The 60,948-nt window shown below is 50.1% G+C and overlaps 5 protein-coding genes and 1 long non-coding RNA gene across 16 annotated transcripts; 1 reads left to right on the forward strand and 5 right to left on the reverse strand.

The window, feature by feature from the left end:
• Nucleotides 1-20,904: 20,904 nt before the first annotated feature.
• On the reverse strand, nucleotides 20,905-26,911 carry S100A6 (S100 calcium binding protein A6). Of its 3 annotated transcripts, none has more exons than XR_016037321.1 (5): nucleotides 26,748-26,911; nucleotides 24,325-24,469; nucleotides 23,815-23,963; nucleotides 22,870-22,939; nucleotides 20,905-22,519 (listed from the first exon to the last, which is right to left on the reverse strand). XR_016037321.1 is itself a non-coding variant. In XM_055403512.2 (5 exons), the coding sequence occupies exons 1-2, from the start codon at nucleotides 24,712-24,714 to the stop codon at nucleotides 24,082-24,084; spliced, it is 273 nt and encodes a 90-aa protein (XP_055259487.1). In that variant the 5' UTR covers nucleotides 24,715-25,805; the 3' UTR covers nucleotides 20,906-22,519; nucleotides 22,870-22,939; nucleotides 23,815-23,963; nucleotides 24,068-24,081. The 3 variants fall into 3 exon arrangements, 1 of the variants encoding a protein (XP_055259487.1); XR_016037320.1 differs by having other exon boundaries at nucleotides 26,737-26,911; XM_055403512.2 differs by lacking the exons at nucleotides 24,325-24,469; nucleotides 26,748-26,911 and adding exons at nucleotides 24,068-24,218; nucleotides 24,579-25,805 and having other exon boundaries at nucleotides 20,906-22,519.
• Nucleotides 26,912-27,105: 194 nt separating this feature from the next.
• S100A5 (S100 calcium binding protein A5) lies at nucleotides 27,106-29,698 on the reverse strand. Of its 3 annotated transcripts, XM_055402750.2 has the most exons (3): nucleotides 29,534-29,698; nucleotides 29,104-29,262; nucleotides 27,106-27,378 (listed from the first exon to the last, which is right to left on the reverse strand). In XM_055402750.2, exons 2-3 carry the CDS (start codon nucleotides 29,242-29,244, stop codon nucleotides 27,235-27,237), a joined length of 285 nt encoding a protein of 94 aa, XP_055258725.2. In that variant the 5' UTR covers nucleotides 29,245-29,262; nucleotides 29,534-29,698; the 3' UTR covers nucleotides 27,106-27,234. The 3 variants fall into 3 exon arrangements, with proteins under 3 accessions (XP_055258725.2, XP_055258726.2, XP_055258723.2); XM_055402751.2 differs by lacking the exon at nucleotides 29,534-29,698 and having other exon boundaries at nucleotides 27,106-27,375; nucleotides 29,104-29,500; XM_055402748.2 differs by lacking the exon at nucleotides 29,534-29,698 and having other exon boundaries at nucleotides 29,104-29,492.
• Nucleotides 29,699-32,979: 3,281 nt separating this feature from the next.
• On the reverse strand, nucleotides 32,980-35,438 carry S100A4 (S100 calcium binding protein A4). Its single transcript, XM_055403601.2, has 3 exons — nucleotides 35,286-35,438; nucleotides 34,285-34,440; nucleotides 32,980-33,279 (listed from the first exon to the last, which is right to left on the reverse strand). Exons 2-3 carry the CDS (start codon nucleotides 34,423-34,425, stop codon nucleotides 33,115-33,117), a joined length of 306 nt encoding a protein of 101 aa, XP_055259576.1. The 5' UTR covers nucleotides 34,426-34,440; nucleotides 35,286-35,438; the 3' UTR covers nucleotides 32,980-33,114.
• Nucleotides 35,439-36,661: 1,223 nt separating this feature from the next.
• S100A3 (S100 calcium binding protein A3) lies at nucleotides 36,662-58,592 on the reverse strand. Of its 5 annotated transcripts, none has more exons than XM_055403053.2 (3): nucleotides 58,434-58,592; nucleotides 37,564-37,703; nucleotides 36,662-37,108 (listed from the first exon to the last, which is right to left on the reverse strand). In XM_055403053.2, the coding sequence occupies exons 1-3, from the start codon at nucleotides 58,489-58,491 to the stop codon at nucleotides 36,944-36,946; spliced, it is 363 nt and encodes a 120-aa protein (XP_055259028.1). In that variant the 5' UTR covers nucleotides 58,492-58,592; the 3' UTR covers nucleotides 36,662-36,943. The 5 variants fall into 5 exon arrangements, with proteins under 5 accessions (XP_055259028.1, XP_088691906.1, XP_088691904.1 ...); XM_088835780.1 differs by lacking the exon at nucleotides 58,434-58,592 and adding an exon at nucleotides 39,482-39,535; XM_088835778.1 differs by lacking the exon at nucleotides 58,434-58,592 and adding an exon at nucleotides 38,537-38,664.
• Nucleotides 46,668-50,055, reverse strand: S100A2 (S100 calcium binding protein A2). 3 transcript variants are annotated; one of them, XM_088835777.1, is made up of 3 exons: nucleotides 49,945-50,055; nucleotides 48,427-48,567; nucleotides 46,668-46,916 (listed from the first exon to the last, which is right to left on the reverse strand). In XM_088835777.1, exons 1-3 carry the CDS (start codon nucleotides 50,053-50,055, stop codon nucleotides 46,764-46,766), a joined length of 405 nt encoding a protein of 134 aa, XP_088691903.1. In that variant the 3' UTR covers nucleotides 46,668-46,763. The 3 variants fall into 3 exon arrangements, with proteins under 3 accessions (XP_088691903.1, XP_088691901.1, XP_088691902.1); XM_088835775.1 differs by lacking the exon at nucleotides 49,945-50,055 and having other exon boundaries at nucleotides 46,668-46,913; XM_088835776.1 differs by lacking the exon at nucleotides 49,945-50,055.
• Nucleotides 48,575-60,074, forward strand: LOC148778194 (uncharacterized). Its single transcript, XR_016037322.1, has 3 exons — nucleotides 48,575-48,751; nucleotides 49,731-50,234; nucleotides 59,281-60,074. It is a non-coding gene; the product is annotated as an uncharacterized LOC148778194 (long non-coding RNA).
• Nucleotides 60,075-60,948: the final 874 nt, after the last annotated feature.

Genomic DNA, 60,948 nt, shown 5'->3' on the forward strand with positions numbered 1-60,948 from the left:
GAATTTCTGGCCAGAGAACCCCAAGAGCACATGAGTCAGCCATGATGGCCCAGGTCCTGGGGCAGGGAGGAGGGGCTGACCCAGCAGAGGAAAGGGGAGGGGAGAACCTGCACTGGGGCTCGGAGGGGACAGGACGCTCTCTGCTGCCCACCAGGGCCACTCTCCAGGGACCCAGTTCAGGGCTGAGTCAGTCCTCCCCACGCAGGGAGGGAGTGCAGATTGCCTGCAACCAGGCTGAGTGAGTTGGGGAGAGGGGGAGGGTGGCTAGGGAGGTGGGGATTCATCTCTGTGTTTCTCCTCCAACAGCTGCGCAATCCAGGAGCTGGACACTGGCTTCCCCTCTGGACTGAATTCCTCACTCCCTGTCTCTTCTCCTCCTGCTGCTTCCAGCCAGGCCTGAGCCATGACCCCACCCTTAGCCTGCTGACAAAGCCACCCCTGGCCTCTGAGGAACAGTAACCCCAACAACTGCATTGCGACCAGAGGGAAGACTCTCCTTCCGGCCTTACCATCTATTAATCTATGTGCTAAGTGGCTCAGTCGTGTCCAACTCTTTACAACCCTATGGACTGTAGCCTGCCAGGCTCCTCTGTCCATGGGACTCTCCAGACAAGAATACTGGAGCGGGTTTCCATGCCCTCCTCCAGGGGATCTTCCCAACCCAGGGATTGAACCCACATCTCCTGCTTTGCAGGTGGATTCTTTATCACTGCTCCACTTGGGCTCTCATGAGTCTACATCATCTAATTAACCCTAACCCTGTATGGTGGCTTCTAGCAGTTCAGTTCAGTTCAGTTCTGTCACTCAGTCGTGGCCAACTCTTTGCGACCCCATGAATCACAGCACGCCAGGTCTCCCTGTCCATCACCAACTCCCAGAGTTCACTCAAACTCATGTCCATCGAGTCGGTGATGCCATCCAGCCATCTCATCCTCTGTCATCCCCTTCTCCTCCCACCCCCAATCCTTCCCATCAGACTCTTTTCCAGTGAGTCAACTCATCACATGAGGTGGCCAAAGTATTGCAGTTTCAGCTTTAGCATCAGTCCTTCCAATGAACACCCAGGATTGATCTCCTTCAGAATGGACTGGTTGGATCTCCTTGCAGTCCAAGGGACTCAAGAGTCTTCTCCAGCACCACAGTTCAAAAGTATCAATTCTTCGGCGATCAGCTTTCTTCACAATCCAACTCTCACATCCATACATGACCATGGGAAAAACCATAGCCTTGACTAGACAGACCTTTGTTGGCAATGTCTCTGCTTTTTAATATGCTATCTAGGTTGGTCATAACTTTCCTTCCAAGGAATAAGCGTCTTTTAATTTCATGGCTTCAATCAGCATCTGCAGTGATTTTGGAGCCCAGAAAAATAAAGTCTGACACTGTTTCCACTGTTTCCCCATCTATTTCCCATGAAGTGATGGGACCAGATGCCACGATCTTGGTTTTCTGAATGTTGAGCTTCAAGCCAACCTTTTCACTCTCCTCTTTCACTTTCATCAAGAGGCTTTTGAGTTCCTCTTCACTTTCTGCCATAAGGGTGGTGTCATCAGCATATCTGAGGTTATTGATATTTCTCCCGGCAATCTTGATTCCAGCTTGTGCTTCTTCCAGCCCAGCGTTCCTCATGATGTATTCTGCATATAAGTTAAATAAGCAGGGTGACAATATACAACCTTGACGTACTCCTTTTCCTATTTGGAACCAGTCTGTTCTTCCATGTCCAGGAGGCTTCTATAATTACCCTTATTTAGAGATGAGCCTGGAGAAGGAAATGGCAACCCACTCCAGTGTTCTTGCCTGGAGAATCCCAGGGATGGGGGAGCCTGGTGGGCTTCCATCTATGGGGTCACACAGAGTTGGATACGACTGAAGTGACTTAGCAGCAGCAGCAGAGATGAGCCAGTATGCAGCTGTCCCCCAAACACACAACCAAGAAATGAGAGAGTCAGCGTTCAGGTCCAAGTCTACTCTGGGGATCCAAGCTGGGCCCCCCTCGCTGCTCTCCTGCCACCTCATGGCTGACCCAGGAAGCTTCCCGGTCATCCCTTTATTCATTCCACAAACTCTAGAGTCAGCGCTGCTAAGAGAGCTCCCTAAAATGGAGCCAAGAGACCATTGAGGGAGTGAGACCTCTGCACGTCTCAGCCCATATGGAAACTGACCTTTTGACCTCTCATTGTCTTCACAAAGACATCCAGAGCATCTGCTCAATGTTCCAAGATACTTATCGGACACTTACCCTAAAATAACTCATGACAGCCTATCCCTTAAGGACAATACTTCCTTCCTTGTGTCAGAGGACAGCTTTGCGGCTTTTGTCTTTGTGAGCCCCTGACTGTCTCTTCCTCAGAGCACTCTTTCTGGCTGACCCCAATCTGTGCCTCCAAACTGCAGGTTTTAAGAGCCCAAATGAAGTTCTTTGTTCTTTGAGGCCTTGATACTGATTGTTGTCCGACAACCTTGATGTAACAGGATGTTAAAAAAAAAAATGGAACTTTTTCAACTGTCTTCTTTTTGACTGAGGCCGCAGGCTGAGGTCAAAGGGTTAAGTTTCTACACATTCTAAAGAAAGACTCTTGACCAACTATAGAGAACTTCCTAGGAAGGAGGTGAAGCAAAAAGGCAATGTCTTTACCTATCCCTCGACTCGGGGGAAGGAAAGGCTGGGGTCAGTCAGAGACAGGAGGGAGGCAGGGTGGCGTGGCAAGGCTATTATTTGTTCCCTCCCACATACCCCAAAGAGGCAGAGGGCAAGGTGCTTCTCCTTCACCTTAATCCAAGTGAGAGCCACTCAGGGCACAGGCTGTGTCCTGTGGACACCTGAACCCTCAAGGCAAGAGGGAGGCGCGCTGCTCCAACAGCAGGTATGGAAAGATGCCTGCGAAGGGGTAAGATTGCCCTCCCACAATTGTGGGGCAATTGCTGGGGTCCTATGGCCAGACGCCCACCAAAGGGGGCCTGCCTCCAGGATGGAGGGACCCCCAAATGAGGGCCTGCAAGGAGACTTCTGCTGGAAGTCAGAGCAGAGGAGAGGCGAGATGATGTAAAGGACCACTGAAGGTGGGTTCCGCAAATCCACAAAAGCGACCCTCACCCTGAGAGAGTCAGCATTTGAGCCCCCACCCATGAGGACTGCAAGGCCAGCTGATGCGTGCCCTGGTCACTAAGACCTCTATGACCCCTTGTCTCTCCTGTCTCCATCCCCCTAGAAGGGCCAGAGGTGACACGGTGAGCAGGGAAGGAGGGTGAAAGGGTAGGTGGGACCAGTGAAGGGGCCACCTCCCTACCCCACAACCCCCACCCCCACCCCCCTTCGGCCCTCACCAGGCAGGCCAAGTGCTTTCACTGGAATGAGAGGTGGAACTCTGGACTCAACTTTTCGCTTCCTGAAAATTAAGAGCTGCAAGATTTCCTCCATGGATAGAGAAGAATGAGAAATCAGGTTTAATGGAGAGCATCTGGAGGGAACAGAGATTCGCTTTCATCTGTACTTCACTGAGTGCAGTGCGTTCAATAAGCTGGTTATGATTCGTGAATCACCTGCCCTATACCCCGCATGGTGCTGGGAATGAGGGACACGGTAGTGAACACATCCAGGGTTCCTCATGGTCCTTCTGGAATTTACATGAGAGTGGAATTCCAGGTCTATGCCCACCCATAGCTGTGTTTCCCCACCACCCCTCAGCAGCACAACTGAACCCTTGCCGTGTTTCTGAAAGGGTAACTCATAGATACCCTCTGCCTGGTAATGTGCAGACTCAGGACCCACATGTTGAGCCTGATCTTGACTAATCAACTCCTCCATCCCCCTGCCTCAGAGCTGAACTTGTTCTCCAGCTTCAAGATGTGTGGCTCCGAGTTCTATGTAAAAATTCTTATGCAGCTCCACATTCCTCCCTTTATCCCACAACCTTCCTGAGTGTGGAAGTGTGTTCATCCATTTGACAAAGAGGTATGGGACACTTATTAGGTGGCGGGCTCTGTGCTAAAGTAAAGATGAGGATGGCACAGCCCCTTGCTCTGAGTAGCTCTAAGTGTGAGTATCAGGAGAGGTGCTGGAAGGAAGGGGAAATGAAGGACAGCAGGCTTATAGACAGGTGTTTACACTAAGGTGTAGCAGAACTAGTTTAGACAGGTGTAAGAGGTGCTATGGGAGTTAAGAGCAGAGACCTAACATGTCACAAAGCAGGTGACATTTGAGCCTGGAGTGGGTTTCCCAAGAGACAGAAGAAATTGCCTGGACAAATCATGGGACGGACATGGCAAGATCTAGGGACCAGGGCAGGTGTCCAGCATGTGTGCAGTGCTCCTTTCTACCAGCAGAGGGTATCCTTATTATAAGGGCACCAATCCCATCCTGAGGGCTCCACCCCCGTGACCTCATCCAAACCCAATTATTTCCCAAAGGCCCCAGCCTCCAAATATCATCATGTTGGGGATTAACATATGAATTTGGGGGAAAGAAACATTCAGTCCATCAGTTCAGTTCAGTTCAGTTCAGTCGCTCAGTCGTGTCCGACTCTCTGCGACCCCATGAATCACAGCACGCCAGGCCTCCCTGTCCATCACCAACTCCCGGAGTACACTCAAACTCATGTCCACAGAGTCGGTGATGCCATCCAGCCATCTCATTCTCCGTCGTCCCCTTCTCCTCCCGCCCCCAACCTTTCCCAGCATCAGAGTCTTTTCCGGTGAGTCAACTCGTCGCATGAGGTGGCCAAAGTATTGCAGTTTCAGCTTTAGCATCAGTCCCTCCAATGAACACCCAGGATTGATCTCCTTTAGAATGGACTGGTTGGATCTCCTTGCAGTATAAGGGACTCTCAAGAGTCTTCTCCAACACCACAGTTCAAAAGCATCGATTCTTCGGCGATCAGCTTTCTTCAAAGTCCAACTCTCACATCCATACATGACCACGGGAAAAACCATTGCCTTGACTAGACGGACCTTGGTTGGCAAAGTAATGTCTCTGCTTTTTAATATACTATCAAGGTTGGTCATAACTTTCCTTCCAAGGAGCAAGCGTCTTTTAATTTCATGGCTGCAATCAGCATCTGCAGTGATTTTGGAGCCCAAAAAAATAAAGTCTGACACTGTTTCCACTGTTTTTCCATCTATTTCCCATGAAGTGATGGGACCAGATGCCATGATCTTTGTTTTCTGAATGTTGAGCTTCAAACCAACCTTTTCACTCTCCTCTTTCACTTTCCTCAAGAGGCTTTTGAGTTCCTCTTCACTTTCTGCCATAAGGGTAGTGTCATCTGCATATCTGAGGTTATTGATATTTCTCCCAGCAATCTTGATTCCAGCTTGTGCTTCTTCCAGCCCAGCGTTCCTCATGATGTACTCTGCATAGAAGTTAAATAAGCAAGGTGACAATATACAACCTTGACGTACACCTTTTCCTACTTGGAACCAGTCTGTTGTTCCATGTCCAGTTCTAACTGTTGCTTCCTGACCTGCATACAGGTTTCTCAAGAGGCAGGTCAGGTGGTCTGGTATTCCCATCTCTTTCAGAATGTTCCACAGTTTATTGTGATCCACACAGTCAAAGGCTTTGGCATAGTCAATGAAGCAGAAATAGATGTTTTTCTGAAACTCTCTTGCTTTCTCCATGATCCAGCGGATGTTGGCAATTTGATCTCTGGTGCCTCTGCCTTTTCTAAAACCTGCTTGAACATCTGGGAGTTCACGGTTTACATACTGCTGAAGCCTGGCTTGGAGAATTTTGAGCATGACTTTACTAGCGTGTGAGATGAGTGCAATTGTGCGGTAGTTTGAGCATTCTTTGGCATTGCCTTTCTTTGGGATTGGAATGAAGACTGACCTCTTCCAGTCCTGTGGCCAGCGCTGAGTTTTCCAAATCTGCTGGCATACTGAGTGCAGCACTTTCACAGCATCATCTTTCAAGACTTGAAATAGCTCAACTGGAATTCCATCACCTCCACTAGCTTTGCTAGTAGTGATGCTTTCTAAGGCCCACTTGACTTCACATTCCAAGATGTCTGGCTCTAGGTCAGTGATCACGTTATCGTGACTATCTTGGTCGTGAAGATCTTTTTTGTACAGTTCTTCTGTGTATTCCTGCCACCTCTTCTTAATATCTTCTGCTTCTGTTAGGTCCATACCATTTCTGTCCTTTATTGAGCCCATCTTTGCATGAAATGTTCCCTTGGAATCTCTGATTTTCTTGAAGAGATCTCTTGTTTTTCCTATTCTGTTTTTTTCCTCTATTTCTTTGCATTGATCACTAAGGAAGACTTTCTTATCTCTCCTTGCTATTCTTTGGAACTCTGCATTCAGATGCTTATATCTTTCCTTTTCTCCTTTGCTTTTTGCCTCTCTTCTTTTCACAGCTATTTGTAAGGCCTCCTCAGACAGCCATTTCGCTCTTTTGCATTTCTTTTCCATGGGGATGGTCTTGGTCCCTGTCTCCTGTACAATGTCACAAACCTCCGTCCAGAGTTCATCAGGCACTCTATCAATCAGATCTAGTCCCTTAAATCTATTTCTCACTTCCACTGTATAATCATAAGGGATTTGATTGAGGTCATATCTGAATGGTCTAGTGGTTTTCCCTACTTTCTTCAATTTAAGTCTGAATTTGGCAATAAGGAGTTCATGATCTGAGCCACAGTCAGCTCCTGGTCTTGTTTTTGCTAACTGTATACAGCTTCTCCATCTTTGGTTGCAAAGAATATAATCAATCTGATTTCGGTGTTGACCATCTGGTGATGTCCATGTGTAGAGTCTTCTCTTGTGTTGTTGGAAGAGGGTGTTTGCTATGACCAGTGCATGCTCTTGACAAAACTCTATTAGCCTTTGCCCTGCTTCATTCCGTGCTCCAAGGCCAAATTTGCCAGTTACTCCAGGTGTTTCTTGACTTCCTACTTTTGCATTCCAGTCCCCTATAATGAAAAGGACATCTTTTTTGGGTGTTAGTTCTAAAAGGTCTTGTAGGTCTTCATAGAACCGATTAACTTCAGCTTCTTCAGCATTACTGGTTGGGGCATAGGCTTGGATTACTGTAATATTGAATGGTTTGCCTTGGAAACGAACAGAAATCATTCTGTCATTTTTAAGATTGCATCCAAGTACTGCATTTCGGACTCTTTTGTTGACCATGATGGCTACTCCATTTCTTCTAAGGGTTTCCTGCCCACAGTAGTAGATATAATGGTCATCCGAGTTAAATTCACCCATTCCAGTCCATTTTAATTCACTGATTCCTAGAATGTCGACGTTCACTCTTGCTATCTCCCGTTTGACCACTTCCAATTTGCCTTGATTCATGGACCTAACATTCCAGGTTCCTATGCAATATTGCTCTTTACAGCACCGGACCTTGCTTCTATCACTGGTCACATCCACAGCTGGGTATTGGTTTTGCTTTTGCTCCTGCTCCATCCCTCTATTCCTTCTATAGATATTTCTCCACTGAGCTCCAGTAGCATACTGGGCACCTACTGACCTGGGGAATTCCTCATTCAGTAGCCTATCATTTTGCCCTTTGATACTGTTCATGGGGTTCTCAAGGCAAGTATACTGAAGTGGTTTGCCATTCCCTTCTCCAGTGGACCACATTCGGCTGTGGTCCATGTGATCAGATCGACTAGTTTCCTGTGATTATGATTTCAGTGTGTCTGCCCTCTGATGCCCGCTAGCAATACCTGCCGTCTTATTTGGGTTTCTCTTACCTTGGTCGTGGAAAATCTCTTCACAGCCGCTCCAGCAAAGTGCAGCCGCTGTACCTTACCTTGGAAGAGGGGTATCTCCTCAAGGCCGCCCCCCCGACCTTGAACGCGGAGTAGCTCCTCTCGGCCCTCCTGTGCCCGCGCAGCCACCGCCTGTTGGAAGTGGGGTAGCTCCTCTCGGCTGCCGGTCCATAGCAGAAGTCAATATAGGATTTTAAGCTGCAGAATCAGCTTTATTAGCCAGAAAGACAAATTTGACAGCAATGGGGAAGACAAACCGGGTCTAACCCAATTTTTCCTCATACTGTAGGGCTGCCCATTAGCAGAGCTGTGTGACTCAACACAAAAGAGCAAGGGTCTGGCTTCTGATCAAAACATCTGGCCGTCAGGTTCTCCCAGGCAATTTGTGGGCAAAATCTCACCACCCCAGGCCTCTCAGGCTTCACCATATACAGGACCAAGCCGAATGGAGACTGACTGGTCAGCAGGGGGCGCCAGAGGATGGGTGATGGGACTGTCACAAGGCTGGTCAGAGCCTTCCCACCACGTGGTGAAGAGGAACACCTTCCAGGTTCCAGACCCTGGCACAGACTGATCCCTTGGGTTTCATCATTCCCAGCCTCTCCCCCCCTCACCCAAACCCCACTCTGACCTCAAATAAGAGATCAGAAAAGGAAAGCAGTGGAATTTTTTTTCCCCAAAATTTAGGGCAAACATGCACACATACTTTTTTTTTTTTTTTAAGGTTCTTCTCAGTTTCTTAGGAAGGTTTTTACTTACCAAACTCAGCAATTTCCTGATCAAGTTTTGGGTCATACTTTTGTGTGTTCCTACACTAATGCTCTGAGCTGTGAGCAAGGACCCTTCTCAGAACATAAAATCACAAGCTAGAGCTGGGTGTGAGCCTCAGAACTAATTACAATCTGGTAATAATTCACACTCTTGAGAGTAACTCACAGTTTAAATCTATATTTATTAATATATTTACCATAGGTGATCTGTAACTGGGAGGACGAAAGGACCATCTAAATGTTCAAAATTAAGGGACACTAGCAAATGTGGGACATCAACATGAAGGAACTGTGTGTCATCAGTAAAATGGAAATTATATACTCATAGCAAAATTTGATAAGAAAGTAGAAATGCTTGTCTTGTCTTCTTTTTGTAGGAGAAGGGGGATGCACTAAAAGAGTTTTGACTTGAATGGCTATCATCCAAAAAAATCCACAAATAATAAATGCTGGAGAGGGAATGGAGAGAAAGGAGCCCTTCTACACTGTTCATGGAAATGTAAATTGGTACAGCCACTATGGAGAACAGTATGGAGGTTCCTTAAAAAACTAAAAATAGAACTACCTGTGATCCTGCAATTTCATTCCTGGGCTTATATCTAGAGAAAAACATGATCTGAAAGGATACATGCACCCCAGTGTTCATTGCGGGGCTGTTTACCGAGACATGAAAGCAACCTAAATATTCAGAGACAGAGGAGTGGACAAAGAAGACACGGCACAGACATACAATGGTATATTACTCAGCAGCCATCAAAAATAATGAAATAATGCCATTTGCAGCAATATGGATAGATCTAGAGATTATCATATTGAGTGAAGTCAGACAGAGGAAGAGAAATATCCTATGAGCAGAATCTGGAAAGAAATTATACAAACAAAGTTATTTCCAAAACAGAAATAGAGTCATAGACTTAAAGTAGGAATTTATGGTTACCGGGGGGTAGGGATAGTTAGGGAATTGGGGGCTGACATGTATACACTGCTGTATTTAAAATGGATAACCAACTGTTCAGTATTATGTAACAACCTAAATGGGAAAAGAATTTGAAAAAGAATAGATACATGTAAATGTGTGACTGAATCACTTGGCTGTACACCCGAAACTATCACAGCATTCTTAATCAACTATACTCCAATAGAAAATAAAAAGATTTAAAAAAAAAAAGAAAGTTCTTACTCATTCCTGGAGGCAAATGTAGTCTTCCTCCCCCGAGAGAGTGAGGGTAGGCAGAGGAGTATCCTGCTTGGTTGGGAATTTGATTGCTTGCTTGTTTATTTTAAAGAATAAGTGATTATAATGCCTGTTTTATATATTTCTGTATTCTGGTACATTGTGTAATTCTTAGGTACCAAACTATTAGCATTTTGTCAATATAGCAACATTAATTCAATATTTTTTAAAACCTGAAACCCTAACCATTTTCATATTGAGGTGTACCTAAGAATTACAAGTTGCATTAAAATTTCAACTCAAACAAAGGTTAACTTTACTAGAAAACATTTTTCTATACCTCCATAATCTGTAAAAGGTGACAGAAAATGGCAATCAACATAGGATAAAAATAATTCTTCTTATCCCTGAGCAAAGGATGTTGGACATTTTAGTACCGAAATTGATACCAGTTCCTCCAAATTATCATCCATATTCATATATGAAGTCAATTAGGAAGACAAGAGCTTCCCTGGTGGCTCAGATGGTAAAGAATCTGCCTGCAATGCAGGAGACCTGGGTTCAATCCCTGAGTTGGGAAGATCCCCTGGAGGAGGGCATGGCAACCCACTCCAGTATTCTTGCCTGGAGAATCCCATGGACAGAGGAGTCTGGCATGCTACAATCCATGGGGTCGCAAAGAGTCAGACACGACTGAGCGACTAAACACAGCACAACGAAGGCAAAGCAAACTGAATGTATATTCTTTAAAACAGAAACTGTACCTTACAATAAGCAACAAAGACAGGAGGCCCCGAAAAGAAATTCAAAAGCATCTCAAAAGTTATTAAGAAGAAATGAGAACTTCCCTGATAGTACAGTGGTTGAGAATCTACCTGCCAATGCAGGGGACACAGGTTTGATCCCTGGTCCGGGAAGATTCTACATGCCTTGGGACAACTAAGTCTGTTTGCCACAACTACTGAGCTCTAGCGCCCCCTCCTACCTCCCCAAGCCGCAGCTACTGAAGCCTGCATGCCTAGAGGCTGTTCTCCACAATGAGGGAGGCCACAGCAATGAGAAGCCCGAGCTCGGCAACAAAGAATAGCGCCCTCCCCCACCACAACAGCTTGAGAGAGACCACGCAAAGCAATGAAAACTCAGTACAGACAAAAAATAAATAAGTAAATGTTTTAAAGAAATGAGGTCATTAGGAGATGGAATCAGCGGCCCCTCACCCCTCCAGGTCTAGATGAAGATGACACTGCCTTCAGTAACTGTCAAACTGTCCACAAAATCACATTCACAGCTCAAGGACAGCAGCACTGATGATGATTGCTTTTTTAAATTGTGCTTTTTTTTAATTCAAGTATAACTGGTTTACAATATTATATTAGTTTCCGGTGTGTAACAGTAATTCAATGTTGCATTACAAAACGATCACCACAATTAGTCTAATTATCATCTATCACCATACAGAGTTATTATAGTATTATTGACTATGTCCCCTATACTGTATATTATATCCCATGGGGATATAATTTCACATTTGCTTTTCACATTTATTTTCACATTATTTCATCCACATTTATTTTATTTATAATTTTCACATTTTATTTCACAACTAGAAGTTTCTACCTCTGAATCTCCCTTACCTATTTCTTTCATCCTCCCCTGATCTCCCTCCCCTGGCAATCACCAGTTTGTTCTGTCAGAGAGGAAAAAAATGTTCCCTACCCTTTTCGGTTCTTCAGGCTGGTATGAGAATGAAATTGACATAAGGCAGATTAATGGGAAAACATCAAACAGAAGTTTAATAACATACATACACAGGAAAGTCCAGCCTCGTGGTGTGGCCAAAATTAATTAATTAAAATCTACAAGTATTTACTACAGTTTCTGTTGAAACAATTTTTTTTCTAAAATTACCCTCATTTCTAAACAAGACAGCCAAATTAAGACTAATGTATTTGCAAAATAAATTTAGTTTCATTAAACTTGGTCTGATTATTTAACGTAAATACAGCAAGAATAACTATTGACCAATAGGCTCTTTTAAATCAGCTTCTTGAGAACTTTTCATAAGAAATCTCCAGATTGAACTTTTAAATGCCTCCGAGGCCAGGAAACCATGCCAACAACCTGTCATCAGACCTCTCTGTGATCCCTACAAATTTGGGTGAATTTCTCTCTGTCTGAGGTCCCCCAAATATCCCGAGGTTCTTGTGCCTGCCAGGAAGTGACCATTCTTACTCACATGGTAAGACTGCTGGGAACCCTGTAAGGAAGGTTCCAGACTATTTTTCCAAGGGGCTTTAAGACTCAGTAACATCAATCTTAGCTCCTAACAGCTGTCACATCTGATTCTATGCATGTCTCCTTCAAACATGATATTCCAGTCAGTCTTCATGAAATAACCAATGCTTCCAATTGTGTCCTGTTACAAGGAGAACAGATTGTTAGCAAATGTATTAAATAATTATACTGCCAGGGCTTCCCAGGTGGCGCTAGTGGTAAAGAACCCGCCTGCCAATGTGGAGGGGAGACATAAGAGACACGGTCGGATCCCTGGCTCAGGAAGATCCCCTGGAGAAGGGCATGGCAACCCACTCTATTCTTGCCTAGAGAATCCCATGGACAGAGGAGTCTAGCAGGCTGCAGTCCATGGGGTCTCACACAGTTGGACGCGACTAAGGCAACTTACCACACACACATGTATTACTGTGAAAACAAAAACACCCACTAAGAGTTGCAACTTCTGAAAGCACCAGGGAGAGAGAAAAAAATAAATGTTTCAATTGTCCTTCAGTTCAGTTCAGTCGCTCAGTAGTGTCCGACTCTCCACGACCCCACGAATCACAGCACGCCAGGCCTCCCTGTCCATCACCAACTCCCGGAGTTCACCCAAACTCATGTCCACAGAGTCGGTGATGCCATCCAGCTATCTCACTCTCTGTCGTCCCCTTACAAAGGTATAATTTACCAGATTGCTGTAAGTCATAGTTAGCATAAAAGGAAAGGTATCCTTACAACTGGAAAACAAAGATTAAAAAGTCAGTAATATTCCAGCTATGGTTTTTCCAGGAGTCATGTATAGATGTGAGAGTTGGACTATAAAGAAAGCTGAGCACCGAAGAATTGATGCTTTTGAACTGTGGTGTTGGAGAAGACTCTTGAGAGTCCCTTGGACTGCAAGGAGATCCAACCAGTCCATTCTAAAGGAGATCAATCCTGGGTGTTCATTGGAAGGACTGATGCTGAAGCTGAAACTCCAATACTTTGGCCCCTGAATGCAAAGAACTGACTCATTTGAAAAGACCCTGATACTGGGAAAGATTGAAGGTGGGAGAAGAAGGGGATGACAGAGGATGAGACGGTTGGATGGCATCACTGACTTGATAGACATGAGTTTGAGTAAGTTCCTCGAGTTGGTGATGGACAAGGAAGCCTGGCATGCTGCAGTCCATGGGATCGCAGAGATGGACATGACTGAGTGACTGAACTGAAACTGAACTGAATATTCCAGACAAAAAGTTATAAAAACTAGAATCGTACTCATCAGTTCATTTTAGTCCCATGTAATGAATTCTTGTTGATCTCAATCTTTTGTTAGCATTTTTAGTATAGTCAGAAAGCCATCAGCGTTTTCATTAGAGTTCTATAATTTCTTACCTAGTTTCACTGGTATTGTCTAAAAGACATCAGAAACTTGTCTATTTTTTTTAAAAATGTCCTATCTATGAAGCTTGAAGCATTTCCCCAAAAACATCAGAGTAAGATAATAATTGTCTATAAATGCCAAAAGACTTTAAATGCCACATTAAAGATCTGATTACAATGCAATTGAAAAAGATATTTGGTCATTTTTGTGACAGACAACATTTTAACATAATAACTAGAAATATAACTGATGACATAACAGGACATATCCAACTTTTAGGAATTTTGTACAATTTCTAGCATATTTATGTTAATGACATTTATCCATACAATATAACCTAAGACGGTTTATCATTATTCATTTGATAATGTGTTGCATGTAATTTAACATGAGGAATGAGACTAATTAGTTTAATATCTCTTTTGGAGATGTTTCAGGGGCCTTTTGATTCTCTAAGTTAGCTAGTGGTCAAAAGGGCTTTATTTAGAATTTGATTTGGGGAATTTATCAAAGTTTTTTTTGGTCAAATAGGATCATAAGTCACTGTGAAACAATACTTGTCCATTTAACCGAAGTTTCAATAAAAGATTTCAAAGACAAATACAGAAAGTTATAACATATTATTAATACTTAAAAGGTAAAGAAATTTGTACAATTCGTTACCAAAAAAAAAATCAATGGTGAATTCCCTGTTGGTCCAATGGTTAGGACTGAACACATTAACAGCTGTGGCCCAAGTTCAAAATAGATCAATATTCCAAGAAAATGTGCTCCTGTTACTAGAGAGAGAAAACCAGATTTTAATTTTGTATTAGTTTACTTCTATATTAAAACTCATTCACTTAATTAAATTCATTTTAATCTTAGGCACCTTGACCATATATAAAACTCTTTTCCAAGGTTTCTTTTCCACAAATCTTCTATAATTTAATTCTTTACTTTCAGATTTTTGTCCCATTCTCCTCTCTCTCTCAGCCTCTCTTTAGTATAAAATTACTTTCTTTTCCCTTAACAAAATGCATTTCCATAACTTTATAATTTTAAATTTTCTTTGCATATGAGAATGTTTTCCTTCTTATTTTCAGTAACTTTAATTACATATGTTAATTAGAATTATTAACCCTTAGAAATCTTAATTACTGTTTCAAAGTAGGAAGCAACCAATTGTGGACTGTTTGTTACACCAGTATTTTTTCTTTGACAAACTTACACATTTTATAATTTCTAAAAATATACATTTCCTCATAGCATAACTTTTTTTTCCAGGGGTACATGACATTTTTCTAATAGACCTAAACATCTTCAGTTTTTCAGTAATAAGAAAAAAAGTAGGTATATTCAGGCTTATTTAGCAATTAATGTTTTAGCATTTTATCTTATTTGGAAATAATCTAGGCATCTAATGAATTTCCATCATTTAACTTAGCAAAACTAAAGCATTAAGTTCCTGAAAGATCTTGGAAACTATCTTTAGATCTTTAGATAGATTTACATCTTTCTAAGAAAGATTTTATGTTTAGCTACCCATGGAAACTTAGTGAGACATTAGACAAAGTCAGCCATCATCCCAAGTTATTTTTCTTGCTAACAAATTTTGTAATGGAGATAACATGAACTTTATTTGACTTTTGGCAAGCCTATATATTATAAAATTTTACATTTAATGCTAATAACTCTAAAGACACTCTTATTTTAATTAAATCAATACCTTTAAACTTGCTTTTATTTACTTACCAATGATTAATCCTATATCACGTGAACTTGAAAACATTTGGGTTAGTTTCTATTCTACTTTTGAGCTTTGGAAATATTTAATCTATAAGTGGTTGCATTTATTTATTTGGGCCATGCCACATGGCTTGCAGGATCTCAGTTCCCCGACCAGAGATTGAACCCGGGCCGCAGCAGTGAAAGCCCAAGACCCTAACAATTAGGTCATCAGGAAACTCCTGTAACTACTTACTTTTAAACCAATTAAATAGAGTACCTTTACAAATTAATTTTGGCAATATGATTCTGAGATAGAAAAATATCGTATCTATAATATACACACCCTCTACCTGCCTAACATTTTTCTGTCTGGTCTAAGAATTAAATTGACATGAGACAGATTAAAAGGAGAAAATCAAAAGTTTGATAACATGGATACATGGGAGAGATCCAGAAAAACTGAGTAACTCACCAAAAGGGCCAAAACACTCATCTTAAATACCATCTTCAGGGAAAGACAAAATAAGATGTTGGGGGTAGTGGTTTTGGACTTCAAAGGGGAAGAAAGTAATTCCCACGGAGACAGAAAAGCAAATGTTTGGTAAACAAATATTTGCTGGGTCATTTAAAGATTAAGAGACACAGAGAAATTTTATCAGACTGTGCTAGGTTCCTCCCAGTCTACGCAGCCAGTCCAGTTTTCCCACCATTTATTAAAGAGGCTGTCTTTTCCCTTTTGTATATTCTTGCTTCCTTTGTTGTAGATTAACTGACCACATAAGTGTGAATGTATTCATGGACTCTATTCTTTTCCATTGATGTATGTGTTAACGCCCTCAAGGTCCATCCACGTTGTCACAAATGGCCAGGTTTCCTTTCCTCTCATAGCAGAATACTCCACTGTGTATGTATACACACCGCATCTTTATCCAGTGAAATTCACTTAGATAATTCCCAGATGTTGACTATTGTGGGTAATGCTGCAAAAAACATGGGAGCACAGATGTCTCTGAGAGATTCTCATTTCAATTCCTCAATAAACCTGTTTAAAAAAAGAGGCAGACACAGCTAATTTTTCTTGTAATGAAAACAGTCCCTGGGTGAGGTGCTAGCCTCTGGATAGGGGGCACCTATTAGATACAGAAGTCACTGTGCCTTGAAAACATATTCACTTATTTTAAAAGTATGAGAAATCTGAATATACAAATAATGCATATATAATAATGAATCCATTTCGGTTCACATTTGTCTTTATGCCAATACAATAGTAAAAGACGATTTTTATTATGCTCCTATGGAGGAAAGAGTTCACAGGGGCAAAAGTACTTCGAGCTCATGGAAGTCAAAAGCAGTCCCGCTGCGAGGTAATTTGCGAGGAAACTGGTCACAGCCTACAAGCGCTGCACGGAAGAACCAGGACTGGCGACCCGACTCCTCGGTCTGGAGCTCTACCGCCTCCCTCAACCCTGAACCCTCCAGAGAAGGCCGAGCCCGGGCAAAAGCTCTATCAGCTCCCAGAGCACCAAGGGCCTGAGTGCTGGGACACCCTTACACAAGAAGAGCAGAGGGGTGTGCGGAGGGAGGGCTGTGACAACTCAGAGTCTGGAGGCTCAAAGAACTGTGTGAGGAGAGCTCCAGGGAGGGAGCTTCCATGTAGGACTCCCCACCTGACAGCCCTGCCATTGATCCGGAAAGTGAAAGTGTTATTCGCTCAGTCGTGTCAGACTCTGTGCAACCTCGTGGACTATAGCCCTGCCAGGCTCCTCTGTCCGCAGAATTCTCCAGCCAAGAATACTGGAGTTGTAGCCACTCAGTTCTCAGGGGATCTTCTCAATCCAGGGACTGAACTCAGGTCTCCTTCATTGCAGGTGGATTCTTTACCATCAGAGCCACGAGGGAAGCCTGGAGGCAGGAAAATAGCCTCTTGAGGCTGTGAGTGTAGCCTTCCCAAGGAGAGATGTGAACGGGTGCCTTGGGACCTTCCCCACCGTTCCCCCTCCCTCTGAACAGAGGCCTGGGTTGCTTTCCCCTGGACTCTGGGGGGACACAGGCAGGGCCCTCAGAGGACAGGGGAAAGGGTCTGCTTGGATATCCCATTGAGCAATGACCGGTGGCTGACTAGGGTTTCCCTTTCTACCCTTCTCCTCTCCCTCTCTCCCACTCACACCCTTCCTACGAGAAGCCAGAAGAGCCGCAATCAGCCCCACCCCTGACCCTACACACACCCTACCTCCCCTTACCCAGCTCCTTTTTCAGGCTCCTCCAGGTCTGTCCCTACTAACCACCTGGGCTAGGTTTATAAATTAATTCCCAAAGTGCCAGGAAGACTGGCATGCTCACTTCAGGAGTGTCATCACAGTCTTCCTAGCCAACCACTGGGGCCAACCTGGGGCATCCTAGCTTGTCCACAACTTCATCCTCACCACGTATCCAGGAGATCCTACAGGTTCATCTTTGGGTAACTGCCTGCCCTCTTCCTGCCACCCCACTGCACTCCAGGCCAGATCCTCATTGTCCCACTCTCAGGGATCACCAGCTTCCTGGCCTCTCCCATGGGCTCCAGATCTCTTCGAAGTCTAGGCTTTCATCAAATCACCACCTCATTCAAAACCTTCAATACCAACTGCATACCCATAGTATGCAGGGCTTTTAAGCGTTCCTTTATCCCTGGAAAGTGTTAGTGGCTCAGTCATGTCTGACTCCGTGACCCTACGGACTGCAGCCCTCTGTCCATGCCATTTTCCAAGCAAGAATACTAAAGTGGGTAGCCATTATCTTCCAGAGGATCTTCCCAACCCAAGGATTGAACCCTAGTCTTCTGTATTGCAGCAAATTCTTTATTGTCTGAGCCCACCAGGGAAGCCCTTCATTCTTGGAACCCTTTCTTAAAAGGAAACATTATGGAGGAGGCTGGTCTATGAAAAATACCAAAAACACGGCTTCCCAGGTGGCTCAATGGGTAAAGAATGTGCCTGCAATGCAGGAGGCACAGGAGATGTGGGTTCAATCCCTCGGTTGGGAAGATCCCCTAGAGAAGGAAATGGCAACCCACTCCAGTATTCTTGCCTGGAGAATCCCATGGACAGAGGAGCCTGGCAGGCTACAGTCCATGTGACTGCAAAGAGTCGGACACCACTGAAGGGACTGAGCACACAGCACTGGCTGAAATGGTAAGTGGTCAGAAGCTGCACCCAATGAGAATCACCCCACCATGGGCAAGCCCCTAAATCACCTTTGAGGACCCACAAGAGCTCTTGTAGTTCCAAATCCACTAGATCCTATCAGACTAGCTAAAACTTTTTAAAAATGATACTGCCTAAGGCTGTCCAGGATGCTGAATCGTTTACCACTAGCAGGAAGTGGGAACTGTTACTGTCATTTTGAAAAGTAACATAGTAATAGCTATTTAAATTAAATATGTATAACCCCTTTAACCCAGCAATTTCACTCCTGAGGTTCTGTACTACATAAATAAAACCATCAGTTCTTAAAAATGTATATACAGAGATGTTTATTCATCAATATTATTATTGTTTATAGTGAAAAAATTGGGTAGGAAATGCCCACCACTAGGGAAATAGGAAATAGGAAGAACCAAGCACCACTTGGTGCTTCTGTACTATGGAATAATATACAGCCATTAAAAAGAAGGATTTAGACCTCTACCGGTTGACTTGGAAGGATTTTCATGATATATTGATAAATGGAGAAAAATAAAATGAGAAAAACATATACAGATCATGATGCCATTTTTATAATGCAATTATACAAAACACCTCATATGTGGGACTGCATTTATATTTAGTAACATGGTCATAAACAAGCTATGGAGTAATGCATTCTAGTTTATTAACATTAGTTGTTTGAGTGTGAGAAAATAAAACTTCAGTAAATGTCTCAGTTCCCCAGCACAAGCCCTAGCCTCCTGGTGTTGCAGGAAGCAGGACCCCTTCCAGGGCCCAAAAGTGGGCTCTTGTCCAACATTCAGAAATGAATTGTCCAAGGAGACACATGTGCTGACAAAGCAAGAGATTTTATTGGGAAGGGGTGCCCAGGCGGAGAGCAGTAGGGTAAGGTAACCCAGGAGAACCACTTTGCCACATGGCTCACAGTCTCGGATTTTATAGTGATGGGATTAGTTTCCAGGTTGTCTTTAGCCAATCATTCTGACTCAGAGTCCTTCCTGATGGTGCACACCTTGTTCAGCCAAGATGGATTCCAGAGAGAAGGATTCTGGGAGGTGGTCTGACATGTGGTGTATCCTTCTGACCTTTCCTGAACTCTTCCAGTTGGTGATGGCTTATTAGTTTCGTGTTCCTTACCAGGACCTACTGTGGAAAGCGACTCATGCAGTGGTTACTATGGTGCCTGGCCAGGGTGGGCGGTTTTAGTCAGTGTGCTTCCCCTAACACTGGGACTCTTCACATACCTTGAGAATTAAACTTGCAGGCATTCTGTACTTAATTGTTTTGCTCCAGAGCTTCCATGGTGGCCCAGATGGTAAAGAATCTGTCCACAATGCAGGAGACCTGGGTTCAATCCCTGGGTCGGGAAGATCCCCTGGAGTAGGAAATAGCAACCCATTCCAGTATACTTGCCCAGAGAATTCCATGGACAGAGGAGCCTGGCCAGGCTACAGTCCGTGGGGTCACAAAGAGTCGGACACGACTGAGCAACTAACACTTTCACTTTTCTTCCACTTGTCTCCCAAAGAGAGAGAGTCAAATGCTTACTATCTGTGGTAGGTCCCAAGGTTAAGCTCCAAGGAGCTCAAGAAAACAAAGCTATCTCTCTAGGTATTTATACTTCAAAAGAGAAGACTCGAAATTTAGATCTCTAGGATCCAAAAACTGGAGACTCCCGGAGCTATCTTCTTCCTAGAAAAATTTTATTTACATTCCAAAGGGTGGTGTTAGGATTCAGGCCAGTGACATTCCCAAGGAGACCATTCCAGAAGAAGAGAACATGTTCCCTTTCCCTCCTTACAAGTAGTGAAAAATCACCTTTCCTTGTCACTGGTCTTTGAATATCTGGTCCTTGAATGGGACCCAGCCCAGGATAAGATCCAGGCCAAGGCAACTCTGACTCACTGATTATTTCTGTAAATTATTTGGTACACTCTCAATACATAATGAAAACATTTAAGAGAAAAACATGAAAAAGAAATAGCCAGAATATGTCATGATGCGATAAGCACTGATGAACTGGCAAAGAGAATGGAGAGGCCCCAGTTCTGAACTTAAGTTTGCCCAGGGTGGAGGCACTTACTCCTTTACTGGTCTTTTCACTTGTCAAACGAGGTTAATAATTCATACTACCCATGAATCTTCTGGGCATCACAAAAGACAATGGATAAAAAAGTGCCTAAAACTAAAAGTGCTGTACAAATGTACAGCAGCTTTATTCTCCACTGTACTGGATACACTTGGCAGAGAACAAAGAGCCACATACTGTGACTCAGTCCTAAACTCCTTTGATTGGGGCCCGCCCCAGCTTACAGACTATGGGCTGTGATGTTGCTGTTTCAGCTTCCTAGGAGTCAGGCTGACTAGGCTGTAGGATTAATGCTTGTTTATACACCGCAAGGGAAAAGGGAGCCTCATCAAGGGGCCTGGGGGAACACGCAGCCACTTCCCTGGATCAGTCTCAGCAAAGGGACAAGGTGTGAAGCCCCCAGCTCACATCTGAACATTTCTTTCTGCTCTAAGCCCAGACCCCTGTTCCACAGTGTGAGCTAAAGGCTTCATGAAGCAAATGCAATAAAATATGACCAGCCTGTGCATCCCCTCCACACCTAATCCCACCGTCTGAGTAGAGCACCCACCAAATTTCACTGTAAATGCTGCTGCCTCCCACTGCCCCCCACAAAAAAAAACTTAAAAACCATAACTTCAAAGCAAACAGAAGATTTGCTATTTGTTTGAGGTTTTATTTTTAAAATCTGTGTTCCTATTCCCCTCTACTACTATGGAAAGACAGCTAATAAAGGACAAATCTGTTAAGGTGCAGGTGAACTGTACGTGTTTATTGATTTCCTTCCACCTCATGGCCTGCCCACCCACCAGAGCTCCCTGAAGATGCAGGGCTGAAGGCCTTGTCTGAGTAGCCCCCCACCCCCTGCAGTGGGTCTTCACCCACTGAAATGACCCCTCCTTCCTCTTTGTATGAAGGTCTTCTTGGCCCTGAAATTGAGGCAGGGGAGGGGAAGGGTTCAGATTCTATTTGTCTTTTGCAAACCGCCTTCGTTTCTTTGACTTGCTGGTGGTAGGCGTGTCTTAGATGAAGTTGAATTGCTTTATTAAAAAGCAGAGACATTACTTTGCCAACAAAGGTCCGTCTAGCCTGGAGAATCCCAGGGATGGGGGAGCCTGGTGGGCTGCCATCTATGGGGTCGCACAGAGTCGGACACGACTGAAGCGACTTAGCAGCAGCAGCAGCAGCAGTCAAGGCTATGGTTTTTCCAGTGGTCATGTATGGATTTGAGAGTTGGACTGTGAAGAAAGCTGATTGCCGAAGAATTGATGCTTTTGAACTGTGGTGTTGGAGAAGACTCTTGAGAGTTCCTTGGACTGCATGGAGAGCCAACCAGTCCATTCTAAAGAACATCAGTCCTGGGTGTTCATTGGAAGGACTGATGCTAAAGCTGAAACTTCAATACTTTGGCCACCTCATTGAAGAGTTAACTCACTGGAAAAGACTGATGCTGGGAGGGATTGGGGATGGGAGGAGACGGGGACGAAAGAGAATGAGATGGCTGGATGGCATCACTGACTCGATGGACATGAGTTTGAGTGAACTCCGGGAGTTGGTGATGGACAGGGAGGCCTGGCGTGCTGTGATTCATAGGGTCGCAAAGAGCTGGACACAACTGAGTGACTGAACTGAAGTTAGGTTTGTGTTTGTTCAGCCTCTAAACCATGCCCAACTCTTTGCAATGTCATGGACTGCAGCACACCAGGCTCCTCTGTCCTCCATTATCTCCCAGAGTTTGCTCAAACTCGTCTGTTGAGTTGGTGACACTATCTAACCATCTCATCCTCTGCCGCCCCCTCCTCCTTTTGCCTTCAGTCTTTCCCAGCATCAGGGTCTTTTTCAATGAATCAGCTCTTCGCATCAGGTGGCCAAAGTACTGAAGCTTCAGCTTCAACAACTGTCCTTCCAGTGAACATTCAGGGTTGATTTCCTTTCAGACTGACTGGTCTGATCTTGCTGTCCAAAGGTTAGGTGCCAGGAGCCAAAAGATCACCCGGCTGACATTCCCTGAGCACCAAGTGGCTCTTCTTCTCTGGAAGGGCTCCACCAACCACCATTGGCCCCTCCCCAGGGGCTGGAGAAAGCCAAACTCACCGGTCTGTAGCGTCCTGCTCTCTGCCCACAAGAGGGCGCTCACTCCATGCCCCAATATGCTGGCCTCTGGGGTTCTGGGAAGGTACCTTTCCAGATGGTGTTGGATGCAGCTCAGGCCCTGGGTCCCTTCCTGGTTCCCAACTGTGCCAGCCACTACACCCTGCGGGGAAGGAGAGGCCACTAGAGAAGGAGGGACACCAAAAGGTAAGGCTTCCAGTCCTCTCAAGACTGTCCACTCATCCCCACCCCAAGGAGGAAGAAGACAATGCCACAAACCTGGGCCCAGGGAAGTGCAGAGGTAAGAGGAGAAGGAGAATATGGTTTCCCTTTGAGGTCCCCAGAGCCTACAGAGGAACTTGCCTGGGGCCCACCAGGCCTGGAGGGGACAGAACTATGACAACTGCCCCATCACCCTGAGACACAATGTACCCCCTTGCCCCACCCTCACCCTGCACATGAAAACACTAATGCAAACAATGAACTCAGGCAACAATTCAGACAGTTACTCACCTTCCCTGATGGGGGCTGAGAATGAGGCTTTGCTCTGATGGAATAACCAGGGTGATTCATTCTGCTAAGGCTGTAGGGATTGGCTGGATCAATATTGATAGAAAAGTTTGAAGCCGTGGTTGCCCAGCCCTGGGATCCCCACCCCATCCTGGGGACCCCCCACTCCACCTCTTTCACGAACACCCCATGATTCACATATTCACACAGCTGCCAGCTTCTCAGACCACCGCCCCTAGTACAAAGAACCCTGCCCCCTGAATACACGGACAGACTCCTAAAGCGTGCTTCCCAACTTCGACCACCCAGGGCATAAGCAGCAGAACGGAACTCAAGCATCCAGTGTGCTGTCCGTCTGTGGTTGTCTCAACAGAATGACAGAACACTCCCTGACCAGGCGCTGGGCATATCAGTAGCGCCTTCTCTGCCCCCACTTCACTGTGGTGAGAACGTGGACCAGCCCACCCCCCCCCCCCAGCACTTGTGGCTCTTCCACTCTGACCATACCCAGAGCACAAATAAGTCTTCATCATCAGGGACCTTGCTAGTACTATCTCTGCTCCACTCTGGCCTCAACACAGCCTGACGCAAGCACCATTTCCTCCAAGCCCATCCCAGAACCCACTCTACTGGGGACCACTTGTGTGTGTGTGCATGCTAAGTCACTTCAGTCGTGTTCGACTCTTTGCAACTCCATGGACTGTAGCCCGCCAGGCTCCTCTGTCCATGGGATTCTCCAGGCAAGAATACTGGAGTGGGTTGTCATGCCCTTCTCCAGAGGATCTTCCGGACCCAGGGATCAAACCGCCATCTCTGATGTCTCATGCATGGGCAGGCAGTTCTTTACCACGAGCGCCACTTGGGAAGCTGGGAACCACTTGAGCCTTTCCTTAAGATGGCTTCACCCAGAGTGGACATCTTTTCTAATATACATAAAAGCCAACTTACGAGCTCACAGCCACTCTGTTAGGGTACATCCACCATCTTGTGAGCCTTCCCACCAGTTTTCCTGGCCTGGTGAGTCACTCCCAGAGGTAACTGTGAGAAAGCCATCTGATGGTTGATGCAGCATCAAGCAGAGGAGGAAACAGAAATCCCTGGGAAGTCAGGACACAGGGGTAGATTTAACCAAAAAATAATAATAAATTTATTGTACAATTACCACCATTAGACAGACAGACAAGATAGAGGACGTCTCCACCTCCCAGTTTATTTTCAGTCCCGGAGAAGTTCATTGCAGATCATAGCCAAGGCCCCCAGGAAGGTGACGTATTCTTGGAAGTTCACCACCTGGTCCTTGTTCTGGTCCAGTTCGTCCATTAGCTCTGCGACTTCAGCATCCTTCATCTTTTAATGTGTCAGAATGGGAAATCCGGACTCAACGGTGATGAGACCTTGAGTTCTCTGCGTTTCCCCCTCCCAGGCAGCCCTCTCTCATACAAGTGTCTCAATTCTCACCCGTCACCAAAGATCCAGTTCCACCTGGGGTTCACTTGGCTTTGCCTCTCCTCTGTTCCTCACTCAAGGGGAGGGAATACCAGGCTGAGAGTATCCCCAGCCCCGCAGGAGTGTGAGCCAATGGTAAGGCATGTGGTCCAGGGCCCTGGAATGTGGACAGGGGTGAGTCAGATGCACCTGGCACCCCGCCCTCTCCCAATCCTACTCTGAAGAGTGGGAGGTGGGGAGAGGGCGCCTGGGAGGCTCACTCATCTCCCCAGGGGTGAGCTCCTTCTGGACAAGCTCTCTCAGCTCCTTCTTGCTCAAGGTGTTCTCGTCACCCTCACGGCCGGAGTACTTGTGGAAGATGGCCACCAGGAGGCTAATGGCCTGATCCAGGGGCATCCCCATAGCTGAAGACAGGGCTCAGAGCTGCAGGCAGAGGGACAGGTCAGCACCCTGGGCAGCAAGGCCTTCTCACTTACCCACACGCCTCAAGACCACTGTCAAGCAACCCCTTCAACTCCCTTTGACTGCTGCTGCTGCTGCTGCTAAGTCACTTCAGTCGTGTCCGACTCTGTGTGACCCCATAGACGGAAGCCCACCAGGCTCCCCCGTCCCTGGGATTCTCCAGGACTAGGGTGGGGTAAACCCTGGTGGAGAAAGGAGAAAGCCCAGGGCTGGAAGGGCAGGGGGAGGGCAGACTCTAGGGCCAAGAGATGAGTGCCCTGCAGAGAAGGGAACCAGAGCAGAGGTGGTTCAAGGATCCTAAGGAATAAGCAGGACCACGGTTGAGAACTCTTCTCTAGGGATTCCAAGAAAGTTGGGGAGTATGTTGGGAGAGTGGGATGGAGGCTGCACACCCAGTCCCCCCTCACAGGACCACATACCGTGGCACTGACACACCCCACAGCCGGGACACACCCTCCTGCACCCTACAAGGCCCGCTGTGGGGAGCTGCCCCATAGGATGCCTTAGCCCGGGCCAGCCTGCCTCTCCCCGCCACCGGCCTACTCTGACTGCGGGCGGACTAACCCGGGAGCGCCGCCCCAGAAGGACCGGGGCTGCCCTGGTGAGAACTCAGCGCGGGTTGCAGCGAAAGGAGAAGGGAGCGACCAAGCGGATCGGCCAGCCCGCCTTACAGCTGCGGTCAGCGAAGCCGGTGCGCGAGGGCGCCCGCCGCCCGCGCCCGGCCCTCGCCCCAGCCTGCCGCTCCTCACAGCACACCCGGCCGGACTTCCCACGCCCTGCCGCGGGGGCTTCTCGGGGCTCCGTGGGGCGGGTGTGAGGGGCTCAAAAGACCTGCACTCCCTCCTAATCTCCAAAACTCAGTGTGTCCCCCGTGTCGGGGTGTGACAGGGCAAGGGGAGGAGCCGGAGAACGGGGCAGCTACTGTCTGTCTGTCCGTGTAGAAGTAAGGGGGTGGCGATGCAGGGAAAACCCTAGATGAAGGATAGAACTGACAGGGCATCTGGAACACCCATCCCACTAGGGAAAATAACTTCCTGCCACCACCACCACCCTCTCCCGTCCCCCACCCCACCCCCTCCCGAATTCCACTGGGAACCTCTTGCCCTCTAAAGTGCGCGCACACCCGAGCGGAGCCCCGTGTCATTAGTTATTTACCCTCCACTGCAAAGTTTTTCAGATCCTCTCCTAAGAAAGGATTTTGATACGGAGAGGCGGGGAGAGCAGACATTTCTGGACCCCAGAGATGATGGGGGTGGGGCTCATTGCCAAGGGGGAAATGGGGGAGAAGGGGGCTGGCGTGGAGGTCAAGGCCAGACTGTTTTCTTAGTGTGCTGGCGTAGGGGAGAGGGAGAGCCTCCTGGGAGCCAGGGACAAGGCATTCTGGCCTGCCCACCACTGCCCTCAGAGCCACATCCCAGCTGCCCACCCCCCCCACCCCACCCCCGTGATAGGGACAGAATAAGGGGGCCAAGTACTGGGATAGTTAATCCCACTAGGGGACTATAAGTAGAAAAAGTATGAGAGACCCCTATGAACTGATGATTACTCAAGAAAGTGGGTTTACTTAGCCACAAAACCAAGCAGGCTTGCTTAGCAACGAAGCAATGCATCAGAAACATAAGACATACCCCCAAACAACAAAACAGTGATGGTATGAGCCCCACACACTGCCCAGTGAGCTCAGTAAGTAATGATCCCTAGGTCATGCTCCCTGTACACATAAAAAACAGTAATTTGTGGACCTAACTTGACCATGTAGAGACAACAAAACTCCCCTGCTCAACCCAGAGGAGGAGCTAATGATGGAAGCATGATGTCTACTCCAGAAAGACAAAGGTCTTCGCCCCCTCCCCACCTTTCCTCTGATTGTAAAACTGTAACCCAGTAAGTTCGTAGGGCCCGGCATCTCTCATTCACCCGCTTGTAAGCCTCACAATCGTCCTTTTCCAGTAAATCACTTACCTATCACTTACCCTCTTGCTGAATACTTTGCTGTGCTGAGACATAAAGGGCTATGGTACCAGAGCTCTTTGGAGCTCCTGAAACAGCACCTAAGGATTTCACCCGTGTCCTCATTCCCCGAGCACTTTCCCCCAGCAGCTTTCTCTGCATACTTGCAGCATTCCCTTGAGGCAAGCAAAAGCCTGGCCCCACTTCCCCATTTTTTTTTTTTTTTGAGGGCAACACTAAGCCTGGATAAGATTAGTCACAGCCACTCTGAAAGAAACTCAGAACCCTAACTCCCAGAGGCTGTCCACTTACTCAGGGAGCTCTGCCTGGCCCCACCCCACCCCCAGTCAAGGTGGAAAAGAATCTACCAAACCAGCCCTGGACACCTGGAATGGAAAACCTTTATTCCTCTGCTGGAGTTGAAGGCTGAAGCAGGGTCTTTCTGGGAGGGAGGGGAAGGCGAGGGGCCATGGAGGGTTTGTGAGCAGAGCTGCAGGGGCCAGGCCCCGGTCATTGGTTCTCCTCCAGAAAGAAGTCATTGTAGGCCATGCACAGCGTGGTCAGGAACACAGAGTACTCCTTGAAGTCAATCTCCTGGTCACTGTTCTTGTCCAAACTCTTCATCAGGTCGTCAGTGCTGCTCTCCCTCATCTTCTTCGAGGGCCCAGATAGAGAGACAGGTCAGCCAGCCACCTCTCCCAGCCCTGCCGTGCCCCCTGGGAAGATTTCCTCAGGCTGATCCCCAGTTGAGTCAGCAACACGGAGCCTCTCAACCCCCAGAGTCTCCCCCCAGGCCACAGCCAGCATGGGATCTGACACCAAGCAGAGCCTCCGTGACCTGACTTCCCAGTCTGAATAAATGACTAGAGTGCAGGCTAGTGCAGGCACTGCTCTTCCTCTCGACAATTTCTACAGTTCAAAGAAGCAGCTAAATTTCCTACAACACCTCATAGAAACAGCTTGCTAACTATACTGGCTCCGAGCAGGATCCAAGTCTTACTCTGTCCCTGTTGGGGATCGTTCAGAACTCCAGCAGATCGCACATCCCTCCACGAGAGCAGTGGTTACAGCTCCGTGTTCCCTAGCTAGGAGAGCCTGCAGGACAGCTGTATGGAACGACTGCATGGCACCCAGGCCTGCTGTCTGTCTGGTCCCCTGCCCTCCCAGCCCAGCTCTACAAGAGGAGGGAGACAGGGCACTTGGGGGGAACAGGAAGAAGATACAGGCACATCCTGCCCTCTCCTCTTCACTGCCCTCCACTCCAGCTTTGCCACAGGAGATATACGTATACAAGACGTTGGGACACACGGAGATGGAAACAGCCTCTGTGACGCCATGCTTGTCCCCAGTCTGGGCTCCTGTTATAGCCAGGCCCTCCCCAGGGCCTCCGTCTCCCTGTAATTAACCCTGCCGGACCCATGGCCCCTCCCTCTGCCTTCATTAGCTCCAGGATGCAGAGAAGTAGGCAGGAAGGCCAGAGGGGAGGCCTGGTGACACCCAGACCTGCTTTGGTCCCCTGTCCACAGAGACACATTCCCACTTTTCTCTCGGGAGGTCCACTAAGGTTCAGGATGCCACAGGAGAGCCCCCCACCCCAGGCTGATTTTAAAGGAAAGAGGGAGAGTGATACATGGGGCTGGCCTGGAATTCCAGCCTCTCACTAGCTGGAGATTATATAATGTATCTGAGCCTCAATTTTTTTTTTAACTGTAACAATAATATGGTGACTACCTCATAGGCCTCTCCCTCTGCCAGTTGCCTCCCTCCCACCATCTCCATCTGGTAAGAATCAGTTCTGCTTCCTTCCAACCTGTGTTAGCAAACTAGCAGAATGGTCCTTTTGGGTCCCATGTCAGCCTCAGCGGAAAGCCCCGGTGGCAGTGGACACAAAGAGCAGGACCAGGTGGGCGCCCTGCCTGTGAGTTCTGCAGAGCTGACTGGACCCTGGATCCCCTCACCCACCACCCACCCCATTCCTCTCACAGATTCCACAGGCGCAGGAACCCAGCCTCAGCCCGGAAGTCTCCTTGGTCTCCTTCTGTGAATCCCTCACCCAGGCTGAGGCCTACCCTGCAAACACCGCTCTTCTCCTTTCCCAGTGATACCTGATTCATCCCTCGGCACTAGGTCTAGAGTTGTATACGCCCAAGATGTTCACCGTCTTCCTTGGGTCTCCACCCCTACTTTTGGCCATCCTGCCCTGGCTGAGACTGGTATACCTTGCAGACAGACATGTGTCCCCTCTGGAGGGGCCTCCCCTCCTCGTGCTGGGGAGCCCCTGACAGTGGCATCCATTCTTCCCCTTCTCTTCCCTCCCCTCCCCCACTGTGCCCAGGGAGCACGGGGACTCTGGGGTCCAGGGGAGGGACCAGAACCTACCTCACCAAGACACAGCTCCTTCTTGATCAGTTCCTTCAGCTCCTTCCTACTCAGAGTCAGTTTGCTGCCCTCTCTCCCAGAATATTTATGGAAAGTGGTGACCATAGTGGTCAGGGCCTTCTCCAGAGGGGTCTCCATCATGGTGTGCAGTTCCAGAGACTGAAGGGAGAAGGAAAGATCACATTCCCCAGGAAGCTGGACCCCATCATTAGCCCCTCTCCAAGCTTCTCCTTCAAGGACCAGTGACTAGAACACATGGTGAGACCAAAGTCTAGCACATGGACCCCAATGTCTCAGGATAGGCTGTAGTGAGACCCACAGCAGACTTGGAACAGCCAGAGCCTGACCAGCCCTGGAAAGAGACTGCACACATTCCTGCTTAGAAGATGTTGAAAAAAAGGTCTAGGGGCAGAGGGAGTAACAAGCTGACCTCCCCAGAAGAACTGGTGACAGATGGTGGAGCCAATGAAGGGTCAGGATTTTCTTCCGGCCTGACCCAGCTTGGGCACTCATTCTCCAGAGGTCATTCTCCTTACCCCAAGTCACCCTTCTTGGCCCCAGAGCCTGAACCACCCACTATCAGGGAGTGTCCCATTACAGAAGTGGGGGACAGGGCAAAGAGAGAGTCCACGGGTTGGAGGAACCTGGGGCTGGAACTGGAAGATAAGATCTCAACAGGAAGCCAGGAGGGGTGACAAGACTTGTCCAGCTGGTCCCTAGGCTCCAGTCCAGAAACTGTACACACAGATCAGTCATGAGTCAGTGAAGGAAGTGGGCCTCCTCTCCAGGGTCATTGTGAGAGCTGGATCCAGAGACTGGGTCTGATGGGGCCCTCCATTCCACCAGCACAGCCACACACCCCTCCAAAGAAGAAGCTGTTGGAGCTCCTATGACTCAGACTTGGAAACCACTTGCCCCTTAGGCAGGAAGGAGCCAACACCCAAGGAACTTGGGGGCTGCAGGTAAATCTGTGTAGGGTCCTGAACCAGGAAAGGAGGAAGAAGCTGCTGTCTCCTACCCGAAGTCCGAAGCCCACCTGGCTATTCTTGAACCGGACCTGTCATTCATCTCCTACCACCCCAAACCCTCAGCTTCTCCCCACCACCGGGAGACTCAGCCAGGACCACAGTGGAAGGCGAGGGTCTCGGCAGTTGCAACAGCCTCCTTGCTAGTTCTGATCCCCACCTCCACCTCCAGAGCCACATCTCAGGAAATTCTCATAGCCTTGATGCCAAATACTCGGCCCTCTCCTCCCTGAGCACATGCCGACTCATCAGACCCAGCCTTTCTTGGTGGAAGTCACCAGAGCTTGTCAGCCTCTGGCCTCATCGCCCAGCTTGCCCTACCATATAAATGAGCAGGGAGATCAGAAGGAAGGACTCACCAAGGAAGGAGAGAGCTGGAGAAGTCAAGCGGCAGACACAGGCTGCCTGCCACTGCTCTCTGCCTTTATTCCCTTGTTCCAGTCCCCAGGAAACCAGGGGAAAGAAAGAAAGGGCCAATAAGAAGGGGCGAGGGACAAAGAGGCCTAGGGCAGAGCCTCCTGGGACAAGGCTGCAAAGAAACCCCCTTTTGCGAATCTCACCTTCCTTGTTTCTAAACAGAGGGGATGGGAGCATACTGAGTTTACCACGGTACATACATTCTCAATCCCAGAAGCTTTGTCTTTCCAACCAAAACCCAGAACTCACAATCTGATGGGATGACAGCCAGGCTCCCTGGAAAGAAGAATCAGGAGGTATGCAGGGTATCCACCCATACCCTAGGCTGCTCTTTGTATTGGGAACCTCCCACCCACCCCAAGAGCAGAATAGATGCATCTCAAGATGGGAATCAGCAGGGAAAGATTTTTCCTGCCAAGGGCATGGTCAAGGTCATTAGCGAGTAGGGAGACTAAGATTTTTAAAGGACTTTTCAATGATGATTTCTTCGACACCTCACTGGTCACCATGGAAAAGAACTGTCAGAGACTCTTGGAGAACTGAAAATCGGAGAGACCAAGGTGGAAATTGGGGAAGGGTAGAGCTGGGTGATGGGGTAGAGGCTGTGGACTCTGGGGAGCAGGTTCAAGGTGCAGTAATGACCAGGGTTTGGGTCAAGGAGATTTGCCTATATCCCAGGAGAGACTCAGACATTGTTCTGTGATTAGTTGCTCAGTTGTGTCTGACTCTTTGCAACCCCATGGACTGTAGCCCACCAGGCTCCTCTGTCCATGAGATTCTCCAGGCAAGAATACTGGAGTGGGTTACCACACCCTCCTCCAGGGAATCTTCCCAAACCAGGGATCGAAACCGGGTCTCCTACATTGCATGTGGAATCTTTACCTTCTGAGCCACCAGGGAAGCCCAAGAATACTGGAGGGGGTAGCCTATCCCTTCTCCAGGGGATCTTCCCAACCCAGGAACCGTGTCGGGTTCTCCTGCATTGCAGGCAGATTTTTAACCAGCTGAGCTACCAGGGAAGTGCAGACATTGTTCTACCACCAACCAGTTCAAGAATGAGAAGAGAACAGAGTCAGGGGCTTAGCACCTGTGGCTGATGCCGCCCCACCCTAGCCTGCCTAGACGCTCCCAGCTGCCCCCAATTCCACCCCCACCCCCAGCTGCCAAAGGTAAAGAGGCAGCAGGGACTGGTCGCTAAGCAACAGGAGTTTCCAAAGTAGAGAGTGATGCAGAAGGGAGACTCAGGGGAGGGCACTCCAGTGGAAGATGGGCCGACTGGGGCGGGGGATGAGGGGGAGAAGGAACAAGTGGCAAACTTTTTCCTGGATCAAAATTCTATCCAAGTCTCTGTCGCCACACTCTGAAGGAACGTCTGAGTCACCTACCCCTCTCCTCTGCGACTTGAGAGAAAAACAACGTGATGAGAAGGAAAGGGGAAAGCTTGAAAGTCACGGGAACCAGACCTTCTCTGTCTCTGCACCTGCCTTCCACTCACCTCTTCATTGCAGGTCCCTGTACCACCCAAGCAAGGCCTGGAAATATAACCCCCACCCACTGCAGGCTGGAGCCGCTGGTCTTTAACCTAAAGAGAAGCACTATCGTGCCTGATACTTTTGGGAGCGGGAGTGGGGTGGGGGGAGTCTCAATTCACTTATCAGATCTCATGCCTAGAATTTTGTCTCCAAAACTCTGGTTGCCTCCCTCCATCTCCCTCCCTCCCAACCCAGTTACTGTCCACTCATCAGTTCCGAGGTCCTTGGATGGACCTTGATGGAGCATGACTGTTAACTGGGAACGAATCTCATCCTAGGGCCTCCGGGAGAGACGGGGTTAGAGAAGGATGATACTCTCATGCTGTGGCCATCAACCTGCCCTTCCTCCGTGTCACCTCCCTGATCTGACCCTGGACAGGAAGGATTCATCTTTCCTGGGGTCTGAAGCCAGGGCACTGGAACAGGTGGCAGGCAGGGCTGGAGCTGTAAGTGTCAGGAGTGAGCCTTGCTCCCCATTCCACTCCGGCCTCACTACTTCCTCCCCATGACTCAGCCCTTTCCCCACCACCCCAGGGCACCCACACTCCATTCCAGACCCCAACCAGGAGCAGATGTGACCTTCGAATCCATCCCAGCCCCAGTCAGAGGTCCTGCCGGAGGCAAAGCTGGGGAGGTGGGATGGGTGAGAACACTGGCTAAGATCCTACAGCTGGGATGTTCCAAGCCTCTGGGGTCCCTTTCCCTGCCTTTGACCCCATCTGTCTGCCACTCACATGCACAGTCACCCACATCCCTCTCCCATCTTCACTAGTCTGCTCTCCACTCTCCACAACACTACAGCTCAACTCCCAGCATCCTCCATTACCCGCTCCCCACTGCCCCCACAAGTGTCCCTCACGCCCCACCCCACGCCCCCAGAGTTGCTCAGACCATCAGCCTCATAGCTTTCAAGAATCTTTATTGAACTTTTTCAGTATTATGCTCACGTCTGGAGGAGCCAGGGTAAGATGATATGCCCACTGCCAACAGGGGAGACCCCAGCTGGCAGCCCCCCACCACCCACACATGAGGAGCCTTCATTTTTTCCGGGGTTGCTTATCAGGGAAACCTTCGAAGAACTCATTGCACATCATGGCGATGCAGGACAGGAAGACGCAGTACTCCTGGAAGTCCACCTCGTTATCCTTGTTGCAGTCCAGGTTGCTCATCAGTTTCTGGAACGCAGCTTCATCCGTCCTTTTCTGCAGGAGGAAGAGGCTACGGGTGGACACCGGAAGCGAGGTCGGGGTGGGGGAGTGGGGCAGAGCCCGGACAGGGTGAGGTTTGCACCTCCAGGTGGGAGCTCAGGAAGGCACAGGCACCCCTTGGGGGGCTGGCTTTGGACCTCCAGCCATAGGGGCTAAGCTACCCCTCAGGTGAAGCCTGAGGACCTGGGTACAGCGGGATAAAGGAGACCACAGCCTCTTCTGCCAAGGCCATTTTAAGAGTCCAGTTGCACAGTGGTCACGAAAGCAGTACAGAAGCAGCATAAAGGGTGATACAGATGGCATCCGGGATTGCTCAGCAGAAGTCTGTAGGTGTGTGCGTGTCTCCAGACAACTATACCTTCACGCCCACAAGCCAAATAGAAACTCAAAAGTGGTTTATGGGGCGGGGGGGATGGTGATAAAATAGGAATATGAGATTAACAGAGATACACTACTGTATATAAAAGAGATAAAAGAGTTACTGTATAACACAGGGAACTGTATTCAATGTTGTGTAATAACTTATAATGGAAAAGAATCTGAAAAAACAGACATGTGTATATCACTAAATCACTTTGCTGTACACCTGAAATGAACACACTGTAAATCAATGATATTTCAACTAAAAAAAAAAAGAAGGCATATAACTTTCACAGAATATTAAAAAAAAGAGAAAGAGATTCATTGCTGAAGTGATGGCAAGAGTTCGACCATCACAGTTCATGATCTCAGCTTTAATCACTGACTACCTTGGGAAGTTACTTAGCCTCTCTGAGCATCAGTTTCCCTCCAGGGAAGTTGTACAGAGCACCGTACCCTATCTGCTCACTCTGCCCTCTTTCTGAGGGTGCTAGGAAGCGAGCGGTGGGTGCTCACCGTGCTTTGGCCCCGGGCAGCCAGGGTAAGCTCTCTGCCCAGAAATTGTCCATGTCAGCAGCAGCTGCCAGCTGTAGGTAGTGCTGGTCAGAGGACAGGTGCCTCCCAGGCAGTGTCACTCACCCCCAAGAAGCTGGGCAGCTCCCGGGTCAGCAGCTCCTTTAGCTCAGACTTGTTGAGCTTGAACTTGTCACCCTCCTTGCCCGAGTACTTGTGGAAGGTGGACACCATCGCATCAAGGGCCTTCTCCAGGGGATATGCCATGGCAGCAGTCAGGAGCTGGGGCAGGGTCAAAAAGACAACCTTATTTTCCCCACCCCACCCCCATCCCTCAGGGAGCACACTGGTGACACTGCCCCCATCCAGAAAGGGGTTCAGAAAGGGGATCAGCTCCTAGCGGGAGTGGGAAATGTATGCTTGGGGCAGTGAACCCCTGCAGGGCCTGGTGCTCAGGCTCCAGGTTCCAGGCAGCTAACTCCCCAGCTGCACTTTCTCCACCCTCACTGGGTCCATTCACTCACTCCTACTCCTATACTCAGCCCACAGCAGCCCCACCCCAGCCCATTCTTTCCCCCTCCCAGCACTGGGCTGGGCGAGGCTGCTGGAGGCTTGCCCAGGGGCCTAGCGGAAAAAACCAGTGCATAGGGAGGGGCAGGGTGAGGTGGCAGAGGCACGGATGCAGGGGAGGGACGGGGAGGCCACCCTCCCTTGGGCCGGGCTGCTGTGTGCAGGGCCGAGGCTCCTAGGACATAACCAGCCGGAGCCCACAGTCGCCTTCTGCCTTCACTGTGCTTTCCACACCCAAGTGTGCACCCAGCAGACACCAGCCAACGTGCACACCCTCCAGTCACATGCACCAAAAAACATACAGCAGCAACAACGCAGGCAAGCCCCAGCATCACAGAACCCCTCAGACAGTTCCCATCCAGCCACCTGCACACTTGTTGTTCTTTCTTGAATGCACACGCACTTGTGCACACACACACCACCCACCCCAGAGCCTCCTCATCGGAATCTCACATCTGGACCTGTTTAGCACCTCTGGCCCCCACCCACCTCCCTTTCTCCTGACCCCAGCCTCAGCCTAACACCCCTCGCATGCCAATCAGGCGACCACGACTCACCCAGAGAGAGGAAGTCTGGAGAGAGATGATGGGCAGAGAGGAAGAATGGGGAGAACCCAGCAGTCTGACCTATTTATACCCGGGCCAGGCCCTGCCCCTGGCAGGGGATGGGGGAGAACGGGACCCAGCCCTCCTATCGTGGGCTGATGTGGTGAACTCCGCGGCCCCCCTCCACCCCCCTCCACCCGCCCAGCCTGGAAAGCCAGCTTCCTGCCCCAGCAGGCACAGACGGACATGGGAGAGCCCCAGGGGCACAGGCGGGGGCCTGGAGGGAGGGTGTGCACAGCTCAGCTTGAGTTTTAGGGAGCTGGGGGAGGGGACAGGTTGTGCCTGGGGCATGAGGGACAAGGAGGATGTGGTCCCACCAGGCAGAGAGGGGTGGAAGGTGGCAGGTGGGAAACTGCCCTGGAACGTGGCAGCCCGAGAGCACAGGGAGGGCCCCTCGGTTCGGTGCTGGGGACGGCTCATGCTGCCCTGCGCCCCTCCCCAAAGAGCTTCCTACTATGTTGAGTGAGCCCCAGGACGGGAGCTGGGGTCTGGGAGGAGGAACAGGCTAACACCCAAAGGAGGCTTGGGGACCACCACAGGCACATCCTTGGAGAAAGGCACTGGATGCAGGAGTGATGGAATGGGGAAGGAGAGGCATGCCTTAGGGCTCAGGGATGGACTGGGGCAGAGGGTGTGGGAGGGGGCTCAGATTTGGGCTGGGTGCCAGGGATGAAGAGGGCAGGTAGCGGAGGAAAGTTAGAGGCGATGCAGCACAAAATGAGGGGAGGCAGGGGTCAGGGGAACTTCTCAGGGTAAGGTATGTGCTCAGGGGTCGAGGGAGGGTCAGGAGTCGGGGTTAAACCCTTCAGGTGGCTTTGGCTTCAAGGAGAGGGGTCTGCCTGAAGGTCTCCCTCCTTGCCCTTCAACAGCAGAGCACCCCTCCCCAGATGGTCAGGGAGCAACACCCTGGTCCAACCCCTAATCCGATTAGTGCTGCTCTCTGGGCTCTCACAGCCCAGGGCGGTAACAGACCCGCCCTCTCCCCTTCGGCCCTACCCTGCTCCCAGAACATCCGGTCTGGGGGCCTGAGTTTGACCCCCTCTCACCTCCTTCACAGCCCAAGGGAGCTTCTTCTTCAGAGACCCGCCCGATACGGACAGACAGAGAGCCCCCGCCCCGCCAGCCTCCCATGGACATTGTCCCCAAGCTGCCCCCACGCCTTCCTCCTTCCTGCTGGACATTGGGACCATTGCATTTCCGCAGGGTCTGAAACTGCCCTCAACCTCCTGTCCTCCCGTGGAAAAGTCCAGGGAGGAGTGACGCCCCAGTGGGACTCTGTCCCCAGGCCATCCTCTCAGAAGAACCAAACGAAGCCAAGTGATGCCAGTTTTTTATTAGGAACAAAGGAGGCCTTTGCCGCCACAATGTCTCTCCCAGACAGGCTCTTCTGGGCCTTGACAGCCACCACTGCTGCGGCTGGTGGGGGAGGCAGCGGCTGGCTGCTCTTCAGACCACTAGCTGTGATTCTGGGGATGGTCCCCTTGTGCCTCCTGGACTCATGGGTTGACACACCAGGGGCAAACCTGGGAGATTCGAGAAGAAGGGGCCCGGGGACGTGCCCAGGTCCCGAGAGGACCCCGACCTCTGCCCTCTGACAGCAGCCCTGCCCGTTACTGGGAGCAGGAGGGCTTCAGGGGGCTGTCCTTGAAGGACTCATGGCAGTAGATGCAGAGGCAGGCGAGCAAGCGCATGTACTCCACAAAATCCACCTGGCAATCCTTGTTGGTGTCCAGGACACTGATGAACTGCTTGTAGTCACACTCCCGAAGCGTGGTCTGCGTGGGGTGGGGCGGGCAGGGATGAGGAGGGCAGAGCAGCCTGGCGCACACACCCAGCTTCCCTCCCCTCCACGCCTCCTCCCCACAGTGGCCCCAGCCGTCAGCAACCCATGCCCCTCTGGGGTCAACCTCAGCCTCCCTGTTCTGAGGATTCACCGAGTCAGTTCCCCTCCCAAATCCCCTTTCTCAGCTCATTTACGGATGCCGACTGCGTGTCGGGCGTTCTTCACAGAGCTCTCACTCAAGTCTTCCCAACTGCCCTGCCAGACAGTCTGGAAGGTGATTTTCTTCCACTTTAGGGATGAGGAAACTGAGATTCCTGGTGTGCCTGGTTCCCTCACAGCATCCCTCCCCACAGCCTAACCTCCGCCCCCTTGTGCCCAGACTCAGAGCAGGGTCTCTTTGCAGAATTCAAGCAGTGCTTCCCGTGGGGGCTCACCCCAGGTGCTCACCGGGGTCCAGGTAGGCAGCTCCTTCTCCAGGAGTTCCTTGAACTTCGCCTGGCAGAGCGGGTTTCCAGAGAACTGTGAATATTCCTGAAAGGTGCTCACGAGCGTAGCCAACGCCTGCTCCAGAAGACTGGCCATAGTGACTGTCATGGAACAAAGGTGGGACGCATGCCAGAAGCCAAGTCAGCGCTCTTCTCACCTCTGCGCTTCAAGTGTCCCAGGGACTGAGCCCAGGCCTGGATGAACCCCCGACACGCTTCCAACCCCACAGGCTCCCCCTCCTCTGAGCAGCCCTCCTTGACTACACCAGCTCCTCCTCATTTATTCTCTGACCGCCCCCAGAGAGAGTGGCCCACCCGTTACCTCACTCCCCCACAGTGGTGGTAGTTTAGTCGCTAAGTCATGTTGGACTTTTGTGGCCCCATGGACTGTAGCCCACCAGGCTCCTCTGTCCATGGGATTCTCCAGGCAAGAATACTGGAGTAGTTTGCTTTCCTTCTCCAGAGGATCTTCCCGATCCAGCGATCTAACCCTGGGTCTCCTGCCTTGCAGGAGGGTTCTTTACCATCTGAGCCACCAGGGAAACCCCCACTTACTGTCTCCATCTTTTCTCATCTGACACCCAACAATGGCCCAGTCCGGCTCTGCATCACCCTCTGAAACACAGCCCCCTGACCCTAGAATCTTCCTCCCCTTCAGGACCCCAGAGCCCCTTCCATAGGAACCTACACAGAGATCCTTGCTCGGGGCTCCCAGCTTCAGGCCCTTGGCAAAGCTGAGCATCCTAAGAGAGAGTCAGGTCTCAGAGGAACCCCACAGTCTCACCACCACCCCTTCACCATCCCTTCTGCCCTGAACTCAGGGAAGCTGCATCCAAAGATCCACTACACCTCTGACTAGCTGTGCAGACGATGATGAGCCATTTAAGGTCTCAGGTGCCTTATCTGGGAAATGGGGTTAATCCCACCTCACAGACCTTATCAGGGACCTGAATCAGATGGTCTCTGGAGACAGGCAACGGCAGTAGGGACCAATCTGTGATCTGCCCCAACTATAGCCATCCCCCTGACCTCCGAGGGTCTTGAGACAGAAGGCTCTGCAAACAGGTACCCCGTTCTGTTAGAGGGGAAGCCATCCCCAGAATTTCCCACCCACCCCCATTCCACTGGCCCCTCCCACAGCCCTCCTGGGAGATGCCTCCAGCTTGGGGAAACCCTAAGGCAGCCAGGAAGGCATGTGTTGTTTCCACGTGAGCTGAGTGACTCACTCCTGGTTCCCCCAGGGGACAGGAGTCCTGCAGCATGTGGCAGCCTGGGCCAAGGCTCTCTCCCTCCCTAATGATTTGTCCCCTGCTGGGCCCTGGTCAAGATGTAGGGAGAGACAATAGGGTTAAGTGCTGCCCGGGATTTAACGCTTTGTGACAGCCCAGGACTGGAGCAGAGTTCCGGGTTCCCAGGAGAGGAAAGGGCCATGATGGCAGGGAATAGGGAAATGCAGAGGGGCTGAACTGCCCTCCTGGGTTCCTGCCAGCCTGCCTGGCGCCACCACTGTGGCTTTTTCAGGAGCTTGGTGCCTGGAGACTAGAGGGAGTCCTCTCTTGCCCGCCTCCCTGGCCCATCTCACCCCCCAGGGAGGAATGAAGGGGGTGGGTGAGGGGGAACTAACTGCGGGCAACAGCAGTGCTTTAAGCCCATCGTCCCCATCCCTCAGCCAGACCTCAGCTCTGCACACCCCCTAAACCCAAGCTCCCCAGCATCCCCTCACTGTGCCAGGGAACCCGAGTCTATGACCAGACTCCCTTCACCTCTTCAGCCCCTGCTGTGGTCATCCTCTGCCCCAAAGCTCAGGCCCTGAGCCAGGAGACAGAACTCGGGCTGACCAACACCCAACCCAGGGCAGGACCCAAGCAGCTGGCACTCACCACTGATGTTGGCGTTTCAAGTGGAGGAACCCAGAGGCAGGACATCCCTATTTGTAGCCTCCTGATGAAGGACGGGAGTAATTATGGGGAGATCCAAGTAGGTCAAGTTCAGGATGCCCCCCAGGGGCTCCCCCGCCTCCTTCCCTGGCAACCCCTACTACAAGCCCCACTCACACACCTAGCCATGCACACATCAAAGGCTGCAAACACCACCACCTCTTCATTTTCCCTCTGCCCTCCCCCAGCGTTGGGAAGAGGGCATGGCCTCCTGTCCATCTCCTTCCTGCATGGCCAGAGGAGACAGGTCATTCATCACAGCCGCCCCCTATCTCTCCATGCTGAAGAGGCATCCCAGAAGAAGACAAAATGAGGACACATTTCTGCCTCACCCGCAGAGAATCCCCGTGCCAGAGGGGATCTCGGTGAGCCTCTGGTTCAGATCCCCATTTGTGGTGAGACCACTGAGCCCATCAGACACTCTCCTTGCTTGATCCCCAGACCGACAGTCTTTGTGATGGGGGCATAGTCCTGGTGGCTCAGATGGTAAAGAATCTGCTTGCAATGCAAGAGACTGGGGTTCAATCCCTGGGTCGGGAAGATCCCCTGGAGTAGGGAATGGTTACCCACTGCAATATTCTTGCCTGGAGAATTCCACAGACAGAGGAGCCTGGGGGGCTAGAGTCCATGGGCTCACAAAGAGTCAGATACAACTGAGCTACTAACATTTTCACTTTCAAAGAGACAAAACAGGTGATTAAATAGGTAATCCCACTAGGGGATGGTAAGTAGAAAAAGGATGGAAGACCCCTGAATGTTAATGATTACTCAAGAAAGCAGGTTTGTTGCTGTTGTTTAGTCGCTAAGTTGTATCTGACTCTTTGAAATCCCATGGACTGTACCCTGCCAGGCTCCTCTGCCCATGGGATTTCCTAGGCAAGAATACTGGAGTGGGTGGCCAGTTCCTTCTCCAGGAGATCTTCCTGACCCAGGGATCAAACCCACATCATTGGCAGGTGTATTTTTTACCACCGAGTCACCAGGGAAGCCTGAAAGCAGGTTTGCTTGACCACAGAACCAAGCAGGCTTCCTTAGCAACAAAACCACACAACAGAAGCACAAGACATCCCCCAAACAATGAAACGACGGTAGCATGAGACCCACACACTGCACAGTGAGCTCAGTGAGCTGATGACCCCTAGGACATGCTGTCTGTACACATGAAAAAAACAATAATTTGTGAACCTAGCTTGACTATGTAAAGACAAGAAAACTCCCCTGCTCAACCTGGAGGAGGAGCTAATGATAGAAGCATTGATGTCTACTCAAGAAGGAAAAGGAAGGTCTTCTCCCCTCCCCACTTTTCCTCTGATTGTAAGACTGTAGCCCAGTAAGTTCTCACGCTGTGGCGTCTCTCCTCCTCCTACTTGTAAGTCTCACAAGCGTCCTATCCAGTAAATCATTTCTTCACTGTATCTTTTCACCTCTCCCTGAATTCTTTTCTGTGCTGAGACATAAAGAACCACAGTACTGGAGCTGTTTGGAGCCCCTGAAACAGCACCTTGGGCTGAAAACTGCTTGCTTCCCTGGGGGGATCATCAGTAGAATGTCTTTGAAACCCAGGAGCAAGGTGTGCTGCTCCTAGGGGCCCTTCCAGAAGTCTGGGCTGTGTTTTCCTGGTGCCCCCCTCACCCCACCCCACCAAGCACCGCGGCGGCCTGGAGCTAGAGCTCTGAAGGTTTGTTTCCTGTCCTCCCGGCTCCACATGGCACCAGGGCCGAGTTCCCTTAACTCCCTTGGGGTGGGGGTAGGTTTCCTCTGGTTTGGGGCTTAAGGGTATAGCCCTTTGGAGTCCCAGCGTTATGTGGGGTGTCCCCTTTGCCTCCGCTCCTCAAATGAACCCTTCCTCTTTCCACAAACAAAGCCAAAGGTCACTTTGGCTCAGTTTAGTGATGTCCTCAGGACATAAGGGGCCCGCGCCGGGCTCTCTTCCTGGAATCTGCTTTCACTTAGATTTTGATCTCATTCCTTACCGCCTTGTGAGCTCTTTAAGGCTTTGAAAAGCTGTTTTTATTCTCTCCAGCACTTTTTGTTGTTTTTAGCTGGAACCGGCACAGATCGCCATATTACCAGAAATGGAAATCCCTTTATATCCCTTCTCTCCTCCCGCCCCTCATCCTGGGCCTGAGAGACCCCTCCTCATTTCTCAGGAAGAGAACTCAAGATCCAGAAGAGTATGGAATAGGGAAGAAACCCTAATGCTTATGAGGCATCTAGAGAGTTCATGACACCTTGGCCTCCCTTGAGCCTCCCTGCACCTGAAGCTCAACCTTGCCATCAGCTCCATGAAGACTCAGCCCCTTTACATGAGGGAAGCAAGCAGTGGGAGGGCAGGGAAGGGAGGGCTGTGATTATCTCTGTTTTATAGGCAAGGAATTATGGGGAGTAGGGGACAGAAGCAGGGGGTCAATGTGGACCAGCAAGTAATTCAGTTCTGAGTCAAGCACTTGCTCCCGCCTCTGCCATCCCAGGTATGCCAAGAGCAGCCACCTTCCTCAGACAGATCCCCTCACCTCTCCAGGCCTCATTTTCATCATCTGTGGATGACCAAGGGAAATAATGGTCTCCATTTCACAGGACTGCTGTGAGGCATAAATGAGTTAATATGTACATAGCTCATGGACAAATAGCGCTGGCACGCTGGCACATGGTAAAGGTATAAATGTTAACTGAGAGGTAGGTAACTTGCCCAAGTCACACAACTAATTAGTGACGGAGTAAGAGTCATTCATGACTCATGTCACTTCAATTCAGTTCAGTTCAGTCGCTTAGTCGTGTCCAGCTCTTTGTGACCCCATGAATCACAGCATGCCAGGCCTCCCTGTCCATCACCAACTCCCGGAGTTCACTCAAACTCATGTCCATCAAGTCGGTGATGCCATCCAGCCATCTCATTCTTTGTTGTCCCCTTCTCCTCCTGCCCCCAATCCCTCCCAGCATCAGAGTCTTTTCCAGTGAGTCAGCTCTTCACATGAAGTGGCCAAAGTATTGGAGTTTCAGCTTTAGCATCAGTCCTTCCAATGAACACCGAGGACTGATCTCCTTTAGAATGGACTGGTTGGATCTCCTTGCAGTATTTATTTTTTAAAAGTATACTTATTTTTGGCTGTGCTGGATCTTCGTTGCTGCCCAAGGGGCTTTCTCTAGTTGTGAGGATCGAGGGCTGCTCTTCATTGCAGTGTGAGGGCTTCTCATTGCAGTGGCTTTTCTTGTTGCAAAGTATGGGCTCTAGGCACACGCAGCTGGGCTGCTCCATACCATGTGGAATCTTCCCAGACCGGAGATCAAACCTGTGTCCCCTGCATTAGCAGGTGGATTCTTAGCCACTGCACCACCAAGAAGTCCTCATGTGAATATTTAGAAGCACCTCTCCTAAGCATTGGAGGTATAGCCATAAACAGAACAGACAAAATCCAAGTTCGGTGGAAAGGGCCCTCTAACGCAGGCAACAAACAGTAACAAATATAGTGTGATAGATGGATAACATAAATGCAAGGAAGAGCAAGAAAGCAGGGCTACAGTGGTGGGGCCTGGGGTACTTTATGTGAGTGGTCAAGGAAGAGCCCGGCAGCCTGCTCCCAGTCCGAGTCCTTATCCCCTAGCCCTTCCTGTTTCTCAGCCTGGCTGAACCTTCCCGGGACTCCTCCCCTTTGTTTGCGCAGACTGAGGCAGGCAGGCGCTCACCCTAGGAGGTGACAGCTGAGGGGAGGGTGGGTGGACGGGAAGGTCTGGAAGGAGGTGCTTAGGGGCTGGAGGACCGTCATGAGAAGACCGCTTCACTGAGCCCTCACTCTGAGCTCCACCACCCTCCTCTCTCCACCATGAGCATGTCCTTTACCTTGTTTGGGTCTTGATTTTTTTTTTTTTTAATCTGGAAGATTCCTGCCCTGAGACTTCAGTGTGAAAGTTTTTCATATCATTTGACGGCCCCATGGAGCGTGTGAGAGCGGAGGACCCCGCGTCTAACTCAGCAACCGCATGCAAAACCCCCACTCGATGGGGGTGGCAGGAAGAGAAGCAGATGCTCTCTGACCTGGCAGGACTGTGCCTCCTCTCCATCTCCCCTCCCTCCTTGCCTCGGTCCCCCACTATCACCACCTTCACCTTACAAAGGCCTCTGGGAAACCCCCTTGCCCCCGAAGGTCAGTGTCTGGTTCTGCATCTCAGGGAGAAATAAGATGAAATGTCCTGGAGCGTCCAAACATTCTTGTGCTTGTGCCACAAGGACCTGGGCCCAAGGGACAGGGTGACCCCACCCCCAGTCTCATAGCCCTGTGGGGGTCAATGAACTTCCTCAAACTGACTCATCTCCTCTCTCTCATCATCTGAGCCCAGTGTGGAGAGAGTGTGGAAAGGGGTATTTGATTTACCAAGGCTGGAGCCAGGGAGGCCTTTGCTACAGAATTAGGGAATGGGGTTGGGGAGAGAATCTGAACTGAGATCAAAGAGAATCTGTAGAGCTTAGACCTACTACCTCTTCTGAGTGCCTAGTCAATGCCTGACTGTGCCCATTTCCTGGATGGGAGCCCTAAGTCGGTGAGGAGTTCAAATGACCCAAAGGAGGGAGCATGGGGAGCCTCATTTGCGTCACTCCTATTGAAGGCAGGAGAAGGAAACAACAAAAGATGAGATGGTTGGATGGCACCACCGACTCGATGGACATGAGTTTGAGCAAGCTCTGGGAATTGGTAATGGGCAGGGAAGCCTGGAGTACTGCAGTCCATGGGGTCGCAAAGAGTCAGGCACAACTAAGCGACTGAACTGAATTGAACTCTGTCTCAGAATCCACCTTTGCCTCCTGTCCCTCTTTTCTTGCAGGACAGACCCTGAAGAGCAAAGAGCAAAGTCGCAATGGAACACAATGGAAGGGGAGATATATTTCCCTGAGGTTCTGCTCCCTGCCCTAATTCCAGGAGAAAGTGAGAGAGAATCTGGCCAGCAGGCCCCTGAATAGCAAGCACCATTTTCCAGACCCTCCTGCTCTCTGCCTTGGCATGGAGATTTGCAGAGAGCAGTGGGATGAGGGAAGTTTACTGAGACCAGCTGGAAACTCATGTGTTTCTTAGTTTGTCAAATACACAGAAAGAAATGTGTCCCATTCGGGGCCTAGCCAGTCGGGGGACAGCTCCAGAGGCAGCCAAGTCTCCACCAGCCCAAACAGCTCCAGAATCTGGGACAGAGCGCCAGCAGAAGCCAGGATCCACTGCCAACAGTCACACTACGGTCATGCGATCACCAATAAGTGGACCCACTTCCCCATGTCTTCAGGATCTAGAGACCAAGGGCATCTGGACTCTGCCCATCCAGGCCCCCTTCATCTCACACAAAGCCCAAGAGGAAGGAGAGGAAGGCCCAGGCTGCCACCTGCATGTCCCTTAAGCAGGAGACCCTTTCTCGCAGACCTGGGGCAAATTCCAGTTCCGCTCTCTGGATAACTTCTGTTGCTGCTGCTCAGTCGCTAAGTCATGTCGGACTCTTTTGCAATCCCAAGGACTGTAGCTCCGCTGTCCATGAGATTTCCCAGGCTAGAATACTGGAGTGAGTAGCCAGTCCCTACTCCAGGGAATCTTCCTGACACAGGGATCAAACCCATGTCTCCTGAACTGCAGGCAGATCCTTTACCACTGGGCCACCAGGGAAGCCCGTATTTAACCTCTCCCAGCCCCAATGTCCTCCTCTGTGAAATGTGGAAACTAGTAATACAGCCCTCATCCAACTGCTGTGAAGAGTCAGTGGGATGTTGCTCGAACAGGCCTATCAGAGAGCCTGGCCAAAACGAGAGCGCCTTGAATGGCAGACGCTGCCTCCTCTCGATTTCCTTGCTTTCCTTGAAAGGGGCCTAATGACAGTTCTCTGGGGGTTACCATGGGGCTGAAGAAACAGTGTGCATGAAAGCAGCTTTGGGAACTGCTGAGGAAGTGTTAATTACCATTATCATACATCCCTGACCTGTATTCACTGGTTCCTTTTCCTACAGGGTATTAGGAAATAGGCTCCTCTCTTTTCATGGCTCAGCCTGCCCAACCTTGCCCAGCACCAGCCCCAAATGTGCAGTTAAAGTGGAACAGTGAGAACAAGCAGGGTTGTCCCAGAACCTCCTCACTCCCTATTTTGAGAGAGCTTTTGTCTGAGCTACTCTGTAAGCAGTTCCCAAGCATCAGAGCTTCCCAGGGAAGTGAGAAAAGTAAGAAAGTAATTCACAAAAATATTGTCCATTTTGTCCACTATCCATCCCCCTCTTTCCTTATCGTTAAAACTCTTTTTGACTCCTCGCTTCCACTGCAGGGGGCATGGGTTGGATCACTGGTGGAGGAACTAAGATCCTGCAGGCTTCACGGTTCAGCCGAAAAAAAGGAGCTCTTCAATTTGAGTAGAATTTAGAGAAAATATAGAGGGCCCAGGACAGCTGTAGTACAAGTTCATGTTAGTTGCTCAGTTGTGTCCGACTCTTTGCGACCGCATGGACTATAGCCCACCAGGCTCCCCTATCCAGAGGATTCTCCAGGCACGAATACTGCAGTGGGTGTCCGTTCCTTTCTTCCAGGGATCTTCCTGACCCAGGGATTGAACCCGGGTCTCCCACACTACAGGCAGATTCTTTACTGTCTGAGCCACCAGGGGAACCCCAGACAGTCTTCCCAGACAACAAATGGCTCTCAAAGTAATAAATGGCCTTGGGGCCAAGATCAAATCCTTGGCCCTGCCAAGGAAAAGGGCCTCAGGGTAAGATAAAGTCAAAGAGGAGAAATTTCATGTGGACTTCAAAAAGATTTAAGGGCAAGTCTCAGATCTCAGATACATAATATGTCTTCTAATAATTTTAACAGTGCATCTTCTTGACCCTGTCAGACAAGAGTGTCTTTAAGAATCACAAGGACGTTTTCTCCCAGCACCCTGACTCTAAGGTGGAAAGGACCAGTCTCAAAGAGATTTATAAATGTGGCTTTTGTCTAACTGAATTTATAAGTTGATACACAGGAAGCCCACAACATTTTTAAAGGAATTGTATGATCTTGCCCTGAAAGGGATAAAGACAGCTCACAACAAAAAGCAGCTTTGGGTCTTTAACTTTCAGCACAGCACCTGGGCCAGCCAGATGACAGGGCAACATTGAGCAATGAAAATACTGTCAACCAGCAAAATAAGTTTATTGAGTAAAACTAAAAAAAGATAGAGAGTCCTCCTGGGCCAAAGAGACCCACAGCAGGGAGCCACGAGCTCTGCATCAGGACCGCGCTGGGGAGCCCTGGAAGAAGTCATTGCACATGATAGTGATGAGGGCCAGGAAGACGGCGTACTCCTGGAAGTCCACCTGCTGGTCACTGTTCTCATCCAGATCGCCCATCAGCCTCTTCAGGCCCTCCTCGTCCACCTTCTCCTGGAAGCAAGAGACAGTCAGGCCATCTGCTCTCGGGGCGGGACCCAGCTTCCCCTCCTCCCTGGGCAGCAGCTAAGTGGTGAGCAAGAAGCACCTGCAGTGGTGGTGATCAGGGAGGTCCTGGGAGCTCTAGGGTGCCCTGTGAGTGGGGACACGGGGATGTGCATGAGCCAGAGCCTCCAGCTCTCCCTGCTGGCAGATCTCCAGATCCTCCCCACAAGGGCCCAGCAAGATGGGCTTTACCCACATCCTGCTGGTGAGGAAACTCAAGCTTTCTGAAGCCACCACCACGCCTCATCACCAGAAAAATGAATTCCAAAAAGGCAGACTCTTTCCCATACTGGATAAAATAAAACCAAATTTTAAAAGTATGATCAAAAATATTTTTTTAAGAAAAAAGGACATGCATCGAATGTTCAAAGCTTGAGATGTGACTCTGAGATTTGTTCCAGCAGCTAAGACTCCACTGGGATTTGGTCCAATGGCTAAGACTCCACACTCCCAGTGCAGGGGGCCCTGGATTCGATCCCTGGTCGGGAAACTAGATCCCACATGCTTCAACTAAGACTCCTCCCTAGGCACTCTCAAGGAACCTCGTACCCCTGGACTGTACCCAAGGCTGCTGCCAGAGCCCAGCGAGCCCCACTAACCAGCCCAGGGAGACGCTCATCTCTGCAGCACTGGCACAGAGCCCACTGGCCTGTGGAAGGAGGCGGAGAGCCAGAGCTTCCTGCCCATGTACCTCCCTCTGTCCTCACTCCAGTGCGGCCAAAGAAATATTTTTTTGGTGGGGCGGAGGGGGAGTGGTGCACTTCTCAGGTGGCAAACAATCCATCTGCCAATGCGGGAGACACAATGTGTGACCCCTGGGCCAGGAAGGTCCCCTGGAGTGGGAAATGGCAAGCCGCTCCAGTATTCTGGCCTGGAGAGTTCCATGGACAGAGGAGCCTGGCAGACTATAGTCCGTGCAGTTGCAAAGAGTTGGACATGACTGACCAACTGAGCACGTAAGCACACGTGAGGGAGGAATTGATCAAAGGGAGGGCAAGGGGCAGATTGGGAACTGATGGCATTTCTCTCCAAAACAACTCAGGGTGCATCTTAGCTGAGCTTTTCCCTCCCCAGACACCTTCTTAGTTTGGCAAGTAAATATGAAAAACGAAGGAGGGAGAGGAGGGAGGGAGGAAGAGAGAAGGAGATCACAGAGGAGAGCTGTGTGATCTCAAGCTCGTCACTTCCCCTCTCTGGGCTCTGACAGCACACCCGCTCTCCGGAAAGCTGCAGGGAAGAGCCAGCAGTAGAGTACCCACTCACACATTCACACAAAGGCTTCCCTCTCACTCTGGTGAGGCCATAAAAGGCTTGACCACACTCTGGTGAGGCCATAAAAGGCTTGACCCCACTCTGGTGTCTGCATCCCTTCACCCCCACCCAGGGAGGGAGAAGAGATTCATCCTGTGCCCCCACACCACACACCAGGACCCTCTCACCCCCCGTCAGCCCCACTCACCCCCACAAAGCTGGGCAGCTCCTTGTGCAGAAGTTCCTTCATCTCCCCCTTACTCAGCTTGAACTTGTCTCCCTCTTGGCCAGAGTACTTGTGGAAGGTGGCCACCATCACAGCCAGCGCCTGCTCCAGGGGACTGGACATCTTGGATCTGAGGCTACAGGGGTGGCAAGTGAAGGAGATGCCTCAGGCCAGCCTGCAGGACCATCTGCTGCCCTTGTGCCCCAAGCTGCCTCTCCAAGCCCCTCTGTGAATGGGCAGGCAGGGCTGCGTCTCCTCCTCAGGCTGTGGCTCCCTGGCCAGAAGCCATACCTCCATCTCACACCAGGTAGGTGAGGGAGAGGCTAGACCTTCCCCTGTATTTGGAAGGGCCTCATGTCTTCTCCCATCATACTTGGGGCCCAGAGCGTCTATGGGGGAAAAAAAATGGCAGGATGGCCAGAGTTCCACTGGGGATCCTTTCTGTCAGCTTCTATCATGGGCCAGTGGGTTCTGTGCCAGGGCTGTGGAGACAGGCGTCTCCATGCGCTAGTTAGTGAGGCTCACTGGGCTCTGCCAGCGGCCTTGGCTACAGCCCAGGGGTATGAGGTTCCCTGAGGAGTGTATTCCCCCCTCAGCCAGAGGGTGTCGTTCTCCCATCTAACTGGAAGCTCCCTTGGGTAGGCTGTATCCTCCGTCAGACCAGGGGCTCTCACCCGGTAGGGAATGCGTCTCCCCTCCCACTGGAGGCACCGGAGCAGGGGTGCTGGCAACTGAACACTCTCCCTAACAGGAAGGATTCTACTGGAACTGGAATTCAAGAAATTAAAAGCCCAGTACCCCAGGATCAGGACAGAATCTGAGACCAAGGACAGAATTTGGAGGTCATCCTTTCCAAGGCCCTGCCTCTCAGAGCGGTCACACCACCCTGGGAGGATTAGGCAGGTCCCAAGGTGAGGCCAGAGGAGCAGGCGCCAGAGGCAAGAAGCACCTTGGGCCCATCCTGCCAGCCCTGCCTTCAGGAGGTGGGAGAAGACAGGAAGCAGCAGAGCTATGCCGCTGCTCAGTGGCAGGCCCACTCACTTGAGATCCTTGGCTCTTAGTCCTGCTGGAATCCAGGACTTTTCAAAAAAAAAAAAACTAACAAACCCAGGATTCTCCTTAAAGCACTGCCCCCCAATCCTCCCACCACCACACACACTTCATATGCCTGGCCCCAAACCCCCAAGAAGTAGCGACACTCAGACTGAGATGCAAGACAGAGCCCAAGAGTAACCCTGAAACCTCACAGAGGAACTGGGAAAAAGCCTCTATCTGACACTTCACAGGAGGTCCCCACAAATGCAGAGACCCACAGAGGCCCCGGGCCTTCCACCAAGGGAACCAGAAGGAGACGAAGAGCAACGTAAGGGGACATGCCGCAGAAACTAACGCAAGACTGTAAATCAGCTCTGCTCCAATAAAAATCCATTAAAAAAAAAAAGCCAAAGGGACAAAGGCAAAAACCCGTGGGGGTCGTGCCCACCCAGCCCTGCCCAGGACAGAGGTACTCACCAGTCCAGAAAGCAGAGAGAAACTCGAGAAGGAAAGCAAAGGGCCAAGTGCCCAGAGTTGGAATTTATATGCTAGCCCCACCAGCCCCCAACTTTGCATTTTAAGGAAACCAAACCTGCCCTAACCTGATCCCGCCAAAGCCTGGCCTCCTGCCACCCCCACACACCCCCTCCCAGTCCCTCCCTTCCCGAGAATACCGGCTCCTGGGCAGCCAAGGGCAGCCCCTCCCCCGGCCCCACCCTGGCCACAGCGGGAGCGGGAGGTGTCACCGGGAAAAGGTATTCTGGGCCCTGGGCGAGGGGAGGTGGGCCCTGTTCACGGGGGCCTGGAGATTCAGGCCCAGTCTTGTTCTCATGACAAATGCCTGCGAGTCACAGTTGGTTGGCGTGCCCGAAGCTGCAGGTGCGTGCTGGGACTTCACGGGCCTGTGTGTGTGCTGGGAACCAGGAGGCAGCTGGGGGCTATCCAGAAGAAGAGGGCAAGGGTGACCGCAGGGAAACAAAGTGACTTTTAATAGCCGGCCCCAGAATAACTGTCAGTGACGTGCTGAGGCAAGTGGGTGTGCTTTAAAAGACCTGGAAAGGACCCCTAGGAAGGGGCCTGGCAAGAGACAGGGAGGCAGTGAGAGGGGGAGATGCCCCTGCTATAGTCAGCTGGGGTGAGCAGCAGTCTGTGTGTGTAAGGAAGGCCCCAGGAGGGTTGAAGGGAGGAGAAAACACGAGTCTCCTCCAGCTTGGGAGGTGGGCAGGTGAGGAGGAGGCCCACACAGCTCCCCAAGCCAGGAGGCCAGGCTGGGGATGAGGCCACGGCCTCGGCCACTCTCACCCACTCGTCCAGGCCCCTCCCCACAGAAAGGCAAACACTGAGGCCTTTCAGGACCCAGCCCAGAGGAGGGCCTTTCAGAGAAGAGCAGACTTCACGCTGCCCCTTCCCAGGCCCCGCTTGCCTCCTGCCTCAATCCAGTCCGGGCACCGCCCTTCCTGTGTGCCAGCTCCCCTCCCCCCTCCAGATGTCCACCAGCTTCTTTCCCCTCCTCCGGCGCCCCCAGTCCTAGGTGACTCACCCGCGGTTCCAGGCCGGGAGGCTCAGGCAGTGACTCAGCGGCACCGCCCTCCTCCCCCAGGGCTGGGGCAGCCAAAGTCACGGGGCAGCAGGCGGAAACCCCGACCCAGCTCTGGCAGACAGGGCACTGGAACAGAGACCCCCTCATCAGGCCCACTCTGGGGAGTTTGGGGTCACGACACCACAGAGAAACTCAGACTGGGAACCCACAGAGGATCAGACATCAAGCCAGGCTGCTCTTTCCCTGGAGGTCACTCGCAGTGGACTTGCGGGCGGCCTGAGCAGCATAGTGAAGCCAGGCCTCGGGGGCCCCCAGTACCCTCTCTTACACCTCTGCAAAGCCACCCAATGTCCTTCCTCCCCAAGACACTTGGCCCCCTTGTGCTACTGCTCTTCCCTGTCAAAACCTATTTCAGGTCAAACTTGGTATAAAAAATGTTCTCCCCGAGGGTAAGGATCAGTGGGGTACAATGCCCTGTTTTCTTACAGCACTTCTTCCATTTTAACTGAGGGCTTCGGCAGATGGTACTTCTGCTCAGAAACTGCAGTGGCCTCCCCGTGGCCCTTGCTGGAAGTGAGGTGCTCGGGCTCCGGCCCCTACCTGCCTATCCAACCTCTCCTGCACGTCTCCTAACTGCCTGCTCACTGTGTCTGGGCACCTGGAGTGGCCAAGACCGCCTATACCCATCCTTCTGCTCAGAACGTGCCCACTCACCACATCCCTGCCTCCCGAAGTCCCACTATCCTTCAAAGGCCAGTTCAATGCCCCCGCCTCACGGAGCCGCCCCAGGGCTAACCAGAGTCCGTCTCCACCTGCTCGGCCCCACATCAAGTGCTTCTTTTGTACTCAGAGCATTCTGATCGCGACTGAATCACTCGTGTGCCTGTCTTCTCCCGCCCTCACTCCCACGTGGTGAGCTCACCGGGCAGGGACTGCATGAGCAAAGGGTCTTGCCCACACCAGGTGCCATCCCGAGTTTAGGGTTGGCACCGTAGGGGGTGGGGTGCTGGGGACAGTACCAGGGGGCCTTCCCACCTCCCGAAATCACATCACTGATGATGCTACCAAGTCATAACTTCTCTGCCTGCTCCCAGGAGTGGAACTGAGACACTGGGTTGGAAAACAGGGCTTCAGAGAGCTATGAGTCCCTGAGGAGTGACTGCAGGAAATATCTTGCTCTGGGGACCCACTGAGGGAAGGAGCACAGCAAAGTCCCCGGCTGGCAGGCATGGAGACAGCAGGCAGACAGAGGAAGAGACAAAGAGGCAGTCAGTCACGGAAAGCGTGAAGGAAAAGGGAAGGCCAGAGAGATAAGAGAGAGCGCCTCTGATGCTGGGGGCAGCATCTGGACACCTGTCCCGAAACTGAGACCAGGGCTGTGCCCATCAAGGAGCCATATTCCTGAAACTGATGAAAATCACAGTAATTTGCCACTAACTTGCTGTGTAATCTAGAGTGATTCCTTCCCCCTTGCAGAACAGCAGGGTTGGATAGGCTGACCCCTCAAAGTCCAGTTCCATTCTATGCTCTCCACTTCTTCACGAAGGCAGAGAAGCCAGGACGCAGGCAGGCAGTGGACACATCCTGGCAGTGACTGTGCCCGTGCCCAGCTTGGGAAGCTGGGTGTCCTCTTTGCCCCAGGCGTGGTTCCAGGTGCCAAATGTTTCCCATCAGCAGCTCCTGGGTTTTCCCCGTCTTGTTCATGCCCCCTGGTGGTTGAGACGTGTCATTGCAGGCTTGTCTCTCCCTACTCTCTCCCTCCCTGCTGTCTGGGTCCGCCAGCCCTTGCCCAGCCCTGCTCCTGACTCAGGCAGGAGAAGACAATGCTGATTCATCTCCAGCAAACCTTCCCACACCCACACCTCTCACACCTGCATGACGTTTGAAGTGTTTCCAGGACAGTTCCTGCTGAGACGCCCAGGTGGACTTCTGAAATGGAAGTTGGATGCCTGTGAACAGTTTAAAAGCCATAGGGAGGAGGCAGGAAGGAACTAGGTGGCAGAAGTGAGGGTCTGAACACTGTCAAGCTCTGTCAACCTCCCCACCATCCCTGGGGCAGTTCCAGGGAAAGAGAAATGGTCTCGCTGTTGGGCCCCTAGGGCCCTTGCTTAAGCATGCAATTTGGGGAAGTTGCACCAACCTCTGAACTCAAAATTTTTCACCACAAGTATCCTTTTTATTATTCCTCTGCCCTCCCCAAATCTCCTTTGAGATATTTTCTCTTAACAAACTGCATGAAATAATTTATCTAGCTATCCCCTGATGGGGCTTCCCCGGTGGCTCGGTGGTAAAGAATCCATCTGTCAATGCAGGAGACACAGGGGACGAGGGTTCGTTCCATCCCTGGGTCAGCAAGATTCCTGGAGGAGAAAATGGCAGCCTACTCCAGTATTATTGCCTGGGAAATCCCATGGACAGAGGAACCTGGCGGGCTACAGTCCTTGAGGTCACAAAGAGTTGGACACGACTGAATGACTGAGCCCAGCACAGCACATCCCCTGACAGCCTACTCGGCATGAGAGAACCTGCATTATCACTCTGGGTTTGGGTCATCCTGGATCTTCCATGTGTAATGGATTTGTCATATCCTTTGCTGGAGGAGTCCAGACTGACACTGTGAGGCACCTACTGTGTACTGAGTGATGTCCATATATCATCCCATTTAATTTACACAAAAATCCCAGAAAGTTGGTACAGTCTTACCACCTCTTTGCAGAGGAGAAAATTGAGGCTCAGAGAAGTTTTCCCAAGTTCACACAATTAATGAGGCATGGCTTAAATACAGGTGGTCACAATGGTAAACCTCCCTGGAAGAGCCAATCATCAAGAATCCCCTAGAGACTTCCCTCATGGTCCATTGGTTAAGACCTCACCTTCCAACCTGGAGGATGTGGGTTCAATCCCTGGTCAGGAGCTAAGATTCTATACGCCTTGTGGCCAAAATGCCAAAACATGAAACCAAAGCATTTTTGTAACAAATTCTATATAGACTTTTTTTTTTATAGTCCGTATTAAAAAAAAAAAAAAAGAATCCCCTAGAATCCTAACCTTCTGATTCCTACACAGACCAACCATCCATCCCCTCACATTATACCCAACCTTTGAGTCTTATTTCTGGACCTCACCCAGTACCCAGGAGCCCATCTCTCTGCCTGCTCTGATCTGACATCTTCAATGAGCCCTCTTCCTTTCTCTCCAAATGCACTCTGGCTTGAATCTAAAATAAGCTTAAAAAAAAAAAAAAAACCTTCCTCAGATCTGCCACCTCCCTTGACTCTTATTGTTGCAACAAATAATACCTCTATTCACACAGTGACCCAAATCAAAAACTTGGCTGTCTTCCTAACCTCCCCTTCAGTTCAGTTCAATCGCTCAGTCGTGTCCGACTCTTTGCGACCCCATGAATCACAGCACGCCAGGCCTCCCTGTCCATCACCAACTCCCAGAGTTCACTCAAACTCATGTCCATCGAGTTGGTGATGCCATCCAGCCATCGCATTCTCTGTCATCCCCGTCTCCTCCTGCCCCCAATCCCTCCCAGCATCAGACTCTTTTCCAGTGAGTCAACTCATCGCATGAGGTGGCCAAAGTATTGGAGTTTCAGCCCTAGCATCGGTCCTTCCAATGAACACCCAGGATTGACCTCCTTCACAATGGACTGGTTGGATCTCCTTGCAGTCCAAGGGACTCTCAAGAGTCTTCTCTTACTGCCCTCCAGTTACCCGGTCAGTCGACCTGACCTTCTAAATACTGCTCAGTTCTGTCTACACTGCCTGAGATCCCACTGTTTCACCTTGCTCCTAGGCTATTGTAAGCACATCCGGACTCTCCCCCCACCTCTGACCTTGTCCCCCGCTCTGACCCACTCTCAGTTCTGCCACCAGGGTGATCTTCCTAAAATTCAGATCTGACCATGTCACTCCGCAGGTAAAAACACTGAGAGATCTCCCTTAACTTTAGGAGAAGGCTACCCAGCATGGCACACCTTCCTAGGTACCCAGCTGTGTTGAGGCACATGCCATGCCCCTCCGTACCTCTGAGCCCTTGCCCAAGCCACTCATTCTGTCATGGAGAGACCTCTTCTTGCTTTGTCCGCCTGTCCTGTTGTTGTTCAGTCACTCAGTCGTGTCCAACTCTTTGTGACCCCACGGACTGCAGCACGCCAGGCTTCCCTGTCCTTCACTGTCTCCCAGAGTTTGCTTGAACTCATGTCCATCGGGTCGATGATGCCATCCAACCGTCTCATCCTCTGTCGCTCCCTTCTCCTCTTGCCCTTAATCTTTCCCAGCATCAGGGTCTTTTCCAATGAGTCAGCTCTTCACATCAGGTGGCCAAAGTATTGGAACTTCAGCTTCAGCATCAGTCCTTCCAATGAATATTCAGGACTGATTTCCTTTTGGATTGACTGGTTTGATCTCCTTGCAGGCCAAGGGACTCTCAAGAATCTTCTTCAGGACCACAGCACCAAAGCATCAATTCTTAGGCAATCAGCCTTCTTTTCAGTCCAATTCTCACATCCATACATGATTACTGGAAAAACCATAGCTTTGACTATATGGACCTTTGCCATCAATCTCCTACTCATCCTTTATTTATTTTTTTTTTAGCCACACTGTGAAGTATGTGGAACTTTAGTTCCCTGACCAGAGATCAGACAAGCGCCCCTGAATTAGAAGCTCAGAATCTTAAACACTGGACCGTCAGGGAATTTCCTCCTCGGTTCAGTTCAGTCACTCATTCGTGTCCCACTCTTTACGACCCCATGGATTGCAGCACACCAGGCTTCCCTGTCCATCACCAACTCCCGGAGCTTCCTCAAACTCATGTCCACCAAGTCGGTGATGCCATCCAGCCATCTCATCCTCTGTCTTCCCTTCTCCTCCTGCCCTCAGTCTTTCCCAGCATCAGGGTCTTTTCCAGTGAGTCAGTTCTTCACATCAGGTGGCCAAAGTATTGGAGTTTCAACTTCAGCATCAGTCCTTCCAATGAACACCCAGGACTGATATCCTTTAGGATTGACTGGTTGGATCTCCTTGCAGTTCAAAGGACTCTCAAGAGTCTTCTCCAACACTACAGTTCAGAAGCATCAATTCTTCAGCACTCAGCTTTCTTTACAGTCCAACTCTCACATCCATACATGACTACTGGAAAAACCATGGCTTTAACTAGATAGACTTTTGTTGGCAAAGTAATGTCTCTGCTTTTTAATATGCTATCTAGGTTGGTCATAGCTTTCCTTCCAAGGAGCAAGCATCTTTTAATTTCATGGTTACAGTCATCATCTGCCGTGATTTTGGAGCCCAAAAAATAAAGTCAGCCACTGTTTCCCCATTTATTTGCCATGAAGTGATGGGACCAGATGCCATGATCCTAGTTTTCCGAATGTTGAGTTTTAAGCCAACTTTTTCACTCTCCTCTTTCACTTTCATCAAGAGACTCTTTAGTTCTTCTTCACTTTCTGCCATAAGGGTGGTGTCATCTGCATATCTGAGGTTATTGATATTTCTCCTGGCCATCTTGACTCCAGTTTGTGTTTCTTCCAGCCCAGCATTTCGCATGATGTATTTTGCATATAAATTAAATAAACAGGGTGACAATATACAGCCTTGACGTACTCCTTTCCAGATTTGGAACCAGTCTGTTGTTCAATATTCAGTTTTAACTGTTGCTTCTTGACCTGCATACAGACTTCTCAGGAGGCAGGTAAGGTGACCTGGTACTCCTGTTTCTTGGATAATTTTCCACAGTTTGTTGTGATCCACCCAGTCAAAGGCTTTGGCATAGTCAATAAAGCAAAAATAGGTGTTTTTCTGGAACTCTCTTTCGATAATCCAACAGATATTGGCAATTTGATCTCTGGTTCCTCTGCCTTTTCTAAATCCAGCTTGAACATCTGGAAGTTCATGGTTCACATATTGCTGAAGCCTGACTTTGAGAATTTTGAGCATGACTTTACTAGCGTGTGAGATGAGTGCAATTGTGCAGTAGTTTGAACATTCTTTGGCATTGCCTTTCTTTGGGATTGGAATCAAAAGTAACCTTTTCCAGTCCTGTGGCCACTGCTGAGTTTTCCAAATTTGCTGGCATATTGAGTGCAGCACTTTCACAGCATCATCTTTCAGGATTTGAAATAGCCCAACTGGAATTCCATCACCTCCACTAGCTTTGTTCATAGTGATGCTTCCTAAGGCCCACTTGACTTCACACTCCAGGCTGTTTGCTATGGGTGAGTGATCACACTGTCGTGATTATCTGGGTCATGAAGATCTTTTTCATGTACTTCTTCCTACTCACCGTTTAAATTCAGCTCAGAGATCGACTCCTCTGTGCCGCATCCCTGGATCTTCCCCCCAGCCTCCTCACATACTGAGCAAGTGCGTGTACACATATGTTCATGTGCACACCCCCAGAGTGGGGTGTGAGGTTAAGTTAGGTGTCCCTCCTACGTGCTTCTGCAGCCCTTTGCCAATCGCCCTGTAACAGCACATTTTATGTGTAGTCGTGGCCATTTATTTATGTGTCTTCCCCAACTAGATCAGGCTGCTGGGACATGGATGCTGAGTATGGTCAGCTGCTGGGATCCCCAGTGTTTGACACGGAGCAAGTGTCCCGTGAATGGCCAGAAGGAGGCACAAGCACAGTCCCTCATTGCCACCACCCTTTCTCCTCCCTTTGACCCCACATTTCCAAAACTCCAAATCCTCTACCCCCATCCCTGAACCTTCTAAAAGCTGACTTGCAGGAATTCCCTGCTGGTCCACTGTTTAGGACTCAGCACTCTTTCTGCCAGGGGCCTGGGTTTGATCCCTGGTCAGGGAACAAAGATACTATAAGCTGCAAGGTGCAGGCAAATAAACAAAAACTGACTTTCTACCATCCTACAAATCCAGCTGTCTCCAGTGTCACCAGCAGCAACCTTCTTACCAATGCCAGTTTGGGGGAGGGAGCAACTTAACAGCCCACGCCTCAGAAGGGCTCTTCAGAGGGAGGGGCCGGTCCATGCCTCCCCCAGCTCTCCCTCCTGGCTCTGATAGAAGAGGCCACACTCCTAGCCTGCTGCTCTCTTTTTCCACCAGCCAACCCTATCCTGCCCTCACCTCCCTGGTGACCACACTACTCCCAGGGGCAGGGGCAGGAGGACAGCTGCCCTCTGTGATGAGATGAGGAAGGTCAACTCAAGAAGCAGCAGGAGAGGAACTTAAAAGGCTGTTCCAAATTATATTCTCTGGTCCATTTTCTCCAAACTCAAAAAGGAGAGGGGTGTGAACAATTAGTACCCTCAGAAACCCCAATACTTAGGTCTCCTCCTTCTTGGCCCTTCTACTGCCGTCTCCACCTTCTAACCAGGGTCATTCCTCAGGAGTCTGGCCAGGGACAAACCACTCTGCACTCGCCCACCTCCAGCCACCCTTACCTTCATTTGTGTCCTCATGAGAGAGGGCTCCCAGGGGCACGGGCACCTTCTGGGCCATTCCCCTGCACTGCTGGGTTTGGGAACTTGCCTCTCCAGCCAGCAGCTCCTTACAAGGTCAGAGCACAGGGGCCTCTAAGTTGCTAAGGTCTGATGCCTGACTCAGGGGCCTAGATTCTGGCTGTCCTGCTGGCAAGCACTCAGGCCTGGATGTCAGACCGACCTAGGTCTGAAGTGCGGTTCTGCCATTTGCTAGAAGATGGGGCCACAGATGGAAAATATCACTTGGTGAAACTGGTGCCAACTGGAATCAACAGAAAGGGGAGTGATCAACATTCTTCCCAGAAACGCTCAGCTTGAGAGACGCATTCTCATGTGTTCTGATAAATCTAGGACCTTCCCAAATCTCAGAAAGGAGCTAAAGGCAGTTTCCGAAAAAGAGAGGTAACTCAGGAAGGTGAGCAGTGATTTGTAAAACCATAGGGTATTGCTCATGAGGAAGTGGTTTAAAGAGGGATGTTCTAAGAGATCAGTGTATAATACTAGGAAATGGTTGTAGCAAAGAAGTTAAGGCGTTGGAGTCTGAGATTGAAGCTTAACTCCACTGTATTCTAGCTCCATTGATCAAGATCTTTCAGCCATAAGAGATGGCAGTTCAAGGCAAGCTCACTGATGAAAAAAAGGGATATACTGTGTCACATAACTGGTAAGGTCACTGTGACAATTCACAGGTCAGTGAGCCGCAGCCCCGGGAACTTAAGACCATCCTCTACCTGTCCACCCTTCTCTCCTCACTGTGTCTCTGCATGTTGGCTGCACTCACTGTAACAGGGTCTCTCTGTATATCAAGGAGCGTGGCCACAGACTGTTCCAGCTGTGTAAACCCAGGGCTCACACATCCCAGGAAGAGCCGTGACTGGCCCCACCTGGTTCATGCGCTCAGCTGTTGACCAATCCCTGTCTCCAGGGACGCCGGGTGTTATACACAGCCAGCGTGGGTAAGGCACCCAGCTACCATCAAGGATCTCTTTCCAAACGGAGGAAGCAAGCCACCACAGTCACCGCACTCACCTGTGACCTCACCCCCGCTGGGGATGGGGGTTCCCATCACTCCTGTGACGTGAGGACGCTGTCACCTGCCACACAGATCGAATGAGACAGCACGTGTAGAGTCCCAGGGAGCACCCAGTGACTGTTGGTGGACACAACAGTAAAAGCAGAAACCAGGCTGCACGGTCAGAAACAACGTCATTGCCCAGATGGGGCCGTCTGACATGCCAGCAACGTGAAACCAGGATCAAGCCCCACACATCCACTGAAACTCAAGGACATAGTCTACTTCTAGTTTCCTTGTCAACATTTATACATTTTTTTGAGCCTTTATCTTGTCTTCTGCTAATCTCAGGGATTTCCCAGGCATCTCAACAGTAAAGAACCCGCCTGTCAATGCAGGAGACACAGAAGACATGGGTTTGATCCCTGGGTCAGAAAGAGCCCCTGGAGAAGGAAATGGCAACCCACTCCAGTATTCTTGCCTGGAGAATCCCCATGGACAGAGGAGCCTGGCGGGAAGAGTCAGACACGACTGAGCATGCACCCACAGTATCAGGTGTTAAACTTTTTAATATAAAAATAATAAATAAAACTGAGGAAAATCTGCTTGTCTCCTTCACTTATTCTCCTAGCTTGGAAATGAGCATATTTTGTCCAAATAATTGGTAAAACGTCTAGGACCAGCTTCACGTGTAGCAGTTTGGTGACACCCGAGGCTGATCTGGTTTAATGCCTCCCCAAACCTCATGTCACGGATAAAGAAATTGACTCCCGACACGAGGGGAGACACACACGTCATCATCCCCGGTTACTCAGGATGTTAAGATCATCCACCTCTAGTTCTCCTGGCTGTTTATTCAGCAACCAACCTCCGGTTTTCATTTGGATTCTCACAGAAACTTTCCTTCTGGTAAGAAATCGAGCTGGCTTCTGGAATGTTTGTGTCATAAGAATTCTCAAGAATTAGCCTCTCAGAACAAGCTCATCCTTGAGTTAAGTAATAAAGACTTTCTAAACCTGCCCAGCTTCTGGCTTGATAAATATCTGCTTCTAAAACAGAAAGAGGGCAGCAGTCAAGTAGGAGGGGAGAAACTCAAACCTACCAAGTGTTTACTCTGTGTAAACATTGTTTCAAGTGCTATACCTACATTATCTAATTTAATCCTCCCAACCACCCTGTAATGTGGGGAATGTCTGTGATTAATAGATCAGGAAACAGAAGCTCAGGGGATTAAGAATAGAGCCAGGACTGAAACACGGTTGGCCTGGCTGCAGAGCACCACTCCTCAGTCCCCCCACTGCCTGCCTCTCCTCCACCCGAAGCTTCTTCTCTAGCCACTTCCCTGGTTGCTCTTCTCCCCATCTCTGCTGGTGGCTGACATTGGTGCTCTACCCTTTTCTCTCTTGCTTGCTTCCCTCCGCCTCCTTTCTTTCTCCGCCTCTTTCTCACAGCATCATCATCCTT

The sequence above is a fragment of the Moschus berezovskii genome, chromosome 4, assembly GCF_049115385.1.
Source record: "Moschus berezovskii isolate FMDL1 chromosome 4, NW_MosBer_1.0, whole genome shotgun sequence".
In the NCBI taxonomy this organism is placed as follows: Eukaryota; Metazoa; Chordata; class Mammalia; order Artiodactyla; family Moschidae; genus Moschus; species Moschus berezovskii.

Coding starts and splice junctions, on each gene's coding strand:
- S100A6 (XM_055403512.2), bottom strand. CDS start 24,714: ATGGGGATGCCCCTGGATCAGGCCATTAGCCTCCTGGTGGCCATCTTC. Junction 24,219..24,578: donor GAAGGAGCTCACCCCTGGGG/AGATGAGTGAGC, acceptor TTCTGACACATT/AAAAGATGAAGGATGCTGAA.
- S100A5 (XM_055402750.2), bottom strand. CDS start 29,244: ATGATGGAGACCCCTCTGGAGAAGGCCCTGACCACTATGGTCACCACT. Junction 27,379..29,103: donor AGGAGCTGTGTCTTGGTGAG/GTAGGTTCTGGT, acceptor GGGCCCTCGAAG/AAGATGAGGGAGAGCAGCAC.
- S100A4 (XM_055403601.2), bottom strand. CDS start 34,425: ATGGCATATCCCCTGGAGAAGGCCCTTGATGCGATGGTGTCCACCTTC. Junction 33,280..34,284: donor AGCTGCCCAGCTTCTTGGGG/GTGAGTGACACT, acceptor TTCCTCCTGCAG/AAAAGGACGGATGAAGCTGC.
- S100A2 (XM_088835777.1), bottom strand. CDS start 50,055: ATGCAAAGTTGGGGGCTGGTGGGGCTAGCATATAAATTCCAACTCTGG. Junction 48,568..49,944: donor CTGGACTGGTGAGTACCTCT/GTCCTGGGCAGG, acceptor CTCAGATCCAAG/ATGTCCAGTCCCCTGGAGCA. Junction 46,917..48,426: donor AGCTGCCCAGCTTTGTGGGG/GTGAGTGGGGCT, acceptor TCTTGCTTCCAG/GAGAAGGTGGACGAGGAGGG.
- S100A3 (XM_055403053.2), bottom strand. CDS start 58,491: ATGGCCCAGAAGGTGCCCGTGCCCCTGGGAGCCCTCTCTCATGAGGAC. Junction 37,704..58,433: donor TCATGAGGACACAAATGAAG/GTAAGGGTGGCT, acceptor GTTCCATGACAG/TCACTATGGCCAGTCTTCTG. Junction 37,109..37,563: donor AGCTGCCTACCTGGACCCCG/GTGAGCACCTGG, acceptor CACCCCACGCAG/ACCACGCTTCGGGAGTGTGA.